This window comes from Uranotaenia lowii, chromosome 2 (genome assembly GCF_029784155.1).
Source record: "Uranotaenia lowii strain MFRU-FL chromosome 2, ASM2978415v1, whole genome shotgun sequence".
NCBI lineage: Eukaryota > Metazoa > Arthropoda > Insecta > Diptera > Culicidae > Uranotaenia > Uranotaenia lowii.
The window spans coordinates 152,593,624-152,665,712 of record NC_073692.1 but is presented as its reverse complement, the minus strand read 5'-3'; the positions used below and the strand labels follow the sequence as shown (position 1 = coordinate 152,665,712).

General features: G+C 36.6%; 1 protein-coding gene and 1 long non-coding RNA gene across 2 annotated transcripts in view; both read right to left on the bottom strand.

Annotated features, from left to right (window-relative positions):
• LOC129748993 (uncharacterized) overlaps positions 1-3,608 on the bottom strand; it is a 6,207-nt gene extending 2,599 nt beyond the window's left edge. The window contains exons 1-3 of the long non-coding RNA XR_008737895.1: positions 3,464-3,608; positions 2,721-3,407; positions 2,435-2,646 (exon numbers count right to left, since the gene is read on the bottom strand). This is a non-coding gene — a long non-coding RNA (uncharacterized LOC129748993). The remainder of the gene's footprint in view (positions 1-2,434; positions 2,647-2,720; positions 3,408-3,463) is intronic.
• A 36,561-nt stretch (positions 3,609-40,169) lies between these two features.
• On the bottom strand, positions 40,170-68,111 carry LOC129743794 (uncharacterized). The gene is made up of 3 exons (XM_055735986.1): positions 67,577-68,111; positions 49,535-50,987; positions 40,170-49,246 (listed from the first exon to the last, which is right to left on the bottom strand). Exons 2-3 carry the CDS (start codon positions 50,960-50,962, stop codon positions 49,124-49,126), a joined length of 1,551 nt encoding a protein of 516 aa, XP_055591961.1. The 5' UTR covers positions 50,963-50,987; positions 67,577-68,111; the 3' UTR covers positions 40,170-49,123.
• Between the last annotated feature and the right edge of the window lie 3,978 nt (positions 68,112-72,089).

Genomic DNA, 72,089 nt, shown 5'->3' with positions numbered 1-72,089 from the left:
GGAGGTGAAGAAGCAATTTAAAGTTTTTGTAGAAGGCGAAAAGTTAGAAGCAACCCCTTTATATACAGCGAAAATTGAGTTTTTGGAGGAGTTTAAGAACGAGCCACCCATAAGATTGAACCCGTATCCATGGTCACCGGAAGTCCAGAAAAGTGTGAACGAGGAGCTTGATAAATGGATTGAGTCAGGAGTAGTCGAGCGGTCAAACAGCGATTGGGCCTTGCTAATAGTACCGGTAATGAAGAAAGAAACTCTCGAAGATGGGACCGAACGCATGAAGGTCCGGATGTGTCTCGATGCCAGGAAATTGAACGCGAGAACCCGTCGGGATGCATATCCTCTTCCGCACCAGGACCGTATTTTGAGCAGGCTGGGGGCATCAAAGTACTTGACCACAATTGATTTGTCGAAAGCTTTCTGGCAGGTACCTTTGGACCCTCAATCCAGAAAGTATACGGCGTTCCGAGTGTTTGGAAGAGGATTATTTCAGTTTCGTCGTCTTCCGTTTGGTCTTGTCAACTCCAGCGCTGTATTATCGAAAGTCATGGACGAAACCTTAGGCTATGGAGAACTGGAACCAAACGTGTTCGTCTACCTTGACGACATCGTCATTGCTAGCAATACGTTTGAAGACCACATTCGTAGCCTCAAGGAAGTAGCAAACAGACTGGAGAAGGCAAACCTGACAATCAACATGGAAAAATCTAAGTTTTGTGTTCCGGAGCTACCCTATTTAGGTTTCATCTTATCTAGTAACGGCGTACGACCTAATCCTGACAAAATAGAGGCGATTATTAATTTTGAACGTCCCACATCAGTTAGATCGCTGAGAAGGTTTCTGGGAATGACAAACTATTATCGGAGGTTCTTAAGCGAATTCAGCGAAACGACGGCACCATTGACCAACCTTTTGAAAGGGAAACCAAAATCTGTCCATTGGAACGCGCAGGCAGAGGAAGCATTTAATTGCTTAAAGGAAAAGTTGATAACCGCCCCGATTTTAGCTTGTCCTGATTTCCAGAAACCTTTCACGATCCAAACTGATGCGAGTGACACAGCTATTGCAGGAGTCTTAACTCAGGAATCAGAAGGCAGGGAGCACGTGATCGCTTACTTCTCGCGGAAACTCACCATGTCGCAAAGGGCTTGGAAAGCGGTAGAGAAGGAAGGAGCAGCTGCCCTAGAGGCAATTGAAAAGTTTAGGCCGTATGTAGAAGGGACGCCTTTCACGCTTATTACCGACTCATCAGCGCTATCGTTTATCATGAATAGCAAATGGAAACCGTCGTCAAAATTGAGTCGTTGGAGCATGCTTCTACAACAATACGATATGAGCATCAAACACCGCAAGGGTTCGGAAAACGTGGTTCCTGATGCTCTGTCGCGAGCTGTAGAGGCCATCAATGCACAAAATGACGATTGGTATTCCAAGCTATTCATGAAAGTATCAGATTGTCCTGAAAATTTTGCAGATTTCAAAATTGAGGGTAAGAAATTGTATAAGTATGTTGCAGCCAAAATGGAGACGATGGATTATCGCTACGAGTGGAAATTGTGTGTTCCCTCCGAGTTAAAGAAAGAAATTCTGGTGAGAGAACACGACCAAGCACTCCACCCAGGGTTTGAGAAGACCATGCACCGGTTGAAGCTTCGATATTTCTGGCCCAGAATGGCAGCTGAAACGCGCAACCACATCAATCGATGCAGCGCATGCAAACAATGCAAACCATCCAACATCGCATCCGCACCACCAATGGGGAACCAGCGTCTCACCAGCAAACCTTTTCAAATATTGGCGCTTGATTTTATACAAAATCTACCGCGTAGCCGCAGCGGGAACTGCCATTTGCTAGTTCTGATGGACATATTTTCCAAATGGTCGCTTCTCGTTCCGGTAAGAAAGATTAATGGTAAGCAAGTTTGTCAAATTGTTGAGGATTGCTGGATGAGACGGTTTGGAACCCCAGAAGTAATCATCAGCGACAACGCCACGACATTCCGGGGAAAGGAATTTCAAGCATTGTTGACCCGAAGAGGCATTCGTCACTGGCCCAACGCACGTCATCACAGTCAGGCGAATCCAGTGGAGCGTGTGAATAGGACCATCAATGCATGCTTGAGGTCATACATGCAACCGGATCAACGCGTATGGGATTCCAAGATTGCAGAGGTAGAAGAGTTCCTCAACACTACAATTCACGCTTCTACCGGAATGTCTCCATATCGCATTTTGTACGGCCATGAAAAAATTGTTTCAGGAGAAGAGCATCGGTTGGAAAGGGAGACAAAGGAGTTCTCCGTGGAAGAACGTGATAATTTCCGCAAAAATTTAAATGAAAAGATTTATCATTTGGTCAGGGATAATTTACATAAAAGTTACGAAAAATGTCAAAAGAGTTACAATCTGAGACATAAAAAGTTTAGTCCAGCTTACCAGGTAGGGCAGAAAGTCTACAAGCGGAGTTTTCAATTGTCTTCGGCAGCAGATCGCTATAATGCGAAATATGGTCCGCTGTATACGCCATGCACCGTGATAGCGAAACGCGGCAGTAGCTCGTATGAGCTTGCAGATGAGGCAGGCAAAAGTCTCGGTGTATTTTCGGCCGCAGACCTCCGCCCGGCAGAAGAAGATCCAGAAACAGCAACCTAAAATAATAATAATAATAATAATAATAGTACACTCAGTCACAACACGGAGTACTACTCTCATGCGTACTTACGTTTTGATTCGTTAGCAGATCGCGCACGTGTTGTTTGGCGTGAAGATGTCATCGTATACCAGGTTTACGCAAGAGAGAATCAGGCGCTGAGATTGCATCGGGACGCCGATGGATCTCACCAAAGTAGCCAATCCCGTCAAAGTGAGAGTGAGTGCCAGCGACCATCATCGTCATGGGATCGCAACCGTCCGTCGCCAGCACATATTGAGTGCCGAAAAGACTCGTTAGCACTTAGCAATTAGATCGCTCGAAAAAAGTAAAAAAAAAAACACCGAAATGCATTAGTCAAAAGATAAATACAATTTTTCTTTTTGTCAGTAGCATGCAGTTAGAATAATTAATTTTGCATGCAGTTAGTATAATAAAAGAAATATTAAGTTTTTGTAATGGCGCCATACAAAAACTCATGCTAGGATAGATAGGATAAAATAGTGTTTAGTTAGGATTTTTAAATTATTAAATTATTTATTTTTTTTAATTCGTTGTAGAAATGTTGTTTGTTGTTTTTTTTAATCATAACCAATAATTCATTTGGAAATGCGTTAAATAATAAATTATTTAAAAAGTGAAAATTCAGTTTTACACGGTACCTAAACACGTTTAGCACGTTAGGAAATCGCCATCTTTCTGAACGCTTGTTTCCAGCATCTTTCCATTCTCTCGGGATGGCCACCTGAAGGAATTATGCTGAAAGCAATCATGGTTCAGCCAACATCCGCATTATCTATTCATCTGAGGTTCACCATTAGCAACATTCTTTTTAAAATGTAGTTTTGTCCAATATTCGTCTTGTTAGTCCGGCAATTATCCATCTGGAAAGCACAACTGTAAAATAACGACCGTCCAAATGTTCGTCCGCGTGTTCACTACTGGACTATCATCTTGTATAGTTCCACATCACCGTCAACTGTCAAATGAGATAGTGAGATGAGTACTAAAAACGATCAATAATTGCTCGTGTGATTTAAAAGGTTTGTCACCAGGAAGGAAATCAAATGTGTTGAATTATGGCAATTTTCCTTCAGGGTAAATTGACCGATAGTTGCCGCAAGATTTTAAATGGTACTTCATTTTATGATTCTTTTATTAAGTTTTATCCAACTTCGAAAGAAGTTGCTATGAAATTTTGCTCACAGTAATGTTAAAAAGTTCTGGTTTATCTGTCAATACTTTTTGAAGATAAAATAAGCAATTTATTCTAATTGCTTATTTTGTCGAGGTAGGAGGATTGTGTAACCGTTGTTACAAAAGGTATTAGTTCGTTTTTCAAATATTTTAAATTGTTATAGGTGAGCTGTTGTGTATGTTGTTAAATTTAAGGAAAATAGGGAAAATTACATGTATTAGCTAGTTTGGTTTAAATTTTGAATAACAAGTACACATTATTGTTAGTTTATAATCAGGCGGGCTTCAGCGGGGGTGTTCAACAAAATGTTCATAGTAGTATGAACAAGTAGGGGTGGTTCGCCATGTTGGGTGGCATAACTATTGAAGAAATGGTAAAAAGAAGGGATGAAGATGACCTAGCTTCCGCTATAGGTCATTATCATTTTGGCGTTCGTGTGTGAATGTTGTGAGTGTCTGAAAAATAACAAGTACGGTTTTTGTGGCATTTCCGGTTGAGATCAACGTAGATCATTCAGGTAATGGTGACCTATTGAAACCAAAGTTGAGTCCTGCATTGATGATTTTGCTCGATTACAGGACCTTGTATTCTTGGATCGATTTTTCGATCGCAAAAACGTCCTCCGAGACCTCACACGCGCACGCGATTCGGCCTAGGTAGTCTTTGACTGCCTACGTCTAATTCGTAAAAGACCCGACTCTCTGGTTCCGTGGAACCATCATTGTAAAGGAGAGAAGTCTCAGGCCCGACGGGCCTTAATTATTAAGGAGACCCCCTCTCGGCGCGACCAATACGGCCTTGCTGTGGTCCGCCGATAGTGTCAAAGAGGGAAGACGCCAGTGCTTACCATTTCTGGTGCCCAAAAGCTACAAATTGGGTACACATCGCCACAGTCACCATAAATAGTTACCTGAGAAACAACAGAGCTCAATACAGCAGTTCCACGACCAGTATCCTGCAAGCGCGCCAACGAGAAAAATCCGTCGACGGTATGTACACCCTCAAAATCCAGTGAAGCTACCCCTGAACCACACCCACACCCACACCCACACTTCAGTAAAAATAAAAACCCCAGTTCCAAAATTTAATTTTCCAAATTCTTATTTAGCAAGAAACTCCACAGTTTGCCTCTTAAACTTTGTTCCGCGTTCCCTCCGTTTACCCAGTAGTAGGCCGACCCTGAGACACAGTTCAGGCGTCTCCTGCTACTGAGCTAGTTCCCGGGAGTATTGGGCCAGAAGGTTTTAAGGAATTCAAGAGAATATGAACTTTAAATTTCCAATTTCCCGATTTCAAATTTTTAAACAAAATTAGTTTGTACACACAATTCAGCCGAAAAAATAAAAAAAGTATTTGAGTTAATTTTTTAAGTTTTGTTTTATGAAAAAAACCCTAATTTTATCTTAAAAAAATCCACAGGATTTTAATTGTGAAATTTTTTATTAATGAAAAATATGTGCTCTTGAAGAAACATGTTAGAATCCACGCAGCAACAAACGTGTGTATTTAAAATCCATTCCTAGAGGATAACCAGCCTGTGGCTGAAAACCTCTCGAAAAAAGACAAAAAAAAGATGTCTATAGAGGAAATGAAGGAGCTAATATAATATTTAATGTAAAAATTAAAAAAAAAAATTACCGTTGATTTTAAGAAATACGCTTTTTTTCATAAAGTCTCCTTATTATTTTTGCACTTTTTCAGTCATGTATTTATCTATTATTTTTATCACAGAAGCGAAACCTTCGCAAAATCATGATATTTTGCACAAATTTACCTGAAAAAACCAATTAGAATCTGGTTTGAACCTTTTCATAAGTAGGCATCTCAAAAAACTTGACCTCTTAAATTCGGTTTTAACATAAATTTCTTTGTTCATCAGAACACATCTGTCACATTACGTAAAAACCGGTTGCACAGATTTTTTTTTTTTTTTTTTAAATCATTTATTTGAAACGGCTCAATCCAGTAGGTTTAAGGAGCCAAGATTGTATTTGTTTTTGCACTGTTTACATTTCTTGCTTAAACTAAAAATTAGTAACAGATTGAGAAAAAGTCTACAGAATAAGATCGATAGCTTTAAAGAATAGATAGAGTTCGGAAAAGTAAGTTAAGTCCATCGTAGCCAACACATCTCTCACAGGTACATTAGGTTGCCTTCCTCGAGACCGAAGCGAATTTGTTAACTGTGCTCTGGCGATCAAGTGGACCTCGCACGACCAAACAACATGGTCAATGTCGTGATAACCAACGCCACAGGTGCATAGATTGGTGCTTGACAGATTTACACGATACAGTAACGCGTTTAAGGAACAGTGGTTGGACATGAGTCGGGAGAATGTTTTAATAAAATCACGGCTCAGGTCCAAACCCTTGAACCATGGTTTAAGCTTCACCTTTGGGATGATCGAATGGAGCCACCGGCCTTTTTCATCTGCATTCCATTTGCGCTGCCAATTGACGAGAGCATTTTTATGTACTAAAAAGAAAAATTCATTGAAGGAGATTTGACGCTGATAAATATCACCTTCAAGCGCACCTACCTTTGCGAGAGAGTCAGCCTTCTCATTGCCCAATATTGAGCAATGTGAAGGGACCCAAACAAAGGTGATGGAGAAGCAGCGTTCAGATAAAGTACTCAATTTTTCTCGTATCTTCTCGAGGAAGTACGGTGAGTACTTTCCCAACTTCATTGAACGAATAGCTTCAAGTGAGCTTAAGCTATCCGTTACAACATAAAAATTACCAACAGTTTGTGAGGCGATGCTGTTCAGAGCCCAGTTGATAGCTGCCAACTCTGCTATGAATACTGAACATGGAAACTCAAGACTATAGAAAGCGCTAGATGTTTCGTTGTATACTCCGAATCCCGTTGATTCATTCAATATCGACCCGTCAGTAAAGTACATTTGTTCAGCATTGACGTGCCCATATTTAGCATCGAAAATCCTAGGAATAATAAGCGAACGATGTTGATCCGGGATTCCACGGATTTCATGCTGCATGGACAAGTCAAACTTGACAGAGGAATTGTCGTAGCCAGGGTGACAAACACGAATGGGAGAATTCGAAGAAGGATTAACCTGCATAGACATAAATTCATGATATATGGCCATATATCTTGTTTGAACATTTTCCTCAAGCAGCTTTTCGAAATTTGCAATTACCAATGGGTTCATGACCTCACACCTGATGAGGAACCGAAGAGATAAAGAAAAGAACCGATCTTTCAGAGGAAGTACGCCTGCCAAAACCTCAAGACTCATGGTATGCGTTGATTGCATACAACCCAGCGCTATGCGGAGACAACGGTATTGAATACGTTCGAGTTTGATGAGGTGTGTTTTCGCAGCTGATAGGAAACAAAAACTGCCATACTCCATCACTGAAAGAATTGTTGTACGATACAGTTTTATCAGATCTTCTGGATGGGCTCCCCACCAGGTGCCGGTAATGGTACGGAGAAAATTAACTCTTTTTTGGCATTTTCCTTTCAGATACTCAATATGAGTTCTCCAGGTACACTTGGAATCAAACCACACCCCGAGATACTTAAAACATCTCGATTGAGTGATAGTTCTGCCTAAAAGTTGAAGTTTTGGTTGAGCAGGTCTATGTTTCTTGGAAAAAACTACCAATTCCGTTTTCTCTGGAGAAAACTCGATCCCTAGCCCCAGAGCCCAGGATGATAACCTGTCTAAAGTATCTTGTAAAGGTCTGTGTAGATTTGATTCTGTAGATCCTGTTACAGATACTACACTGTCGTCTGCGAGTTGTCTTAGAGTGCAGCCCTCAGAGATACAACTGTCGATGTCACTCACGTAAAAGTTGTACAAAAGAGGACTCAAACATGAACCCTGAGGTAGTCCCATGTACGAGATTCTCCTTATCGCAATATCTCCGTGAGCAAAGTTCAGATGTTTCTCACAAAGCAAGCTGTATAAGATGTTGTTCAACAGAGGAGGCAGACCTCGGGAATGCAATTTTTCTGACAACACCTCGATTGAAACAGAATCAAAAGCTCCCTTTATGTCTAGAAACACTGAAGCCATTTGCTCACGTTTTGCGTACGCCATTTGTATTTCTGACGACAGCAAACCAAGACAGTCGTTTGTCCCTTTGCCCTTGCGGAACCCAAACTGAGTATCTGAAAGAAGGCCATTTGTTTGTACCCATTTATCCAAACGAAACAATATCATTTTCTCCATCAGCTTCCGTATACAAGACAACATTGCTATAGGGCGGTAGGAATTGAAATCGGATGCAGGCTTTCCGGGCTTTTGGATGGCTATAACTCTCACTTGTCTCCAGTCTTCGGGAACAATGTTTTGCTCCAAGAGTTGATTAAATAAATTTAACAAGCGAAATTTTGCGACATCCGGAAGGTTTTTCAACAAGTTAAATTTTATTTTATCAACTCCCGGAGCTGAGTTGTTGCAAGAGAAGAGAGCAATTGAGAATTCAACCATTGAAATGTTAGAATCCAGATCGCTCCTACCTGGTGGCACATCACGAATGATTTTTTGCACAGGGGTTGTATCAGGGCATATTTTACGAGCAAAGTTAAAGATCCATCTGTGCGAATGATCTTCACTTTCATTCGTTTGAGATCGATTGCGCATACTTCGTGCCACTTTCCACAAAGTATTTATCGACGTTTCGCGTGATAAACCACCCACAAAATTACGCCAATAAGCATGTTTTTTGCCTTTTATTAATTTTTTAAATTGATTTTCCAGGGAAACATACAAATTAAAATTTTCGATGGTTCCATGCTTCCGAAAGGTTTTAAACGCGTTCGATTTATCCGCATACAGCTCTGCGCATTGGCTGTCCCACCATGGATTGGGAGGCCTTCGATGAACGGATGACGTGGGAATGGGTTTTGTTTGAGAGCGAACAGCACAATCGTAAATCAAGCCGGAAAGGAAATTGTATTCCTCTAATGGAGGTAGATGATCTACAGAATTGATAGATGTTGTGATGGCGTCTGAGTATTTTTTCCAGTCAATGTGTCTTGTAAGGTCATATGTCATATTCGTATAATTTGAAGTATTGACCCCATTGGTGATTGTAATTTCAATTGGCAAGTGATCACTACCATTGGGATCAAAAATCACCTTCCACTGGCAATCCAATGATAGTGAATTTGAGCAAAGTGAGAGGTCAATTGCACTTTGTCTTGCAGGAGGTTTAGGTACCCGTGTTTTTTCACCCGTGTTCAAAACTGTTAAATTGAAACTGTCGCAAATGTCATAAATAAGAGTAGAACGACTATCGTCAATTTGTTCTCCCCAGACAGTTCCATGTGAATTGAAGTCACCCAGGATCAACCTTGGCTCAGGAAGCACTGAGCACAGGTCCTCTAGGTGACTTCGATCCACTGCAACTCTCTGTGGCCAGTACAAACTGACAACACATAAGTCCTTACCTCTTACAGTTGTATGACATGCAACAGCTTCAATTCCACCTGATAAAGGAAGTTGAATTCTATAAAAAGAGTGGTGCTTTTTGATCCCTAAGAGCACCCCTCCGTAAGAGTCGTTGCGATCCAAACGGATAATATTAAAATCGTGGAATGGAAGATCAGTTTGAGAAGAAAGCCAAGTTTCAGAAAGAGCAAAAATATCACAATTAATTTCATGAAGAAGGAATTTGAACGAATCCAATTTAGGGATTATACTACGACAATTCCACTGTAAAACAGTGATATCCCCGACTCCTCGGCTTAAATTAGCCATCGAGAGAGATAAACACTGAAAGAATGGGCCAAGTTTGCATGAACTGCTGAAGAAGTGTCCTTACCACTGGAAGCATGATTGTTATTATGCTTCTATATGAGTCGGGGACATTGAGGTATTCAAAAATACCATTGATGATATCAGTAATTTTGAAAAATCCTGATTGAGAATTAGGTGTTGATGAAAATATGTTGAAATTTGAAGTGTTCGATGATCCCGCAACTTCTGGGTCTTCTGGAGCATAATTTGTACCTAAAAATCCAGGAGGTAACTGTTTTTCCGCAGCAGAGATTTTTTATGACTGTTTTGTGAAGAGCTTACCACAGGAACTTTTTGCGGGATTTTTGGAGAAGTCACTTTTTTACGCTTCCTTGAGTTTCCAATAGCGACGAATTGCTGTCCTTCATCAGAAACATCCGTGTCTACTTCGTCAACAGGTAACAAGGAAAAGACGTTTCCAGATTGAGATTGGGCCGGGGGAGAGGCGCTCTTTAGAATAGCGGCATAGGAACGTTTAGAACGTTCCTTCAAAGAACGCCTCTGTTGATCCCACCGGCTCTTAAATGCCGCGCAGGCGGAAATGTCATGAGGCGGGTCTCCGCAATAAACACACTTTCGCTCAACTGCCTGGCAGGACCCGTCCTCATGAGATTCCCCGCAATGAACGCACCGTGGTTTATTGCAGCAGAAATCCGTTGTATGTCCAATTTTTTTGCATTTTTCGCAGTTCATGGGGCGCGGCACAAAGAGCCGTACGGGAAGCCTCAACCTATCGTCTATCAAAACATAGTGAGGGAGGGCGGTACCTTCGAACGTTACGCAAAATGAAGCTGACGGGGAGTATTTTTTCACCCCATTTTCCATAAAAGAAGTCTTTAGTTGGCGGCAATCCAAGATCTTGACAAACGTCGAGTCAAGATTCTTGAATACCCCAACTCCGTGGTCCATAATATACTCCACCGTCAGATTCATTTCGTGGATAACGCCCTCGATTTCTACGTTTCGACAGGGGATATACACGCGGTACTGTAACGTGAAAAGCTGACAAGCAACGATCTCGTTTGCAGCCTTTTGGCTAGAAACGACAACGCGCAGTTTGTCTGTGCGGACCTTGGTAATTTCGGATATGGAGGTCCACTTGGCCAGATCTTTGCTGATCTGAATAACATTTAGTGCTTTTCCTTTCGGCTTTGGCCGAAAAAAAACAACCCATGGACCTGTAAAAGATGTGTTTTCAGGATAATATCTAATACGCGGAGGCTTAGGAGGAGCAGATACAGAAGGTTCGATATTATCATCTGTGTTCATAACATCTGGGTTGGGTGTGGGAAGCATATTCTGCCCCCCATCCCCGTCCATGATTCATAAGCTTTTGAGATCGTACTTTTAGTTTACAAATATAACGATAGTATGAAAGAGTAATAGAAAAAATAGAATAGATAATTAGTTTAAAATGAAAAAGGAAATGAAAATGTACAATTTTTTTTTATTGTTTTCAACCCACTGCGTTATCCGTTTTGATTTCAACCTGGTGATTATCGTCTTCCTTCAGTTGACGGCAGCAAAAAACGACCACACAAAAGCAATGGCTAGGGTAAACCTCTGATGGGCAACAATACAACGGCCTTGATCGTGCGAGCCCCTTCGTCTCTATCGGCACTTGATGATAAAGATGGTGATGATTCTCGCACAGCTTGAAGCGTCGAATCAGCTTAATGGCGGCCACACCAACAATCATGTGATTTTATCGCACGTATAAATCACCTCCGCTACCCGTTCACGGCACTAAGAAACCAGATTAACCCGGGTAATCGGTCCGACGGTGCACAATCCCGAATGTAACGACCGAACAAAAGAAACTTTCTAACTATTGTTTCGCGGAGCGCTCGTAAAAACTCGACTGTATTCCTCGAGTGAAACTAGACGAATGGTTGCACAGATTGCGATCTATGGAACTGCTCATTTTTAGTTTTTTGCTGGGTTTCTACTAGACAGGCACCACCTTTTACCTACCGAAAACGGATTTACTGCATAGTTAAGGGGTCTGCATTAAGTTATCCCCAATAACCGTAGACTTTTTACCATAGTTGAGTTCAAGGGTTCCACTCCGAAGCTTGATTTGAACTTCGTGAGTATCCTAGAGTGGCTGAAAAAATCAACAGTTCATGAGTTTTCTAATCAACAAAAAAGAATTTCATTTTATCATGAATTTTGGCATCGTAAATATCTCAAACACACGTAAATTCAAAAACCTGAAAAAGGCAAGATAGTCATTTTTATAACTAACACAACGCTGCTAAATTTATGCATATTCGAGATCTAGTAACGTAGTTATCACCCGAATAAAATGCCCGGATACTAAATGATCATAGTTTTACCTGATCATCACCTAAAAAATTTGCAAGAAATTCTCTATTTACTCGGTGTATTGTTCAACATATTTAATATTTCTTTTTTTTAAAGCTAAATTTCAAGCTAAAATCATACATTTGGTTCAACTTTGCATCAAGAAAATTTGATCCGAATTTTTTTTATCTTTTACTGTTTTTTTATTTGATTTATTTTCATCAAAGGTATTTGAATTTTAAAAAGAGTTTGGAAGATTGGGCTTGTTTGATTTGAGTAGAGAATAAGTTTTTTTTAAGGAATTGGAGGCTCTCTTAAAAACATATTTTATGCTCAAATCAAATAAGTTACAAGATTTATAAACAAATTCAAAGATTTTACCCATCGATGAAAGCGAATTCCATATTTTGTTACTAAAGGTTTCATTATAAAAATTTAGCTCAAGTTTTAGATTTAGTACCAAAGTTACGATTAAATAAGAAAACTATTCAATACTGATGTTATGAAATCGTTTGGTACATCTTTGTACCTGAAAATAATCACATTTTCGTAGATGACGGAAAGAATTAAAGAAACATAAGCGATCAAAGAACGAAAGAACATAAGCCGTAAATATCATGAATTTTTCGAAAAAGATACAACGGCTCACCGGCAGGACTTGAAGCGGAGATTGCAAGTTCAAGTCCTGCCGGTGAGCCGTTGTATCTTTTTCGAAAAATTCATGATATTTACGGCTTATGTTCTTTCGTTCTTTGATAGCTTATGTTTCTTTAATTCTTTCCGTCATCTACGAAAATAAGAAAACTATTATTGTAAAAATGCTTTTAAATGAATAATCTTATAGTTACAAACATTTTTTTTATTCGTGCATTGTTGAGCAAAAAACCATGGATGAAAAACAGTCATTAGAATCCCTCCCCTCCACCATGAGACGGTTCTTCCTACGGCCTTGATCGATTGTCATTACAGGACGGACTCGATTCAGCGTTCACCCAATTTTTTTTCGGAACGTATAATCAAATCTGACTGATGATCGATAAAAAAAAATATGACCCACAAAAACTTTTCGAAAGTTTTGTTTTCAAGTTCATGGCTTTTCTAGAAAACGTTTTAGGCTACCAGTAGAAGCCTCAAAGGTTGGTTTAATTTCTGGTGTAGGGGAAAACTGTACAGAACGCACCAGTTAGGGGAGGAGCGGGCTATATGCGCCTATTAGGCAGAACACTGATTTAATCGAATATCACATCGAATATGTGTACAAAAACTATATACACGTGTGCAGGTATCTGTTTTCTATACATTGAAGTATTTTTTTTTGTTAAAATTTTCTTTCGATTTTATTATAAGTGTTGTCTAAAATGCCGAACCTCAAACCGTGCGGGCTAAATGCACCTATTTATGTTTTGAACAAAATTTCTGTTTTTTGGGCAATATTTCCGTATAATTTCTGTTCCGAGTTGTATGCAAGGAAAATTTACACCGGTCTCGATAGCGATCAAGCAGCTTCAAGCTGTAATTTTATTAGTTTGGATTAGATCTAAAATACGTAGCTAATATAGTAGCAACTTACAAATCAGTGTTGGAAGTAACTTCTCCTACAACCGGAACAGTTCTAATACGATGTATGCAGTTCAATACGAATGCTGTTAACAAACAAAGAATTAGCTTAAGCCGTTTCACATGAAGTTAGAATAGCAAACCTGGTAAGTTACTGTACGGCTTAAGTCAAGCTAGCTTACTTGGCTGGGAGAGCCGTAATGGTTCTTAATCGAGCTGTTTGCTTCTGCTAAGTAAACGAAAGGGAGTTAGCATGAACTTTTCTGTTTCACATGTGGCAAAATAAGTTAACCTTATAAACTGTTAATTACGCGGCTTGGAATAGCAGAGTTCTACACTTAGCCGGAAGAGCCGGAACAGTTTCAGAATAATCAAACTAGCTGGTGCTGCTGGGAAAACATAGAGGTTAGCATTTAGCATGTCCGTTTAGCAAGCAGCGGGAAGAACGAACCTGGTGGACTGATGTAGGAACTTTTCACTTAATTACCACAATTCAGTTCACTGCTTTTAGCGATTAAGATTATTTAAATTTTAAACTATAGTTTAGGTAGGTAGGTTATATAATAATTTAGCTAGATTTTTCAATTTTGCATGTACTTTGCGCGGGTGGTAGAAAATGTTTTCCGGAACTCGTCTTTTCCAAACGGGAGACATCTACGGCTGGCCACTGAACTGTAGTTTGGCATTTGGCGTCGCGTCGCTTCAAATTGGCAGTGCTTCCAGTTGTCAACAATTTCATTGAAACTGCTAGAAAGTAATAATTTCCGTACGACAAAGCTGAAGTTTTAAAAAAATCTATGTATATTATAATTTTATGGAATAAAACAAAAGTTAGGGTTGCCATCAGGTATCAGAATGGGGGTAGGCTTAATAGCGGCACGTTATCCAAACATACGGGAAAATTGTGCCTACTATGGAGGCAGTTCATCCTTGAGAAAAACTTTATCAAATCTGTTTTTAGATCTTTAATTCTCTCTTAAGATGTTATTCAGAGCTTAGATTTGAAGGTTCAATGATAAAAATCATTTATTTATACTATTTAATCTGTTATTTTAGGATGGAGGCATTTTACAAACATGATGGTTGCATACAAAAACACTCTTTTATTCCACTATAAAATCATTATTAAAACTCTACAAAAGCTGAAATATGTTTAATTTCTTAAGTTCATTTGAGTAAGAAACAAAAACCATCCTAGTTTTTGTTTTAAGCTTCTTTACGTATAATTTTTAAAAGTCGAAATATTACATCAAAATGTATCAAAACCTTGTTTGATTTTTTGAATTTTTTTGAGTTTGCAAATCATCACGAGTTTTTATCAGTTTGTTCTCTTTTAGGTAAAACGTAAATCAGCTCCCTGAAACATTATTATTAACGTTACCAGAATCACAAAAAATACACAGATAATCAAATCAAGGATAATCGAGTCTACGTACAATCGAGTCCGACCTGTTTGGTTCAAGTTTAATATTGATTTTTTTTTGTATTTTGATTGGATTAGAAATAAATGAACGTTTTTATAATTCTTAATTAGCTTTTATATGTTAAAAAACTGCAAATTCGTTTATGGGTTCGTATTCAGTATAGGATCCAATTTTTTCAGAATTGAAACTCGTAAAGTCTATTGATTGTTGTAAACATCAAACAGCCGTGAATAACAACTTTAAACTGGTCCATGATCCCATGTTTCAGCAGTTCGAAGGTTGTAAAAACCACAGGATCACACAAAACTCACGAGCAACCGAGCTTTGCGTGCAACTTTACTGCACTTATAAAATTGATGACCCGAGTCTCCGGCCAGTTATGTATTGCATAGCTACTACACTTCCACCAGTTGCGGGTGGATGGCGTCGTCGTTGTTGTCGTTTGAATCTCCGACGATGAAAACCGCAATCAAAAGTCTAAGAATAGCGTTCGCGTGCGAATGGAAATAAAACCGTTACTTTATTTATACACTATCTTGAAACTTTCCATAGCTCGCTGCTCTATCAAGGCGCTTTTCCTGTTGAACCTCCTGGGAGGTCTGCCCCAGAGGGTAGAAAATAGACCGGAAAAGGTTGTTGCTGTGTAAGATGCGGTTGATATTTGAAAAACATGATTCTATTTTTGCTTCGTGGAAGCCAGATGACTATCGGTTGTTTGGAAGAAAGTCACTGCGATAGTGACATGCGGTTTGAACTTGATGCTTAACAATTTAGATTTTCAATTTTGGGTAGCAAGTCATTCTTTATGCTCAGCCAAATTTTAGCTTTGGATTGGACATTTTTTGTAAGTCGCGATACTACAGTTAGAATTTCAAATTTGAATGCACAATGCCGATTTTTTATTATCAAATCTATTTCTCAGAAAGAAAACAATTCTAAGAACAATAACATTAATGAAGACATCTTTTTAATTCAAAGTTAAATTTTTTGCGGGTGGCTCCAGAGAGCTAACTGAGAATGCACCAATATTTTCAGTCTAACATAACATTTAAAAATCAAAGAAAAACCTGCCTCACTTTATATAACTTGTTATAATTTATAAGGAATATGTAGTTTGACATTATTTGTTTCGTGACCTGGCATTTAAATATTTTGTTCACCCAACTTCGAAATAGAAGTTAAACATTAAAGATTTAACGGAAAGACCTACTATTCATTATTTTAGTCATTGAGTGATACTCTCGATTTTTAATTACACGTTTTTGACATAGTTCTCACCTAAAAAAACTGTTGTGTTTTTCGTTTCAACAGGTTTCCACTCCCCTTGAGTAGTGTGTTCACAAAAGCTTGAATAAAACAACTTTCTCGGAAAAATTCCTGCTCAGTTCGAGCGGAAAGCCAATAACAATCCATAAACACGCCTCTTTCGTGAAAAACGAAAAACCAATACACAATTAAGATGGCCCGGGAAAGTGGGAGGTGAACTCCATCTAGAGCAGCTGAACGAGCCATATACCCAAAACGCTCGTACATATCCAAGAGTTGGACGGAGAGATGGGAACCACACGACCTTTGACATTTGAAGTTCGTAAAACAACGATGTTCTTCCGAGCTGAGCCAGACCTGGGCCAAAACGAAGACGTTATAGTAGATATTGCCAAACTGCTGTTGCTGTATCCTGTTGCTTCGGTTTTGCCGGAGAAAGTTGATGGAAATATTTGGACATTCCGCACCCCCGGAATTCGATGGGAGCTTGGTGAGAAAATGCTGCTGCTGATTAACTGATACGGTGAGAAAAATAAGGACCAAAGATGCGTTGAAAGTTTTAGCGCCAACGACCATTCGCAGCCAATTTGATTGCTGCTGAAGCTTTGACAAATCGAATATTGGGTCCGGATTCAAACGTCTGGCGGGGGCCGAAGTGAATGACAAATCTTTGCGGACCTTTTCGAAAGAAAAAAAAATCAGTTAAATGCCAGGTCACGTTTCAAAGAAATAATTTGGATCTGCCCACACAACATAAAAGGATTAATTCAAATTTCCATGTAAACTTCAATGGGAATACAACCCTCGTTGAGATTAGACAGTTGATAAGGTGGACCTTTGTTTGCTGAAATTTCAGTGGAATAATTGATGTATTGAATTTCTTGTGATCGTTTTACTGTTTGTTTTGCCGTTAATATTTATGCGAACCTTTTTTTTAACTCTCTGGAGCCATCAGCGTTCATTTTGCTCATGAAATGTTGATAACTACACTAAATAAAATTACCTATTTTTTAATAATAGCCTATTGAAAAATTCTATCAGAAAAAAACCTTAAAAAATCAGATTTAGGAATTTGGTTAAAGAATAATATTAAAGAAAATGCCCCTTCTAAATGATACGAATTTTTTTCATAATTACAATTTTTGTTTTTCTTTTCATCCGATACCGTCAACAGGGGCAACATGCAACAATGTTCAACTTCAATGGCTTCTAAAAAACTTATGTTCACAGCTAATTCTACCCCTTATGCATCAAAAGTTTTAAGGATGATGGGACATCAAATTGGCGTATTTAGAAAAATTATTGGTTTCTTTAGTTATTTTTAATATTCTGAAAACATGTGATTTTTACCCTCCTTAGAAAATGGGGTAACATGCATCAAACTTTGTTTTTAATGAAAAATCTTATGAACACGTATGAAAATTTATAGTTTTTAATATATTTGCGATGCCTTAAGAACCATAACGCATGAAAACATCAATTGCAGAAGTTTTTTGTTCTGTAAAAACGATTTTTTTCTGAAAATAAGGATGCTGCATACATTTAGGGGATAAATAATACTACGAAAAAATCTACAAGCTCAAATCATAAAAATCAATGTTTGAATGAATGAAATTTCAATTTTTACAAACGCGTGATGCAGAACATTCATATTCCAGTTCATGGAAACGAGATTTACAAGGTGTTTCTTTGATTTGCGTTTTGTTGCACCCCAGACACCTAACTGAATTGTATAATATTTATTTTAAAAAATGAGTGATTGTTCGAAAAATATTTTTACATCAACAGTATTGATATAGCAGGAGGAAGCCAGTGAAAAGTTTGTAGGTAATATTATCAAGCCAATCCGTCATACTGGGTAAAGTTTTTTACGGCATCGAAAAATGTTAAAATTTGTACATTTATTGCTTGATCTTTAAAATTTCATATAAAAATTAAAACATGCTACTTTTCGACAGCTTTTAAATTTTTGAGAAAAAACTACAAACTTGTTGCCTAAAAAACATTCTTCAGCAATTTTGATAGATTTTTTTAGACAAAAGTGTTTTTAAGCAGGATTTAGAAATATTTTTTTTCAGAAATAAATACAATTTGTCACCAAAAACATAAGTGACAATCGAATTCACAATTCCATCTTCGTATAATTAAAGACAACGAAATTTCTAAACGTTTATTTTTGATCAAAATCTAATTTTCAATCAAAATATCCCTACAGTTTATCAGTTTATTTCATTGTCTACAACCAGGATTGTGTTTTTGTTGCTCCTCTCGAATGCGCCTTAATTCGGTTGCCAGGAGTCGTCGTTGAAGCAAACGGGAAAAAAACACCAGCATGTCAGAGCATTTTGTTTGACAGTGCGTGGGCGTATCGAAATATATTATACTTTCCTTTGTCCCGTTCCGGCGCTGCTCTTGGTGTTCTTTGTTGGACCGACACGATGTGGATGCCGGTTGTTTTTGGTTGCTCTGTTGCGCTTCTGCTGGCCTATTAAGTCTGCTGTTGAGAAAAATGGTTGCCGGCTTTTGTTGCCATCCGATGGGACTTTCATGCCGACGGACGACCACGACGACTACAGGAGAAAAAAGTTACCGATTACGCCGCGTGCCTTGGCGGAAATCAATTTTCATCATGATTAACGATGAAAAGGCGCGGGTAATTTGAAAACAGAAATGTGCGCGTATGTTGTCGGGAAGAAAATAGGTACCTCTCTTTGAGTTCAAATATAACTGTTGTGACACTTAGAAATTTCGTGACCGGACAGTAAAAAGGGGTTCAATCGTTTTTGGAACAAAGAGTAACATAAATGGTTGAATTTTAGTATTTTAAATTAGTTGATTGGAATTTGTAAATCAGGAAACCGATCATACCGGTAAAACCGATATTAAATATTTCGTACCCATAAACCTTTCCTTGCCATACGTTGGCTTTGTTGGCATGATTGAGAACTAACTCTAACAACATTGTTTTGGGGCTTCCTCCCTTTTTCCTTTGAACCTATTCACTGGAAGGAGGGTGTTGTCTCAAGTAACTACAGAGCCGAACTGAACATAATTTTCCATGTAAAATTCTCGGATTATGCCAAAAAAAAAAAAAAATGTATAGAAGCCTTCCTACCCTCTACAGCAAGAAAGGAATTGTTTCAAACAATCATGTAAATATTTCTCGTATTGAAATACCATCCCATGCCAAACATTCTCGTGTACAAATACCCTAACATGCCAAATTTGGTTCCATATGCTCAATAAGCTCTCCAGTTCTACTGGAGACCCCTCCTTCCCCTTTTCATCCACCTCTTTGAAGGAGTGAGGGATACCAAATGTTCTCAGAAACATTCTTCGTACCCAAATACTCTTCCATGCCAAATTTGGTTCCATTTGCTGTTATAGTTCTCGGGTTATGCAGTAAAAATTGGATGAAACTTTTCTCTCCCTTTCCTTTCTTCCCGCTGAAAAAAGGATGGGATCTTAAATAACTTTCCCCGGTTTCAGATATCCCTAACAGCCTAGTTTCACGTAAATCGGTTCAGTAGTTTTCGAGTCTATTGGGAACAGACAGACAGACAGACAGATATATATATATATATATATATATATATATATATATATATATATATATATATATATATATATATATATATATATATATATATATATATATATATATATATATATATATATATATATATATATATATATATATATATATATATATATATATATATATATATATATATATATATTTATATATATATATATATATATATATATATATATATATATATATATATATATATATAGAGATATTTCTACTTCATTCTTGATATCTCCCATCGGGGGACCGGATATTCGGTCGAAGGCCGATAAGCCGAAAGATGTTAGGCCGAAGGTCGCTAGGCCGAATGGGTTAAAAAGCCGACCAATGTTCGGCCGAATAGGACAATAGGCCGAATGGGACATTAGGCCGAAGGTTATTTGGCCGAATATTATTTGGCCGAATGGATGTTAAGCCAAATGGTTACTAAGCCGAATGGTCAACAGGCCGAATGGTCACTAGGCCGAATGGTCATTAGGCCGAAAGGTCATAAGGCCGAATAATCACTAGGCCGAATGGTCATTAGGCCGAATAGTCATTAGGCCGAAAGGTGGTAAGGCCGAATTGTCGTAAGGCCGAATGTTCGTAAGGCCGAACGGATGCTAAGCAGAAAGATCGTTAGGCCGAATGGTCATTAGGCCGAATGGTCGTCGGGCCAAACGGTCGTAAGGGCGAATGGATGCTAGGCCGAATGGCCGTTATGCCGAATGGATGCCGAATAGCCAGTAGGCCGGATGGTTGTTGGACTGAATGGTCGTTGGGCCGAATTTATGCTAGGCCTATAAGACTTACTATCGCTTTCTTGCATGTTAGGCCGATCAGTAGTTAGGCCGAATGGTCGTTAGGCCGAATAGTCATCAAGCCGAATGGTCATCAGGCTTAATGGATGCAAAGCCCAATTTGTCCATTCGGCTTTGCGATCATTTGGCCTGTCGTTTATTCGGCTTTACGACCATTCAGTCTAATAACCATTCGGCCTTGTGACCATTCGACCTTATGTGTATTCGGCCTAGCAGCCATTCGGCCAAACGACCATTCAGCCTAACAGCCATTCGGCCAAACGACCTTTCGGCCTAGCGTGCAGATAAGTGTAAAAGATTTCCTATTGACTTAGCAACCATTCATGACGATTATTCAGCCTTATGGCCATTCGGCCCAACGACCATTCGGCCTTACGAACTTTCGGCCTAGCATCTATTTGCCCTTACGACCATTCGGCCTAATGATCATTCGGCCTAACAACCTTTCGGCCTAGCATACATTCGGCCTTACAAACATTCGGCCTCACGAACATTCGGTCTTACGACCTTTCGGCCTTACGACCTTTTGGCCTTACGACCATTCGGCCTTGCGACTATTCGGCATTACGTCCATTCGGCCTAGTGACCATTCGGCCTAATGACCATTGGGCCTATCGTCCATTCGGCCTAATAACCATTCGGCCTAATAACCATAACCTAATGACTTTTCGGCCTAGTGATCATTCGGCCGAACATCCTTTCGGGCTTTCGTCCTTTCGGCCTAACAGCATTCGGATGGATAACCGTCGGCCGAATAACCTTATCGGCCTAGTGGCCTGTTCGGCCAGATAGCCCATTCGGCCTAACGTCCATCGGCTGAATGACCTTAAGCCAAATGGCTTTTGGCCTCATGACTTTCGGCCAAATGACCCAGCCTCCTGGCCGGCGCACACTTTTTTCAATCATGATATTGATCCGTTTTTTTTTTCAATTTCGCTTCGTATATTCTGTATTTTGAATGGCCGCACCCTCTTCCTTCAATTCTTGTTTTTTTAGACCAATACTTCTCCTTGTGGATTCAGCTGTTTCGGAATTAACAAAACTTGATTATTTTTGTTCCACTTAAAAACTTTCTTACTGGCATGTCTGCCAAGGTTGTCGAAATCACAGAAAAATCTAAAATTTTACAGAATTTTGAGCAAATTTCTATCACAGAATCTGTGTCAAAGAACACAGAATTTTAGAAATATTCACAGATTTCACAGACATTTTGAATTTTGGTCGTTCTTTCGAAATATTATTTTAATGTCAATATGAATTTTGGGTAATTATCTTTGATTTGGAAAAATATGATAAAATTGGTAATGTTAATTGATTTTTCTATTGTAAAATATAAAAAAGACACAATTTGACACGACTTTTAATTGAAAATCATGGAAAAAGCTACACAAAAAACGTCACAGAATTTTTGGGAAAAATCATAGGAAGTCAGAAATTTTTTTCGTCAAAACACAGAATTTATTTCGGCACCCTTTGTGTCTGCTGGAAAAATCTGACAACAACGAAGCAAAACCATCATGATGAGATTAAACTTCAAGTATAACCGGTTAGTTAAGATCGTAGGTTGCGAAATAAACACACAAGGGTACTATTTATAAGCTTTTGAAAAAAGCGAAACCCAACGTTTTTGTTTTGGAAATTGTTGTTTATTCCACAGAAGCAGAGTTTTGGCAAATCACTATTTTTTTATAAAACAACCAGCTTGTACTTTGTTTAATCTGCTAGGAATCTTGCCACGAGAAGAAATATTATAGGATTTAACCGAAATAGGGTTTTTCATAAGTTTTCACAAGGCCCGGCTACACGGCTTACGAGCTATGAAACTAGCAAAAATTTGTTGTTTGAGGTAAGGTTTCAATGACTCATATCTAGGCAACATTTGGTTTTTGGTTTTGATATTTGGTGTTTTGGCGACTGGTTTTTTAAAATGAAATTTTTGTTCAAACAATGGATGAATAATTTATTTTTTGAAACTTTTAGGTGTCCTCACCAAAAGTTTTTCGTATTTAATAATATTTTTTTCAAAATAGCGAATCAATTAAACACATTTAAATGCATAACAGCATAACTAAACATTAAGTTAAAAAAGAATTTGAGCTAAGAATTGCAATCAATTTCAGAGCCTTCTTTCATAAATTTTGATACTGATATTTTGGGGTTTAATCTGAGTTCACTATTCCAATTATTTATTCTGAATCCAATTGATGAATCTGAAATAAAATACAAATTAGGAACAATGAATTTAGTATTTTCTAATTCTGGATCGACAATTTGAAGCTTTGTTAAGTTCTAATTCTTCGCACAAATTAAGTTAGGATAATTTCTTAATTACTTTTTTTCGTATTCGGAAAATTATTGTATATTGAAAATACATATGAGTTTTTAAAATCATGAATCATATTTTGAATTAAATGTAAAATCAAATTTGAATCAGGATTTCAAAGTAGCTTTTCATAACTGAGGTTTTGAAAATCTTAACATTAATTTTTGTTGAAATTTTGGATACAAAAACTTACACTGAAAGTTATCTCAATGCAGAAAGAGTTTAATCCCTGAGACCTCCCTCTCATTTTTTAAACTGTTTTGTCACATTCAAATGAAATATAAGTAGGGGAGATCACTTCCGCTTTGTGATGCCTGGTGAAATAACTTTTATTATTCCGGCTTAAAACCAACCACAATAAGCGGGTTTAGTGCCATTCCAAACGGGAAACGCTGAAATGAAACATCATCGACGGGAATGTGACGACTAAGTTTCAAAATGCTTCCATCCCTCCATTATTGTAATAAAGAGCGACAACCGGACGCGTGTGGGTTGTTGGTTTTTTGCTTCGCATTCATGTGCATAATTGCCCGAGCACGTGTGTGGTTCAAATAAAAGCGAGCTTGATTGAAGTTAGTCCCAGGTACTTCAATGGAAATAAATCTGTTTGCTGTTTTATGTCTTCATTTTTCCGATGCCGTAAGATTGCTTTCATTCGTGATCCTTATTTTCAAACGTTTCTTTATTCCGTAGGAAGTTATGATCGGAATAAACTTCTCGGCATATGAAGGAATCTACTGCCACCAACAATTGTTGAACATTCCTCTTTACTCCTGAAATAATTCGAAGGGATTGTGGAAGTTTTTTAATGAGATGGGGCAGAGACAGAGAAATGCCTTTTGCTTCATATTAGTAAAATTTAGTAGACAAGTGTTATTAAATTGAACATGTAGACTGTTCCAAAAAATAAAAATAAATACACTAGAAAAAACCGTCATTTCAAAAATCGTGTTGTTCGTTCTTCGTGAAGAAATCCGAAAATGCGTGAGCTTACTCCCGAGCAGAGATGCCAATATGCCTGATTTTTCAGGGATTGCCTGATTTTTCGAGGCTCTGCCTGACAACCTGAAAAGCCATTGAATTTCCCTGATTTTTCAAAATATGCCTGATTTTTGCGAATGTGATGAAAAATGGGTAGTAAGGAACTAAATTAGGTACCATTGCTGAAGTTAAAAAGCGAAAATGTGGCTGAATGAAATCATTCGAAAGATTCCCATTAATGCATATTAAAAAAAGGGAATGAAAAGGAATCTTTCGGCTTTGATTCAGTAGAATTATGCAACCAAGTAGGCTCACAACACAGTAAAAATGTAGAGTGATGACCAAAAAAAAAAGTCATCACTTTTAGAGGAATTTCCGTTACTTATGTAGCCTGATTTTGCCTGATTTTTATTTCACCAGTTCCCTGATTATTGAAAATATATGTTGGCAACCCTGCTCCCGAGTAAATCAAACAGATTGTGCACAAATGGGGTAGTGTGAGTGGTCTTTCAATCAGAAAACTAGCTAAAAAAGAAAGTGTGAGTGTCGGAGCATTTCAAACCGCGTTGAGAAAGTATGGAGAATAGTGTACTTTCACAGACTCCCCGAGACACGGTAGGAAACCTCGGCTTGCTGATAAGAAAATCAAGGATTACGGCATCCTTCGACATCAATATGGGAAGCCAGCTATGAAACAGGTCAACTCATCGACTTACGTTATGCGTGCCGAAGTGAGAATTGGACTTGAGACTCATCGGAAGCTGAAGCAGCCAAAAAGGAATACTAAACAGGCTGAATCTGTGAAACCGAGGGCTCGGCAACTCTACGATAAACTTCTGACCAAAAAATCGGGTTGTGTTATCATGATGATGAAATTGACATTAAACTCGACTGGAAAACTATGCCTTGACCATAATTTTATACCTTACGGAAGGGAAAAGATGAACCTGCATCAGTGAAAGCCATTTACACTAAAAAAATGTAAAGAAGGTTATTAACCACAGATATAATAAATGGCAAAATTTTCGTTCAAGAATGTTTAAAAAAAGGTTGCTACCCTTTATCAAACATCATAACAATCCTACAATCTTTTGGCCTGAACTCGCTTCGTCAAGAAATCAACAAGGTCACATATTTCCAAAAGACATGAACCTACCAAACTGTCCAGATATTCGTACAATTGAAACTGTTTGGGTTTGACGAAGGCAAATCTGAGAAAATGCTTAAAAACTTATAGCGTTGCAGTACTCTAAATCGTGACTCTCGGTTTAGAATGTACCATAAAACTACCTCACGCCCAGTTGTGAGATAGAAAATTTATCGTTTGTTTATTATAGGAATAGGAAAATGCATTCAAGTTTTTATATAAAAGGTGAAGTTAAAATTCTCAGTCAACAGTATATTCATCAGTCTTCGAAGTTCATTAGATCCCTACCATGTTTAAAATAGCGATTATTTTGGCGCTCGTGCTGTTTTGCAGTTATTTGCAAGCTAAAGAAATAGAAAAGTATAAAAAAAATATCCAGGTGAAACAGATGAAATAATATGTTTTCAACTACCTATTACAGAGCTCCATTGATCTTCCTATGCAGCACATGTATAGGAAAGCCAGCTCCACCAGTCATTGCGATGAATGGGCTTTGCTGTACCCTAGAACAAGATCCAGGACGGGGAATTTAGAATCCGAAATCTGGAAAACGTTTATTTTGTTAAGGCCGTAGAATATTTCAGAAACTGTCTGATGTTATGAATGAAATATAATTCATCACTACAAGTGTTCGATATAAGGGTGTTATCTAAAAAAGTTCTTCCATTCTTATTGAATTAAAATTTTTTGATAACCCATAAGACTCGATATAAAAAAGGTTGGCTCTTTAAAATTAGAACGGATATCACTAGCCATCTACTAAACCGATTTTCACAAATTTAGCTTTGATGAATTACTTGAAATGACTGTAGAGCTTTATTCTACTCCCAATCCAAAAAATTTTTATATGCACGGAAAGTAACAAAAAGGTAAAATTTATCGAGATAGCAAGGTGAACGCTCGTGAAAGCTAAAAAGATAACTTCTACCTCTTCGAGGTGAAACTCACCTCACAGCGAGGTAAAATTTACCTGAATCGTGGTTGGAAAAAAAGGTACAATTCACCGAGAAAAATGGTGAATCCAAAAAAGGTAAATCTTACCTCCTAGCAGGGTGAAGTTCACCTGAATTGAGCTGAATAAAAAAGTATAATTTACCAAGAAAAAAGGTAAAACTTACCTCGTAAAGTAGTGAAGTTGACCTGGATTGAGCTAAACAAAACGGTACAATAATTTATAAAAAAAAACTATTTGCCGAACCCGTTTATTGAGGTTAAGCTGTTTTGTCGTTCAGTAAGGAAGTTTGCTTCGTGCCCAATATGTGGAAATCGGAACAGAATGGTAAGAGTTTTCTTAGATATCATTGAGTTGTGCTGGTTCTTGTCATAAAACTTTGCTTTTGTTTCAGATCGGTCCACAGAGCTTCGAATTGTGTTCCACGTCATCCTCCAGATATCAATCCGGAAAAGCCGGACCTGACCGGACCAGTAGGAGGATTCAGCGGCCATAGTGGCTCGGAAGAACGCGAAAGTCGAATTGCCACGATCCTGGCAAAGAAAGGACTTGCCTCAAAAAAAATTTAAACACGGTGATACATTTCAAAAATAATTATAAAGTAAAAGTTCCTAATTAAATTTTTGAATGAACGTTGGTTTAATTTTTATTGAAGAAACCGATTGAACCAACTAGCATTTACCTTTTAGACTGTTATTTTTTTTTTCTTTATTATAGAGACTTTCAGCCTCGGGTTGGTTCGTCTCTTTAGACAGTGAATGGGAAAGCGGTATTATTTACTATTTTTCTAGGCGAATGCGAAAAAGGTAAAATTTACCTTTTTGCTTGGTGAATGAAAAAAAAGGTAAAATGTGTATGTTTCAGGGACAGCTTTTTTTTTAATTACCTCTATTTTTCCTTGTTTTAAGTGCTTTAAAGGGCGAACACGAATTTTTTGCGAAACATTCAACAAGGCATAATTTTTTTTTAAAAATGGGTAAAAATCAACCAAATTTTGCACACTTTCTCATTAATGTGTATTGTTTACATGCTGTCAAACTCGAAGTTGTGTTTTTCGATTCAGAAGTGAACCAAAGCGAGTCGAGAGAACAAATTCTTTCCAAATACCTGGAATTTACTGGCCTGTCGTATAGGCAGTTGGGAAAAATGTTGAACATTCATCATTCAACCGTCTCCAGAGTGTTGAAGCGGTTCCAGGAGCGGTTGACGTTGAACTACGGCGATGGAGCTGGAAGAAAACCGGGACCCCAGAACAAAAAGGCGGAGGGAAAAGTGAAGCAGATCATTGAAGCAAATCCCAACGTCTCAGGCCGTGATTTGGCTTAAAAGACCACGTCATGCTACGTCCAGAATGTAAAGAAGAGAGCTGGACTACATACATTCAAGGAACAGAACTTCCCAAACCGCGATGGGCGGGAACCCTCGACGGCTAAAACTCGGGCATGGAAGCTCAAGTAAAAGATGCTGACAATGTATGGCTGCTGTATGATGGACGACGAAACGTGTATAAAAGCCGATTTTGAGCAAATTCCGGGGTTGGAGTTTTTCACCGGCTGGAGTTCAATGTGGACGACAAATTTAAGAAGAAGAAAATGTCAAAGTTAGCCTCCAAATATCTCGTTTGGCAGGCCATCTGCTCTAGCGGACTGAGGAGTGAGTCTTTCGTGACAAAGGGCACAGTTAATGACGAGATCTACAAATCTGAGTAGGTACCTAGAGAAGCGCCTTTTGCCCATCTTGCAGCAGCACGACGAAGCTCCGTTATTTTGGCAAGATTTGGCATCATGCCACTACTCTAATAGTATCCTGGAGTGGAATGATGCAAATTCTGTCCATTTTGTTCCTAAGGACATGGAACTACCAAACTTTCCGGAGCTGCGCCCGGTGCAGCAGTACTGGGCAATAATGAAGCAGGAACTTCGGAAAAATACAGTCAAAGACGAGAAGGACACGTTAAAAGAATGAAAAAAAAAATCTGAGAAACTGGTAACGGATGAAACTGTAAAGACTTTGATGGATTTTTCACTCAAAGCTCCATCGATTATTTTTTTTTTATTTTTGAAGTAAATATAGTATGTATAAAACTACCCCAAAGTTTTGGTTTGATTCTAAACATTATAAGAAAATTGGCATGACATTTTCGGTGTCGCAATAATTTCGTGTTGGAAAAGTCGACGAAGGATACAAATGGAGTGGACAATGGCTGCTGAGGAGTTAGCGCATCCGATGAATTTGAATGTTCGGATCGTTCTTGGAGAGGTTGGTTTAACTTAAAACTTTAATAACAATTTTAATACGACTATATACTTCTCTTTATCACATGTTTATCATCTACGAATATCAAAGCGATCCACAGTGCCTTTAGAGTCGAGCAAGCAGGCTATATGCTCATTTTATCCAAACTGGATCAGCCGGGATACGCTGGGCAGGACATGTTGCGAAAATACCGGACGACTGTCCTGCAAAACAGGTGTTCGCTACGAATCCGGTAGGAACAAGACGAGCGGGGGCGCAACGAACGAGGTTGTTAGACCAAGTGGAGCGTGATCTGGCGAACGTGGGGTGTCCGAGAAATTGGAGAACGATTGCCATGGACCGAGCGAATTACAGGAATTACTAGCTGATTTACCCGGCCTTGCTCGAGTTCACATAAAATGAGGCACTTAGGATCAGAGGGGTGCAAGTGATTTTTTATAAAAACTGAGATAAACTATTTTTCGGATAGTTAAAGTATAGATTAACATTCTGTAGAAGACACAGGTCAAAAGAAAAATTATTTCGATATTTTTAAGCTATTTATAAAAAAACGTGTCAATGAAAATCCTGTTTCGTTTGGTGTCAGAAGGGTGCAAGTGCACTTGCACCCTTCTGACACCAAAGGATTATACTTTTAGGCTGATTTCATTAGAACGTATACATTTTTGTCAGTTGAAAACAACATCATCTAGCTCCGACTAGGATTTTCTACTAGTTCTGACCAGGATAATCCAAAGTCCCCAGATAGAGAAGTGATGAAAATAGATTCAGGTGTAACTTCGTCGGCATGAAAATCTCATTGTTATGTATACACAAAATTCTAAAATATTTTTTTATGGCAAATTCAGATAATGCTAATTGGGATAAAAGGCAAATACAAAACGCACTTAACAATAATTTTTTGGCAAATATATCTAAAAAAAATCTCTCGGATGAAAGCTCAGAGGATTCAGAGTTTTCGACAGGCTCTGATCATGATGCCACATACTATCCCACGGAACAAAATGAAACTTCTAAAAGTTCAGATGAGTCGTTGCGACAGGTAGTTTATAAAAAATGACATTAAGTCTTTGAAGGAATATTTACATAACTTTTTAGGAAAGAGAATTTTTATAATAATACCAAAAAAAGAAAAATTAAACATCCACGGTTCTTCTGGAGAATCAGAAGTTGCTGCTGCTGCAGTTGCTAGCGAGAATGAGTCCATTCCTGGAGAGTCAACTGGCCATTCATCTAGACCCCAAAAACGCCAACGAAATCAGGCAGTCTGGAAACTCATCTTGCGAAAAAAGCTACGAAACCAAGGGGAAGCGTACGTTGGTTCTACCGGAAAAAGCGACCAGCTAAACAGTTGATTCCAATCAATGAACACATATGCAGGTATTCTTGTGTATCCATTAAGGAAAAAGAGAGATAGAAAGTTTTCAACAAATTCTGGGAATTAGGATAGTCGAACATGCAAACCTCGTTCATTATGAATTGCATAGAAATTTAAAGCCCGAAAACGCAGAAAATTAAATGTGTGAACAAAAACAAAACATCTAGTATCATACTGAAAATACTCGTTACATACAGGTTCCAAAAGGATGCTATCATATTGTTTGGAGTCAGAGGGGTGCAAGTGTCATTCTTGGGATCAGAAGGGTGCAAGTGAAAAATATCAATAAAAGTAGTTCGCCGTTTTAACATAAATATCGCAAAAACTTTGGTTTTTCTTTCAGAATCGTTCATTTTAGATCTCATGAGACACACTCCATCGAAAATTTAGTAGAAAAATTGATTCGATAATTTTGATTTAGAAAAAAAACTTTGAGGCCCGTTTTCTCGAAATCATATTTTCGGCACTTGCACCCCTCTGATCCTAAGCGCCTCAAATATAAATCAAAATGAGTCGATTGATTTTTCGAAATGTTGGATGCTTTATATTGATCATTTTAAGAAATTTGGCCCATGTTCGATCACATCAGTTTCGTAAGTCTTTTTATAGTATTTATTAAGATTATTCACTGTGTTTATCGTTTTTTAATTTTTTAGTCAAAGCTTATAGTTTTGAGGTTTTAATCAATAGAAATTCAAAATAATATCCTTTCCCTGTCCCTATCACGCAAAACAAACCTACCAGTTTTAAGGAAGCTAGAATAGATTTGGCTTTAAATTGTTTATCTTCAAATGATAATTTTTTTCATATTTCTTATCCCCCATCTAATAAAAATCTCTTTTGGAGATTATTCCATTTTTCAAGATGGACGATTTCCCATTGTACAGTTTATGCAAGTTTTATTTATTACGAAATTTCTAGAAACTCTTCCGAACGTCGTTGAACGATGTTGAAGACTCATTTTGCATGTTTGTATGTGTGCTTTTTTTTTGCTGTTTAATTTAAAACTGTTTTATGATTACTTGTTCTTAAATGTTGAAAGTTTCACTAAAAAAATTCGGAAGTTATCGAAAACAAATCATCTCTGAACCGAAATTACTATTTTAATGTCATGAGAAAGGTCTTATTTGAGTTATATTTAATTTTTTCTACATATTCTCGAACACAATCATACCATTTATTATTGTGAAGAGTTATCAATGTTAAAATTCTTAGATATCATTTGTTTGAATTCGCAATACTAAACGGTTTTCTCAAAATTGGATGGTAGAATTGAACACATTGATGACCAAAAATAAATCAAAATTTATAAATTAGTTAATGAAATAGAATTGTATAAAATTTAAAACCTCAGATTTAATTATCAAATAAATTTTCTAATCCCCCGATAGCTATCAAAGCGTTGAAATTGTAGCCTTCAAGATATAACTCTGAATCTGCTAAAAAAATTTTTTTCTATGTGTAATTCTAAAAATATGAAAATGGTTTATTTATTTCATTTCATTTATTTATTTCGCCAAACATTGTTGGCTACATATAAAATAACTTATTGCTAGGGATTACAATTTTCAAATAAGCCGAATAATAATGATTTTTCTTTACATTTACAAAGTCAGGATCTTCGGTGCCTGTTTCCATAAAATCCTTTTTTCAGCTGCTGTTTTGACATAGTAAAGCTATGTTCTCATAATGTTTATTTTAACTATATATTAAACAATTCAACGGACTATATTTTCCATAATCAGTTCGAGTAGGGGTTATAATGAAAAGATTTCTTGTTCTTAAATGACGGCACGAACAATAAAAGTTTAATTGATTTAGTCGATAAGCAGACTAAACGCGCTGATTAATTATGTCGTTAACGAAACAGGTTGCAGCAAACTCTCTTCTTACACTTAATGTTTCTATGTTTATTAGCAGGCAACGTGATTCATAGCTAGGTAACTGGCTCTGAGACCATCCTAAATTTCGTAAGGCGAATAGAACAAATTTGTATCTGAACTGATTCCAAACGGTTTTTATGTGAAATTTGAAAAGGTGACCACACAACGCTACAATACTCAAGAATGGATCTAACGTAAGCTGTGTACAATGTTTTTATTGTGTATGGGTCTTTGAAATTATAACAAAACATTTTATAAATGCTAGCATACTGTTTGATTTCTGAATTATTGAGTTATAGTGATCTACAAAGGTAAGTTTTGAGTCCAAAATAACTCCAAGGTCTCTAATCTTGTTGACTCTCTCGATAGGATCATCTCCCAATTTGACAATTTCATATGACTGACATTTTCTGCCTGACTGACTGACAGCTGGAGGTTATGGAAATCGGTTGATTAGTTTTTCAGCATTGAGTCTAAATAGTTATTCAGCTGAAGAAGTCATTTCTCTGTTCAGTTCACCCTATATTCTTGTGGACTCTCAAGGCCCCCCCCGCAGCGGTAGGGAGCACTTTGAAAACCACTACAATTCTAGTCAATATATTTCTAACAGGGCAATTGTATTTTTCAATCCTAAATCAAAGCTCATTATTGCTATCAAATACCTCGTACTGGTACCACGTGCTTTAAACAGTAGAAGGATAAAAAACACCCGCCAAAATTTCCTTTTTCAAATTTTCAATTCTGAGCAAGCTTTGATTTGCTGTCCAGTGCACATGAACTGCTGGATGATTGCTGCTAATGCCTGGCCCATATGGTGATGGTGAAAACAACCCGCCAAGGAAAAAAAGTCGGTTGATAAAATGGGTGCCATGACTTTTGATTTGAGGGAATAAAACCGAAAGTTGTATGGGAGGGTCCCTTTTCTTAGGTGGGAGGGGCTCAGAACTATTACTAAAACCTTGCCCTGGTCCAACTACATCTCTGTACCAAATTTCAGGCTGATCGGTTAAGGGGCTGTTCACTAATTACGTAAGCACATAGGGGGGTGGGAGGGTTTTCACATTTGCTTACGATCTCTTACTAGGGGGGTAGGGGGGGGGGGGGGGTTTCTAAAAATCTTACTTTGTCTTACCAGGGGGGAGGGGGGGGGTTTAAAATCTCCAAAATCGTGCTTACGTAATTAGTGAACGGCCCGTAAGCGGTGTGGATTTGTATAAGGTGCATACAAACGAACAAACAAACAAACATATATAGTTCAACTCATCTTTATATATTAGATGTTCGTCAAGTTATGTCGTGAGACGGTATACTATGTACCTATCTATATATATAAAAATGAATGTTTGTCTGTCTGTCTGTTCCCTATAGACTCGGAAACTACTGAACCGATCATCGTCAAAACTGGCATCTGAGGGTTTTTGAGGCCGGGGATGGTTTCTGTAATAGTCAAAACTCCATCCGACTTAGGGAAGGGGAGGCTTCCATACAAAATTTGTAGTTTTTCGAAACAAATTAAAGTCATGACATCCATTTTCTTGAGATTTTTTTTTCCTTTGGGCGGTTTGTTTTTCGTCTCTATGGTCGAGGCGTCGAGCCAACGTCGCAAAAGGATAGCAACCCAGGCATAGCATACTGATCAGTAGGAATATTTTGGCGCGTATTTCTCAACCAAGCATATTTTCAAAGCAAGAGGTGACGATATGAAGCCTTGATGAGATTTTTTTTCTACTTGATTCCTAGCTCATTTGTACAGCACATGGTTATGAATGACGTCTAGATGTGACCCAGATTGACATGTTGCCGATCGAATGAAACAAATATTTTTTTTTTGCCAAAATCTGAAATTCTGAGACTTTAGAACTGATATTCAACTGGAAGAAAATTTTTTATTAGAAATTTTAAGTATTCCCTTAAAGTGTCAAAAACAATATTCGCTCCTGTCAACTTACACGGTGGGGCAAGGGCCAACGTCGAATTGTTAAGAAATTCATCTTCAAAATGATTCAATATGTTGGAAAGACCAGAAGGGGTATTCCGAATGTTAAAACTGAAGCGGATATTTAAAATTCTTAAATGTCTTTGTAAATGAAGGTCATTTGCTTTGAACAGCATTCGTTAAAAATGGAGTAACAAACATAAATTTATACTGCAGGAATACTGCAGATATATCAATGAAAATTGGTAAAACAAACAAACAGAAATACGTATTAAATCCATTTTAAACCTATTACTCTGACGCATCTGAAAATAAGCTTTGCATTTACACCTGCCCCAATATACGGGACAAATGTTAACTTAGAAATTTGTTTTTGCCAACATTTTTGAATATTTCACTTTCAAAGAGGAAATAAAAAACGCTGAGAATTTATTTAGTGATGCAACTGATATTTTTTTAAAATATTTATATTTTTAGCATTAATAAATTTGACCAATAAAAAAAATTTGCACTGTATAAAATCGATAACTTTCATACCATGATAAGTGCTGTTTGGGAAAACTTCATGCTTTAATGTCTCATGTACACGAGTTTGGCATATGGTGAAACATTTTTTTAAAATAATTTTGGCTCAAAAAAAATTGGTATTCAAATTGCTTCGAAGGGCGAGGATTGTGAAAAAAGCTGTTTGAAAATGGTTATTGAAAATCCATGTCATCGTTGTTTTTTTATAATATACCATCCTAAGCTTATCAGGAGCTGGAAGTGCTAATTAGTGCATATTAGGAATAAATATACTCAAAAAACTGCCCCGATTCACGTTATTGATCGGTTTTCAAAATTCTATCTCCATAAAGTACAATGTGCAATATATTCCAATATGCGAATCTTTTTCTTTCAATTAGAAATTTATGTAAACTCGAGCCGGGTAAATCAGCCTACCTTCTTCGAGCAGTGGGGGACAAAATTGGAAAAGATGGGGGAGCTCCCATGTAAGTTAATATAAAGAGCTTTTCAATGAAGGGACCATATTTTAAAAGAGGATTTTTTGCGTACGGATATTTGGCATAACTCAAAAATAGATGTGACAAATGTTTTTATGGAAGTTCGTAACTTCCCACTTTGGGAAAAAAGGTGGAAAATCCATAAATTTTTACATTATTTAAGTCATTATAAAGCTTTGAAAACATAGAACAAATTTCAGATCTTGAAAAAACAAGTTTAGAGATCAAGTTCCAGTAAAAAATATATACCATCTTTGAATTGCAATTCGGAACTCAAGCTGCAGCTCTCATTTCAAAGTTGTTGGTTTTGAACTATGATGAGGTTTGATTTAAATAAATGCTTACAAAAATCAAAATTTGAATAAACTTTTACAAATTACATTTATTTTTGGAAGGAGTAGCAAAGCACACCGGGTCAGCTAGTATAAAATAAAAATAAATATGGATCAGCCAACAGAAATGACGGCAAATTCATGGTAGACGTGGAGGAAGAGTCGCGTGGGCTGTTAACACTTTTAATTGTATTGTATGTTATGTAATGTTTGTCTGGAATACATAAACTTAAAACAAATGAAATCAGAAAAATAAAAATATATCACACTCCAAAAAACTTAATTTCAACTGTTAATGTTGTTGTGTACTGCAAAATCAATCATACAAATATAGTTGAATCTAATAAACTTATATTTGAATCAATCAGAAAAATATAGTTGAATTTATTATATTCATTGTTGAATGTACACAATTATTCATACAATATAGTTGAGTCTATTATATTGATAGTTGAATGCGCAAAATCAATCATACAATTATAGTTGAAGTATATATATATATATAGTTGATCGCATCATGCCCATCAGATAATCGATTATGTATATAGTTGAAAGTTTTATATTTTTAGTTGGTCGAGAATTAATCAGAAATATGATTGAAAACAGGCGGCTTATTGTTGAAAATACTATACTTTTTTCTTCGTGATGTGTGGTGCTAAATTCCTATTAGAAATTGAAATTGTCGCCAGGCAGTTGGTTCTATGCAGCACAATCTCTCGTAAGGACGTGTTTACATACTGATTTTGTGGTCTCTATGAAAAACTCAGTTGAATAAAAATACGTAGTTTTTCACGTAGCCACTACGTGCAGATTATTTTGCTTCCAGTTACAGATCGCTGTGTTCGAGTAAGCCATGCCATTAGGGCTGCAAACTTATCAGTCAGGGATGCCAAATTTTGTTCAACTTACTTGTCCACCTACCAAATGAAGTGAGCTGAGATCAAGGCTTTCTTTCAAACTCTTTTAATATATAAGTACACGGGTAAACATTTTTGTTTAGTTTTTTTTATTTGAATTTGTTTTCATGTTCATAATATTATATGTACAAAGCAGTTGTTTTTCTTGTTTTTTAGTTAATATATGTATATATAAATAAATATATAGAGAGGATATGTACATTTGTGTTCTGGATTCGTTATATATATAGAAGAAGCCTCAAATTCCACTTTTCTATTCCTTTCTTCTATGATGCTATTGATTAGGTTTGGATTTACTTTTTGTTGTTAATAATTTGTATTTACTTTGGTAACTGATATTTCACATGGATGCTTTCCCTTTTATGGTGTGTATACGGGAATGAACTCTTCCTTATACAATAGTCAAGGGTGATTTCTCTCATTCGATTCCAGAATAGGTAGCAGCAGGTCTACGTAAAAGTGGAAAATGGGTTCCAATTTATAGTTTCCCTATCGTAACCCTCCCTCTCTCTGTCCAATTCACCGTTTCGAGTTCCGTCTTTCGAGGAACTCCGTTTCCGATTTCTTGCAACGCGAGATTGGATTCCTGAATTTGTGCTTCTAACGACGTTTGCTTCTGCTATTTGCTATCTTCTCCTCATTTGAAATTGAAAGCCAATTTCCAATTTCGATGTCAGTAGAATTGTTTTCAATTGAACTCAAACACAAAACGAAAGTATACATTTTGGTAGCAAAAATACCATCGACTAACAGCATCGGTTACAAACCGCACGGTTTTGAACCTTTTCAATCTGTACAGAGATTTTGTTTTTGTTTTCCTAGCTTCATTTTCCTAACACCTACGTTCGTCTTATTGTTTTCTTTTCCTTTCAATTGTTTTGTTTGTAAGTTTTTGTATCGGTAGTGTGTTTGAGTTTTTAGTTTTATTTAGAAATATAGAGCAATCCGTTACTGCTTATCAAGCTTTAACAACAACAACTGAAGAAACGTATCTGGCTGTGTGAGGTGTGATTGTTTCAGAAATAGAAAAATTGGCACTGTGTTTGTTTTTGCTGTGTCAATGCAACACCACTAAAAAATTTTTTTTTGCACACTTAAAAATGTCATACATTCATTTTTTGGGTGTCTTTAGTACAGTGTGCCCAGTTTTAATACATTGTGAAACACACATATTTTGTTAAATAAAACCATGGGAGCGGGTCCCGTTACAAGTTTGTCGACAAGAAAATCAATTAAATAACAACGTTTATTCCTTGCTTACAGCACACTTCTCAATTTTCGAACAGAATGCGGTTTCTTTTCCAAAAACATAAATGCAGTTCCATTTCATGTCGTACAAATCTAGTGTTTTTCTTGTGTTCGAAATTTGATCCTCTAATAAAAATACACTTTTTTTTAAAAAGTTAGTTATTGTCAAATTTGTTTTAGCACTGTACACGCTGGCTTTTGCTCTCTTCCATTCAGCTTTGCTTAGTTCTCTCGATGTGTTTGCTGTTTACCGGACACAGCTTTATATCGCAACTAGCTATCGGTTTTCATAGGTTATGTTTTGTCCTTTGATTTTGTTTTATAATCTCTCTAGTAACAAGGTTTACATTTCTAGCACTCTTCTGCTAATGAGAACAAATTGATAAAAATAGCATTGATTGACAATGAAAAAAAAATTAAATTATTCAAACACCATCGAATTGAGCAGCTTGAAATGCTACGGCTCAAGAGAGATGGACGGCCCCAGGTGACCTATTTTTCGCGAGTGACCTAGCTTTTTCTATATCTACTGGTTTTTCTAGAGGAGGATGGAATTGGGGAGAAAAATCGATTACCATTTTGCCACCCACCCCCAGGGAGGGTTTTCCCAGGACTACCCGAAAGGTGAATGAACCGGATATGTGAGTTTCCATTTGCCTAAGCGGTTTCACACTCGAGTTTTGTGTCCTATGGGATCGGCATTATGTAAGGGGATGGATGGCCTGGGGCCAATTGTAAATCGGATTTAATTGACAAAAAGCTCTCTCATCCGGAAACCGCTCAATTCGATGCAGGTTGCGTTTTTTTTTCTGGGGGTTCTTCATAATAGAGATGGCCTTACGAAAGTCAAAAGGACTTTTGTTTTTGTTTTTTTTTTGGTTTTGCTCACTGCCATTTGTGACACTACAATGTTTGGCAATCCGGGCGCAGGTAATTGTACTCTCATTCTGTTGAGGGTTGTCGTCGATGGATTAGTTGATCGCGCTCCTAGTTGCTTTGCATTTGCGCTGCCAAAGTTTCGATTAACTAAGATTTAAAACTGTTTAGCTCACGCAAATCAGGCGAAGTGAAAACGTCTGACGTTTTACTACCTCACGGTTGATTCCAGTGATGGGGTTTTTATTCGTGTTTTTATCTTTCTTTTATCCTCTTGTAAATTTATTTATTAAAGTACTTATCATCTCAATGACTCGGATGTTTGTTGCTTGATTATTGTATGCTTTTAACAAACGGTTTATTTCACACACACTCCTCCTTCCTTGTTTCGCATTATTATTATTCAATATTGTTTTTTTTTGTAACATATCAAAGAGAAGCTTTAACTGTCTAGTGTTTTTTTAATCTTTTGTCAGCTTCGAGTGTTATGCAATCGGATTTTTTTGTTAGTTTTAGGTACTTGATTTATTTTTGTCCATGTTTAAGCATTTAGGTTATTGATTAGGCTTAGCTAAATGTACACATTCCGTTATAGTCGCGTAAGCTTTGGTTTTGCATAATAATTCCACTAATGCTATATATGTAGTTGTATGTTCGCAAAACATTGGTTTTGTTAAAGCTGCATCTGTGTGAGTAGGCATGAATGATTGCAACACATACTTGCTTATTATGTTTGTTTTTATACTGGTTAGTTGTCTTATTCGGTTGTCTACTTTAGGCATTCGAAAATAAAAGGGAGTGGAAAATCTATAGACAGGGTAGAAGAGTGTTCAGTGAAAGACTCATTCTAAACAAAAATGAAATGGGATAAAATATGTAGGAAATAGAAAAAAAACTCCAAGGTGGTGTTAAGTGTTAATAAGAAGTTTTTTGAATACTAACCCAAAATATTGTCTGTATTGCAGAAAAAACTCATGATAAGGGCCAGTAATTAAGACTATATGTCTTGCGGTTTTACTGTCAACTTTTAATATTCAAAGGAAAAATTGCAAGGCATTTAGTCTGAGTTACTGGTCCTCAAAACGAGCTGTCAAAGCAGGAAAACACATGTGGTTTTAGTTCGTGCTCTCCGGTACTTAAAAGTGTACAGATTTTGTGGGTTTCGTATTATGGCTCGTTATCGCAATACTGGCAACATTGCTGGGCTTCAGGTAAGTAGTCTACCTAAGTAGGTAAACACGATATCAACACCAGAAATTGTTCGAAAAGTACAACGTTGAAGGTTCAAAAAACGTGGTTTATTCTTGGGACTAATTTATACAAGAATTGGATCAACGAAATCAGATCCAACTCAGTGAAAAATCTGGACCCCAGTCGTGTATCTTTAATCGTCAAACGGTTTAGAACTGCGTCAAATTAGGTCCAAATCTCATCAGTTTTGGAGCAATCCTTATACCGGTTCTGCAAAGAGGTGGGTTGAAACTGGTATAATGGACCACTGGTATAATGGACTAAAAATATAAGATCTTAGAGTTGCTTCGCTTAGTCGTTAGTGGATTGCATTCAGATGAAAAACTATTCATTAGAACTAAATTACTTTTTCAACACAGTCTCAAAGCCTCAAGGAGTAATTAAAAGTTACTTCTGTTGAATGCTTGATGCTTGATTTCCATATCAAGTGTCCAATTAGGCAATACTTTTGCTAGACCCCAAAATGTCTTAAACACCCTCGGGTTCATCTTTCCGAGCGTGGGTTCTGAGTTTCCCGGGAAATTTTCTTTATAGCAACACCCCCGAAAAGAATGCCGCATCTGATTTTTTTCCCTGTGCAACCGAGCTTGTTTCTTCGGGTTTCCAGATAACTGTCCGGACCGGCAAAAAAAAAAAAACGGGCAAATCCTCCAGTCATGTATAGGGTACCGGAGAACTTTTCCAGAGTGACCCGGTGACATTTAAACTGTTGAGCAGGGGCATGGCGTTGGCGTCCACTTCCAAGGGGAAAAGGCCAAAGATTCATCACTCACTCACGCAGTTGATTCAGAAGTCATGTTTTATGGGGTGCGCAAATTTCGCTGGGATCGTTTCTTATTATTTGAAACGAATCTCGGTTTATTGCCATCAGGCAGCAGCATCCGAGAGGCTCCGGTTCAGATTTGTTTTCCCCATTCTACCCACTTTTGTGTTGATTTTTTCAAATGTCAAGTTACTCACTCGTGCGTTGGAGTAATGGAATCTCTGAATACCACACACACCGAACTCCCGCGCGATTATTTGCCTGCTGCAAAACCGTTTCCCTCGGGTGAGTGGGTGCAGGATGGAGTTTCATGTTTAAGCTCGGTAAAAGTAGAAACCCCCTCTTTTCCCCCCCCCCCCCCCCAAAAAAAAACAACTTGTATTCAGCAACACGTGGAACACCCATCTACACCAACGCTTAGTGGGAGGAAAGAATTGACAGACAGAAGAAGGAGGCGGCTGCTGTCACGAATAAGAGCAAATTCTCTCTCCTTGGTGATGGGAATGCAGGAGGAAGGTTTTATTTTTCCTCGGCAAAACACGAGAAGGTAGGTATGCAGATAATGTTATCCTTTTCGGTAAAGGTCAATTCTAATGGATTTTGGATTTTGGTTTTCATCTTGACGGAAAACCCCTTCGGGTGGAATTCACTTGCTGTATGAGTTTGCCTTAAGATGGAAATGATATTTTCTATATTCACCGGTTCAAAGTTTCTTAAATATGTAGGTAATGGATTCAAAATTCAAATTATTCTAAATTCTGTGAAATTATAAATTTTGCTGAAGTTCGTAAAAATTACATATGAGTTCTGATTTTTAATTCAAGTCTAAATATTGAATCTTAATCCTTATTCTGAATCTAATCAGAGTTGCGGATCAGAATTCCGGTAGCAAACTTCAAATTCGTATTCGAGTTCGAAATAAGAAACTAAAAATTCCGAATGCGAATTCTCTTTTTGGGGCGACTGTTGGCCCAAGACTCTTGGGACTGAAAGCCGAAAAATCAATTCACTAATGATCAATGCGAATTCCGAGTTGGGAATTCGAAATCCAAATTCTACTCCCGAATTCCGTAGTCAATATCCGAATGGCGAATTTCCAAATCCGATTTCCAAATCCAAATCTGAATTGTGTGTCCTAGTTCCGGTTTCAAATTAACAAGATTTAGACATTGGATATTTAAGAATTCCGAATTCCTAGGCCGAAATCAGAATTCCTATAGAGAAATTTTGACGTAATTTAACGAAGTCTGAATCTGGAACTCGAATCCGAATTTGAAATCCATATTTTGGGACATAAATTCTAAGCTCAAATTACGATTTTGAATTCAATTCTGAATTCGTATTCTGAATCCCAATTACGAATCTAAAATCCGAAACAGAATCCGTTTGCAAACCCGAATTCTCGATCCGAATCTTGAATACAAAATTCTGAACTCAGATTCGAAATTCGTTTTTCGCATCCGGTGTTTGTATTTCGAATTCCGAATCCGTGAAATCCGAACCAAAACATCGAATCAGAATGTTGAATACGAGATCGAATCCCAATCCGCGTGCCGATATCGAACTCCCAAATCAAATCCGAAACTCGAATCCTGAATACAGAAACCTGAATCCGGCGTCCAATTTTTGAATTCGTGCTCAAAACCCCGAATCCAAACTTGGATATCCAAAGTTTGAATCTTAAATTTGAATCCAAAAACCGAATCCAAAGTCTGAATCCAATGTATGAATCTAAATTCTGAATCCGGATCTGAATCGAACGTGCTGAACCCAAATTCGGAATTCAAATCTGAATTCAAAGTATGAATTCAAAGTCTGAATTCAGTGTTAGAATTCAAAGTCTGAATCCAAAGTCTGAATCAAAAGACAGAATCCAGAGTCAGAATGCAAAGTCTGAATCCAAAGTCTGAATCCAATGTCTGAATCCAGATTTTGGATCCTTAGTCTGGATCTGGATCTGAAGAGTTTCGAACCCAAATGCTTAATACAATGTCTGAATCCAAAGTCTGTATCCAAATTTTGAATCCAAGATTTGAATCTGAAACTCAATCGAGAGTTCTGAACAAAAATTCTGAATCCAAAGCCTGAATCCATAGTCTGAATCCATAATCTGAATCTGTATCTGAATCGAAAGTTCTGAACTCAAATTCTGAATCCAAAGTCTGAATCCAAAGTCTGAATCCAAAGTCTGAATCCAAACTCAGAATCCTAAATCTGAAACCAAAGTCTGAATCCGAGGTTTGAATCCTGAATCTGAATCCGAAGTTTGAATCCAAAGTATTAATCCAAAATCTGAATCCAAAGTCTGAATCCAAAGTCTGAATCCAAAGTCTGAATCAAAAGTCTGAATCCAAAATCTGAACTCAAAGTCTGAATCCAAAGTCCGAATCCAAAGTCCGAATCCAAAGTCTGAATCCAAAGTCTGAATCCAAAGTCTGAATCCAAAGTCTTAATTCAAAGTCTGAATCCAAAGTCTGAATCCAAAATCGGAATCCAAAGTCTGAATCCAAAGTTTGAATCCAACGTCTGAATCCAAAGTCTGAATTCAAAATCTGAATCCAAAATCTGAATCCAAAGTCTGAATCCAAAGTCTGAATCCAAAGTCTGAATTCAAAGTCTGAATCCAAAGTCTGAATCTAAAGTCTGAATCCAAAGTCTAAATCCAAGGTTGGAATCCAAAACTGCATCCAAAGTTTAAACCCAAAGTCTGAATCCAAAGTCTGAATCCAAAGTCTGAATCCAAAGTCTGAATCCAAAGTCTGAATCCAAAGTCTAAATCCAAAGTCTGAATCCAAAATCGGAATCCACAGTCTGAATCCAAATTCGGAACTAAAAATCCTAATCCAAAGTCAGAATTCAAAGTCTGAATCCAAAGTTTGAATCCAAAGTCTGAATCTTTATCTGAATCGAAAGTTCTGAACTCAAAGTCTGAATCCAAAGTCTGAATTCAAAGTCAGAATTCAAAGTCTGAATCCAAAGTTTGAATCCAACGTCTGAATCCAAAGTCTGAATTCAAAATCTGAATCCAAAATCTGAATCCAAAGTCTGAATCCAAAATCTGAATCCATAGTCTGAATACAAAGTTTGAATCCAAACCAAAGTCTGAATCCGAGGTTTGAATCCTGAATCTGAACCCAAAGTTTAAATCCAAGTATTAATCCAAAGTCTTAATCCAAAATCTGAATTCACCGTCTGAATCCAAATTCGGAACTAAAAATCTTAATCCAAAGTCAGAATTCAAAGTCTGAATCCAAAGTTTGAATCCAAAGTCTGAATCTTTATCTGAATCGAAAGTTCTGAACTCAAAGTCTGAATCCAAAGTCTGAATTCAAAGTCAGAATTCAAAGTCTGAATCCAAAGTTTGAATCCAACGTCTGAATCCAAAGTCTGAATCTAAAATCTGAACCCAAAATCTGAATCCAAAGTCTGAATCCAAAGTCTGAATCCATAGTCTGAATCCAAAGTCTGAATCCAAAGTCTGAATCCAAAGTCTGAATCCAAAGTCTGAATCTAAAGTCTGAATCCAAAGTCTAAATCCAAGGTTGGAATACAAAACTGCATCCAAAGTTTAAACCCAAAGTCTGAATCCAAAGTCTGAATCCAAAGTCTGAATCCAAAGTCTGAATCCAAAATCGGAATCCAAAGTCTGAATCCGAAATCCGATCCAAAATCTGAACTCAATGTCTGAATCCAAAGATTGATTCTAAAGTCAGAAACCAACAAAGACTGTATCCTAAATCGGAATCCAATGTCTGAATCCAAAGTCATAATCAAAAGATTGAACCCAAAATCTGAATCCAAAGTCTGAATCCAAAATCTGAACCCAAAGTCTGAATCCAAAATCTGAACTCAAAGTCTGAATCCAAAGTCCGAATCTAAAGTCTGAATCTAAAGTCTGAATCCAAAGCCTGTACAGATCAGAATCCAAAATCTTAATAGAAAGTCTGAATTCAAAATCTGAGTCCAAAGGATTGGTTCAAAGTTCGAATCCAAAACCTGAATAGAAAGTCTGAATCCAAAATCTGAATTCAAAATCTGAATCCAAAATCTGAATCCAAAGTCTGAATCCAAAGTCTGGATCTAAAGTCTGGACCCAAAGTCTGAATTCAAAGTTTGAATCCAAAATCTGAACCCAAAATCTGAATCCAAAGTTCGAATCCAAAATCTGAATCGAAAATTGGAATCCAAAATCTGAATCCAAAGTCTGAATCCAAAGTCTGAAACCAAAGTCTGAATCCAGAGCCTGAATCCAAAATTTAAACTCAAGTATGAATCCAAATTTTGAATCATAAGTCTGAATCTGGATCTGAATTGAAAGTTCAGAACAAAAATTCTGAATCCAAAGTCTGAATTCGAAGCCTGAATCCAAAGACTGAATCCAAAGTCTCAATCCAAAGTCTGAATGCATGTTCTGAATTTTAAGCCCGAATTCAAAACCTTAACACAACCGCGGTCCAATTCTCAAAGTGTAAGTAGCTTTGGTAATCAAAACTAAAGTTAACAATCAAATCAATGAAATAGACCGAGATATAGATAGACTGGCAATCTAGTAATCTGTAACTTGGTTGTCAGGGTAATCTGTCCTGCGATTTTCCAGCGCGTAAAAGGTTTTATTTCCTCTATAAGAGGCTGAATAGCATTTTATACAGCCACTGGAAAGAAATTAAAAGTAGCTTTCTTAAGCTACTAAACACGTTCGTCGCCACGCTCATTTTGGTAGTTTTACTAGCCGGGCCCAAATAATTTTTCAGAGAGAGAAAGCAAAGAGGGAGAACTCCCATATTTGAAACGTGTGGCGAAGCTGAGCGGTAAACTTAAGTTAGAGAGCGTCACACGCTTTTTGATGTGACGGGCCCCCCCCCAGGAAATACACCCGTCACCCGAATATGGGTGCCGTGGCGACGAACATGTTAAAGATGAAGCTTAAATTTTGAGCTGTATAGAATTCTCTAGGAAAAGGGAGAAGGGTCGATTAAGCTTCTACCCAGCAAAAATAAAATCGCAAAATTACAGCTTAAGTCGTTCACAATTTCAATGCGAGTTCCCATTCCTAACAAATAAGTAAACGATCGTGAAAGAGGTTACTTGAAGTCGGTCTAAATCGGATATGATAAAAAGTCCGGCATGTTTGCAGACTCTGAAGACGATTTGACTCAATCTGTTCTCCCGCGCGGGCTTCAAGTGAGAAAATAGCCTTGTTGTTCTCTCTTCGACTAGCAGTGTAATCAGATTGCTTGAAAATCTGATGGTATTTTGAAATAATTGTCAAATGAGCAGGGTTGCCAACATATTTTTTCAAAAATTAGGGAACTGGAGAAATAAAAATGAAAATGGCATCTCTGCCAATGAGAGAAGCGCAAATATTGTCGCCTTGAAAGATGTACGCTTTAGTGTTAAGTCGACTTAGATTTCTTCAAAGAATCATGGAGTTTCATTGAGAGCTTCTATGTGTGGATTCGTTAAAAAAAATTACAAAATAACCATTTCTATTAAAAAATCTGATCTTCAGTGGTGGCAGTTTTCGCTTATGTTTCTAAATGAAGTTTTATACATTTGTAAAATTTTGATTTTTTAAGAGGTATTTTTCTGAAAATATTTTTTAAAGCTAAATTGAGAATTTATTTGAATTAAAAAGTGTCGTGAGAGTTTCTCTAATGGAACTTCAAATTGACAAACATTTGTAAAGTTCTAATAAATTGCGAAAGCGAAAATTAACTACACATGGTGCACATGTGCCAACACAATTTTACGACCACGTGGCTAACGATTCAATTCGGATAACCGGATTTGATTAAACCGTCCTACTGTTGTTTTCATTTTTCCATTCCTTTCGGTTACATCGTGACACCCCTCGAAGCAACAGCTTGGCCACAACACACGTGTGCAATATGATGTCGCTCGAAAGAATTTTCCCGAGAAACAAAAAACGGGAGAAAAAGAGAGCGCAAGAAAGCCAACTGTCGTCCGTCTGCCTGTTTGTCGGTATCCATGGAGAGCGCATGGAGTGTAGAATAAAAAGCGCTCCAAAACAGCCATCAAACATTCATATCTTTATCGCTCGGTTCTGCTGCTGCTGTTCTGCTCTGATGACGTCAATGGCGTCCTTCCCAACGAAAAGTCTTCTGTCCCCGGCGGCAGCGGCCTGTTTCCCCAAACTTGTACTCTTCTCTGCCCCCCCCCCTCGTTTTTCCGGACAAAATCGGCTTTCGCCGCTTCAAATCCGCCTAATAAGCCGAATTTGGGAATAATTAAACGCGATTTTCCCCCCTCCTCCTTTTTCGGGAGCTATCAACCGTTGTTGACTTTTTTGTCCGTCTTCCCCCCTCGGTGACTTCTTAAGTAAGATTGGTTCCGGGACCTCAGTCCAGGTCCTATTTGTCTCGATTAAGACGAAACTGCGATGATGGTGGATGATTCGTCATCGGAAAGACGGACCCGGGGGATTGCGTGAGCGGAAATAATTGCTCCCGGACAATTGTGTCGGTTGTCCTTGCGTTCTTCGATGCTGCTGCTGCTGCTGCTGCTCTAGGTCATGCGGCCAGGCACGCGAGGCCGTTTCTCAGCATGGCGGTTTGTGTGTGGAAACCCTCCTGGAGCAAATTTCTTGGGCAAACAGAAGCATTCAAACCTGAACCCGATCCGTTCGGAGGTGGAGGACAAGTATATTAGAGACCCCCTCCCCCTTTCCACATTAATCCATGGTCGGAATTGACCCGGTGGGAATTTTGGGGCTCTTAATGCTGGTGTTAGTTCCACTACTTAATCATCCAATCGGTTTGGGGCTTTCCAAAGTTTTTGAAAGGAACCACGTTTTGGTTTTCCCACTCTATGACAACTCATTTCTGGGAAATTCCCAACCGAAATTTGACTAAGAACGAGATTTTTCAAATTGGGTTTCTCAAGATATATAAAAATCCGTTTACAATGGATAGGAACCTTTAAAGTTCCTTTTTGGCTGATTAAAAATTCCTAAGAAATTTTTTTTCGTCCGTCGATTCCCGCCTACTGCGCAGACTATTTGCAAATGTTAAAGAGTTTTCACACTTTGTTTGGTAAATAAAAACGGTTGCTAGATAAAAAAAAATGATCTGCCGATAAAAGTTGTGATTCATTTTGATGAAGATACTCCCGGCACATAAAAACTTTATAAGTAAAATGCCTTAATAAAACCTTTTCTAAATTAAAAAAAAAATTTGATGAAGAACTGGGTTTTCGATGTCATTTTTTTTTAATTTAATGGTAGAATGAGTCAATTACTGAGCCTTCAAAAATGTAAATAAATGAACATATAGGTTAATCATGTAAATTGATCAAAGTTTTCAAACTGCCTGAAGAAAATTTCATAAACAAAAACAAAGACCAAATTGAAGTGGCAAAATAAAGCCTTCCTCAAATAGAAATAAAAACATTGACCAGTGAAGCTCGATAGAAAAACATTTCGTAGAAAATGGGTTTTGTTTTTTCATAAAGCCTATCAATATAATTTGCTGATTCTATCTGAGTTTTTTTTGTGTGTAAAATGCTCACTATGTACAAATTTTTTTTACGTTTGTTTGTTGAGTCAATACCTCTCGATTTACATACTTGACCTTCTTGACCAGTCTGTGAGACTGGCAACACTGCCTTCCTAGTCGTTCTCTCGCGTTGTTTCCGCTCTCATCACCTATTCTCTCTTCACACTTTTCACACCAAATGGAAACTTTCCGCTATTGTTTATGTAGTTAAACTTTCCCTTCTTTAAGATGTTCATTTTTGTTAATCTCTTCGGTGAAATTTCCTTTTTCGCTATGCTTTTTTGCTGTTTATTTACAGTTAGTTATAGGTTAATAATGTATTGTACCGGAACTGCCAGAATGCAATTTTTTTATTGTGAATGTGATAAGTCTATCGTTTGCCATCATCAAACGCCATCGAGCCTGTGTGCGTGCGCGAGTCGTCGTTTTCTGTACTAAATATCTGATACGGATCTGGCAACCCGGCTCGATGGGTCGGTCCGACAATCCGCATGCTCTCTGGTTTTGCGTTTTATTTTTTGTTTTGTTTTTGTGGGCGCTAGCTGCCATTGGAAGGGTCTTTTCCACCATCTGGTCGCCCTTTGAATGGATATTTATTTGCATGTGTTTTGGGTTGGGTTTTTGGGGGTGAAAATTGGGATGGTATTTTTATAAAACCAAAATTGAACAGATCTGATGGGATTGAGCTTAAAATTAAAGGATTTCAACTTTCAATTCGGAGGATTTATTAGACGGTCAGTATCCGTTCGAAATATTTTAAGATTTGCCAACTCGTTTGGGTATGAACGATGACGAGCGTCTAATTTTTCCTAAAGATTTTATTCCTCAAATCAGAGTCATAAATTCCAATCAAAAAGGGAAAAAATCAATTTAAATATTTTTTTTTTCAAAACAAAAGTTAGATTTCAACTCTATGGAATCGGTTTTTTTTCGTGGAATCATTCACTCTTTTTTCTCATAAATATATATATGTTCTACTTTATCCATTAATAATTATTTACATAAATTCAGTCTCAATCAGTGTTCTCTTGTTTTGTGTCTCAGTGTAGTTTTTTCTCTTTTAAATTAGTTTCTCCACCTTTTCCTCGCCCCATCATTGATTAATAACAATAGCTAGAATCGGGATGGGGAAAAAGGTGTCGAGCGTGGTTTCGAATTTAAATCTTGCATTTTTTTGGTGAATCACAAAAATACTGGATAAACTACTATCACAAAAAAAACTAGACCAAGTCATTGATTCGTTTCGTTTTCATTAACGTTTCAGCAGGAAAACACACATTAATCAAACGCGACAATGACGCGTTGACCTTTAAGGATTAATTAGATTATCGATTAAAAAAGTATCACCATTTTTATGTATTTCTGTGAGTTTTATTTGCTAGTGCCAAACAACAACGTTTTGAACGTGTCTGTGCTTTTTCTTTGTCTCATTCTTCTTTTGGTTTTGTTTTAGTTCGTTCGAAAATTTGTTGAAAAGTTATTAAGAAAATTTGATAAATGTATGCCTTTTCCTGGCTAAGAGAGTGTCACAAAGTAGCGGAGTAAATTCAGCAGAAAAGTTGGATGCGAGTTAAGATCAAACAGCTGAAGGTTCACAAATGTTGCTGGAAGTGTTTTGCGCTTGAATTTTTTTTATCATTCTTTTGTGATTACCGATAAAGTCGGATTAAAAAGGGATTTATTTTTAACTCTGTGGTGCTGTTGTTATTTTTTGTTGGACATAGATTTCTTAATCTCTCTTGGAAAACTTTGTATAGAATAAATGAAAATATTCAATAATAATGGTTACATATTTACGCCGTTCGTTTGAGGCCGTCCAGTTGTTGGACCAGCGATTCAGCACTGGATACGAACCGTTTCTGGACCCGGTTGCCCTGATGCTTCTGGCTGTCCAATTGGTGAGTCAGTTCCGCGGCCTGGAGAGATGAAATGGAGAGAAAAAAAATACATTAATTGGGTCGAATAATTAGAGTTGAAATAAACAACAAATTAAATATTGAAAAAATTTGCCGGGTTTTGAAAAATTAGATGATTTTGAACTTGATAGTAGGTAAGTGGGCAATTTCGTGATAGTAGTTCCTTCAATCTGTGACATTGAAGTGATGTATTTCCAATCCCCATCATTTCTAAACCCAAAGTAGGACTGTAGATATAAAGTAGGGCAACTAATCCCCATTTATGAAAATCAACATTTTCGCACTCACCTCCAGATTCTGCTGCATGTCGATCATCTTCTTGATGGTATCGTAAACGCTACCGGGATGTTTCAGATGACTTCCGGTAGCAGCAGACGTACCCGGCTTGGCTTGCTGCACCATATTGAACACCGTGGTCATCGGTTTTTGGGCTGTCGGTAGCCCCGGATTACGGGCCGGGGAAGCTGGCCTCGGTAGTACCACTTCCTTCTGCCCATTGGGCCCGTTGATGATTTCTACCTTGGGTTTAGCGGTTGTGGGGGTGGTTGTGCTGGGTGTTGTGGTGCTAGGTTTAGGGGTTGTGGTTGCTAGGGTCGTTGCCGGGAGCAGTAGGGGTAGCAGTTTCTTGGGTTGAACGTTTCGTTTCCGATCCCAGTGGCTCCAGCTGTCGTCGTACTCTTGTTCGTAGTCGTAGTTGTTGTACTGGGGACTGTCCTGCTGCCAGCTATCGCTGGTCGATGGAGCGTCGTACTGCTGGAAGTTACTGGGTGGGGATCGCTGCTGTTGTTGTTTGAAGTCCTGCTGGTAGGGCATCGGAGTTTGAACTTGGGGTTGGAGGAATTGTTGCTGTTGCTGCAGCTGCTGTTGGTCCTGGAGTCGGCTGTTTTTCTGCTGATGGATCAGTGATTTGAGCTCTTGGACTTCTTCGTCGTCTTCAACAGCGTTTTTGGTCATACTGTTTCTTAGGTTGTTGAGTTTGGTGAAGGTACTGGGTCGGGTATTGCTTTGGTACGGGTTTACGAAACTATTATAGGTATTGCGATTGTCTGCGTAGGGTGCGTCGTAGTATTCTGGTTCGGCGTCTTCGTACTCTTCGTATTCTTCGGTGGAGTCGGGGGATTTTCCGCGCAGGGATGCCATCTGGTTGTTGTACATGATCAGGTCCCGGAGGAAGTTGGAGTCGGTCGAGTGCCGCGAAGGGCTTTGATACCACTGCTCCTGGCCTACCGGAAGGAAGTCTTGAGCTCGTTCTCGCTCGTCTTCCTGAAGCATTTCTTCGTGCAGGTCGTCCAAGGGATTGCTGGACTCGCGGCTGTCCGAGTAGACGTAGCTTGGAGCGTGTGCGTAGTAGTATGGAGTAGGGTTGTATTCCCCTCGATAGGTGGGAAGACCAAACGACAGATAGTGCCGGTCCTGCCTTTGGTGCCTCCGATGAACCGGCGGGTTGTAGTAGTAATTATTGTAATAGTCGTAATAATCGGCCCCAGCCCCCTGGTTCATCGAATACGCAGGGACCGACATGTACTGTGATGCTGCTGGTTGACTGTCGTAATATTGCGGAATCGGGGAGTAAACTGGCAGCGAAATGGCACTTCCGTAGTCGCTCGAGGGAAGCAAATTTGCCCGGCTGTACCGTTTGGTGCCGAACACTGGATGGCTGAGCGATGCACTTCCGACGGCCAGGAAGCCCAACAGCGATAGCAGGATTGTGTGCATGGTGGTGTGCTTGTTGCTTTTACACCTGTTGGAGTGGAGAAAAAAAATTTTTTTTTGTGAAAAAATTGGTTCTAGCAAGATAGAAAGAAAACACAAAGAAAAGCACCTTCCATTAGTTAAATTTTTCAGTATTATGACCAGGCAGGGCAGCATTTAGAAAGATTTTTTTAAACTTACAAAACAAAAATAATAAGGGAAGACTTCTGAATTCAAGCAATTAAAAAAAATCAACTGGTAAGCATTTTTATAACTCAACTAAGAGGCAGGATTTTTGAAAGAACCGCTTCCAGTGAAGGAGATTTTAGCTGCATTTATGCCGGGTTAATTAGCTTAGCTTAGCTTAGCTTGATTAACTACTCACATCCACCTTAAACCGTAAAACCCGAAGTGCATGGTTGTAGAAAATGTATGCATTGCTGGTTCCAAAAACATATGATAACAATCACTTCGAGGTCCACGATCGCTGGCGTGGCTCAGTAGAACAAGTTCCACATTGCCAATGGTTGCTACTCCGTGATTGACTGAGGCCATCAATTTTGATCAGAGGTCAAATGAATGGTGCTTGGGATTAACAGCTCATTCACACTTCACAAAACTGGTGCTCTCTCTTTTAACGTCAATATCGGCGCCGGCCACGTCCTAGTAGTCAATAGATAGATTGGAAGAAAGAGAAAAGGATGAAAGACCTATTTTGTGCATTAGGACCGAGGTTACCTCTGCATCCTAGCAAAACAATTTTGTTTCTTTTGAAAGCTTTCAGTTCATTGAAAGGCTTGATTATGTTAAGTATAATGGTGTCAAAAATTAACTATTAAGGAACTCTAAAAATTCTTGTTTCTTATTGCTTCTTATTTCGAGTGAAAATTTTAATGCATAGTGTTAGCTGCATTTATGCCGGGTTAATGTCGCAAAAGTGTTAATTCGTGGGAATTTACTTGGTCAATTTATATTATGTCTAGTTTTATTGCAGCTTGAATTTGTTTCTGCTATTTAAACTTTCTCAGAAAAAGAAAATGACATTTCAAAACCATAAAATGGGATTTTCTTCAAACGTATGCTAAATTTGCATGAAAACACTTTAAAGCTTGATGCCGTTACCGCTTAACAATTTTGTCCACCCACCTTTGAAAACGACAACTTAATTACATTATAGATTATTGGTTATTCATCCTGTTTATTTTCCATTCTTAGAACTTTTATGAACGTTTTAAATAAACAAAAGACGAGATATTCTTAAACTATGTTATTGAAAGTGATAGTTTGTTCATGTATTTTATATAAAGAGAACAAGTCATTCGATAAATTCAATTTCAAATTTAATTTCTTATCCAAATTTTGTCGCAATACATTTTTAATCATATTTTCTGAAAAAAAAAAATCAATCTACAATAAATTTATGTACAGCTTTATTGAGTTTGGCGAAAATCTAGACATCCAGTAATTCAATGATGCAAGATGCAATGCTTGTCAAAATCGGTTCAATAATTAATGACATATAAGGTGCAAAATCTGTCTACTGCACTTTTCCTGACTTTTTTCAGGTCTTTAGTGTAAGTTGGACCTTTCAGTGTTTAGCCAAAGCATTTCAGATTGCTCGGATTCATTCGGACCTGCCTGGATGTTCAATGGAAAGTTCGGAACAAGTGCAGCCAACACCGGATTTTGTGGAAAATTGCTCGGATTTTGCCCGAATAAAAATAATATGGGTTATCTGCGTAGCGATTTTTGTGTAAAACACTAACTTTGTAAAGTTCTTTTATGAAAATTGACATCAGGAAAATTTTAGAAGCCTAAAAATTATATCCAAACACTGCTGATGTGCTTTAATAACAAGTTTGAATCTTATATATAAAATTGATGGCATGTTCTTTGTAACATCGTCACGTATAAACGGACAATCGGAATGAAGTAAAATTTGGTTTCCGAAGGTTTTTCGGGTCAGAGATGGTTTGTAAAATAGCTTCGAAAATCTCACTTTTCATGGAAGTGGGGCTGCTAGACAAAATCAACTTGAAATGGAACACAACTCGAACAATTTTATGAGGATTTTCATGAAAGTTGATTCACGAGCACGAAGAAGTTGAAGAAGTGTCGATGAAGGTAAAACGATGTTTATCGAGTCAGATAGTTAAAGTTCTTGACTTTTTCTCTTATTTTTTTTTTAAATTATGCCTTGCTTTATTTTTGATTTGCCAAGACATGTAGATTGAAAAATTTGAAATCAAATGCCCGGGGTTTGTTAAGCTTTTCAAATGGCCCCGACACGTTCGTAAAATAATCTGGTATGTTTAGCTTATAGAAAAATTGAATACCTATATTGGAAATTTTTCTTTGTCATAAAAAAACTCACAATTTAGTCCTGAAACTCGAAAAAATATGAGGCCGTCAGAGCTTAAGGAGTATAAATTCAAAAATGGTAGATTTTAAGTTAATAACGGTTAGTCAAGATTCAAATCGAATTTGGAGTAAAAAAAATACAAATTCTGGAAAAAATATATGGAAATCGGTCATAAACATCAACTTAAAATCGTATTTTCTCGAAGTAAGATTTTATGCTAAGGTTGCCAGATTGCCCGGTTTAATCCGGGTTTGCCCGGATATTTCATACAAAATTTGGGAAACGTCTGGTCCGGCCCGGTTGCCCGTATTTCTTTGAAAAATGTCCGGATTTTGCCCGGATTTATTCACTTTATTTGGCAATTAAAACAAAAAAAAAAAACAAATTGTGCTGTAAAAATTGATAATTTATGCCTCCAAAACGAACTTTTTGAGCAAGTTTTGTAAAAAATAATCATGAAAGATTTTTTGGAAGCCTCTAATACGATTTAAAATCTGTCGATGTACTTTGATGAAAAAACTTTTTTTTTCAATATTTTTTTTTCTTGATATTTGTTGAATAATTTTTGGGTTTTGACAAAATTTGCCCGGATATTGCCGGATTTCGGTCGTCGATTTTAAAATGTAATGCCCGGATTTTGCCAGGTTTTTATAAAAAATTGCCCATATTTGTCCGGTCCGGATAGGTACTGAAAAAATTCTGCCAACCTTATTCTATGCACTTATGCCATCTGTCTCGCTTTTTCAGAAAATGTCCCGCGCCGTCCCACTTTTATCTCAAAATGTCCCGCTTTTTCCTGTGGAAACTTTTGTGTTAGACTCAACCTTCTCCGATTCTACCACTTCAAAATAGCTGGTCCGTGTTTGATGAAAACGCTTCTTATAAAATCTCTCCTCGATCATTTCATCTCTCGTAGTTTTTTCTTCTAATCTTCTTTTATTCATTTATGAATTTCAAAACTAGAAATGTTCTTACTTAAAGAACATGAAATTCACCCATAATGCTGTATAGGTAACACTTTTAAGAAGTTTCACTGACTTACTCCGGAAAAACCTTAATTTAGCTTCAATTCAACACAGAAAATCATTCAAATATTTTTATTTTTGTTTTTTTTTTCTCGAAATTAGCAGCATTTTTTTAAGTTTAAATAAGACAAGTTTAAATAACTAGTTTAGTTCTTAGCATTTAAGGATGCCAAAATATTTTCAAGAAAAAATCCGGACTGGGTGAATTCGGGCAATTTTTTTTAAAACCTGGCAAAATCCGGGCGTCAGATTTCAAAATTTTCAATCCAATATCCTGCAAATTTGGTCAAAACCACAAAATTAATCGATAAAATTAAAAAATAATTGGGGTCAGTTAAGAGATCTTTGAGCAAGTTTTAGCGATTTTAAGCTCTTTAAGCTGCTGCCAAATGATGATGGCTAAAGATTTTTCTAAGTAAAATCTTCGTAAAATCCCTTGAATGTAAAAAGCTAAAGGAAAAAGTCAAATTCCGAATAAAATAGAACTAGACTACCGAATGAAAAAAAATATACTCAATCAAACAATGAATGAATCGACGAGTGAAATTAAATAAACTTGATAAATGATCAAAAACGGCTGTTGACCTAGATATAAAAACTTTCTTCAAATTTCAGATTTTAAATTAATCTGAACTACAACATGTTCTACTGAAGTGTTCGAAATTTACAAAGATGAAATTTTACTTATTTTTTTTGAGAAAGTTCACTAGAGAATAAATTTTTTTTTTCAAATTTCACTTATCCATATTTGATTGTTTTCTATGAACTATTTTATATACATATGCATTGGAATGGTCATAAAAAAAGGTTTTAAGAGTTTCCAAATGTGCCGCTTTTTTCGTGAAATGTCCCACTTTTTTAAGTATTTGGTAAACCTAACTTATACCCTTTGGCTCCAAAAGCCTAATATGGTTCTGTAATTAAATCTAAGCTGATTCTGAAAGCTGAAATCTGAAATAAATTACAAATCTGAAACAAAAAAAGTTTAGATCTGGAGCTACAAATCTGAATCTTCTCAAGTATATTTGGAAAAAATGTGAAACTTTGTTTGATTATTAACAGCAATGGTTTTAGAATAAATAGTTTTTTGGAAAAAAATCGGAATTCGAAAACTTTAATTTAGAATAATAATTTGAATATCAAATCTAAATTGTATACGTGAAACTATCTAATGAATATTTTTTTTAGTGAAATTTACCACATTCGTCGTATTTACTTCTAAACCTGAAAAGTCATAACCAAGGTTGCCGAATCCACAGAAATATATGTAATTTTACAGAATTTCTAGCAAATTTTCATCTTAGAATCAGTGTCACAGAACAAAGAATTTTAAAATATTTACAGATTTCACTGAATTTTTAAATTTTGAATGGATTTCCAAAATAATATTTTTTTTGGTCAATATAAAATTTAGATTTCGTACTCTGAATTAGGAAACTATGATAAGATTTGTAATGTTAATAGGTTTACCCCGACTAAAATGTAAAAAATACTCATTTTATCATGAATTTACAATCAAATTGAAGGAAATAGCATCACAGAAAACTATCACAAAATTTTTGGGTAAAATCATAGAAAGTCCGGATTTTTTTCTCTCAAAAACACAAAAATGTTTTCGGCAACTTCGATCATAACACAAGTTTTGGGATATATGTTTTATTAAAAAATGTCCCGGATTATATCCATAGTCTCGCCGAAATAATATTTCCTGTTGATGTTTAGGCTTTGAAAAGTTGGATTTTTTTTAGTCAGTGACGGATGTGTTAAAATTCAACTCTAGTTTGAATTTGAACTTTGATTTTTCAGTTTATGTCCTTAAGAAACGATTTTATGTCCTTATCAAACTACCTGATGTCGCATAAAGATTGGTTTGTCGTTTCTAAAACTTAAATTAAGAACGGAATATTATTCAAAGTTTATTCGGAATGATTAAACCAACCTGGTTTAAAATCCCTTGAGAAAAAAAAGAAATAAACAGAGTATTAATGTCAAAAATAAAATGTTTTAAATTTAAATACTTTTAAAATGAAAACCTGAGAAGTGATTTGGAATCCACAGACTGAAGTGAAATATCAAACATGAATTATAACTAGAATTTGTTGTAATATTTTACTCTATGATTAATCTTGGCGTGTTTCCATTTTGAGACTATTATTTATTTAAACAATTTTTTAGGAAAGTATGAGAAATGAAATTTATGGGAACATATTTCCAAAGCTCATTTTTATCAGATAAAATGAGTTGAGAAAAGAAACAATCAACGAAATTGTGATTACATGAACTTGTTTTTCCAAATTCGCTACAGTGTTGCTTGTTGCCCTTGTGGCTTCTTTTTCTTGTACATTTTATTGATTATTCTGAAATTTTCTTTCAAATTTTTAGTTATTGGCGGAAAAACTCAGGATTAACGAAAAGCATTTTCTAATTTTTAATTTTTTATTTTATTTTTTCTTAAAATTATCATTCATCTTTAGAAAGTAAAGTCTGAAGTTCACCGCTCAAAGTTTTGAGGAATAATTGTTGCTGCAAAAATTCGGAGTACAAAGTTTTTTTCCAGACCGGGATTGGATTTTTTCTTGAAAAGTGCGTTTTATATGGGATAGGCCGTTCAGAAAATGTTCAAAAAAGTCACCGAGACAAGCATCAACAAGAATTCGAATTTCCCATACAGTAGGAATTCAAGAAGTTTCTTGAAGATGCTGAATAAGCTAAATTAAGATGCTGAATAATCTTAATAACAGATTTCAAATTTTTTTAGTACTATTTTTTTAACAATCTAATAATAATTTAATAATTTTTAAAGATCCGACTCTGATTGAACCAGAATACATGGTAGAAGCAAGTGATAGGTACTAGTCTAGGCAATAAGTGCTTTTTCATTTGTTCCATGTCAAAAGGGGGCCCAACTTCGAAGAAGCGGAGCTGGAATAAACTGATGGTTTGATAGCTGATAATTTTCGGAGAGGGCTATTTGCGTCATCGCTCCGCTGGGAAGATAGCTAGGGACAGATAAAAATGTTCAACAAAGTTATCTGTTGGCTTTGTGTGATTGAACCCTAGCATGATTACATAGGAAAAAGGAATCCTGCTAGTGGAAATGTCGATGTTAGCGAAATAGGTTCTCTCTGTTAAGGTTGGTTCAATTGATAGTTTCAAATTTGATTACGGGGAAAGCTACCCCGCTGACTTCATACGTCAGAGACTTTTTTTTTCCAAGTGGTGGGTACCAAAAACTGGCTGGCGTGTGCTGAAAACTGTTCCACTCTATAAAAAAGCGGAAAGCCAAACTGGACAAGCAACATAACTAGCTAGCCAGCTATTTAATGTGGCGTTTGTTTTTATGGTCGGTTCTATTTTTGAACTGACACGATTGGTTTAATTCGACGAACCCCGGGGAAGGATGATGGAGTCCGGCGACTGGCAGAAGCTTTTATTTGACCACAATCGCAATCATCTATTTCTGGTGCCACCGGATTTGCGTCATACGGGCCCGTCACTTTTTTTTGTGCTGTTCTCTCTTACCAGACACCCTCTCAAATGTAGACCCATTATTGGACTGGTTGCGGTTTGGAGAGCAGTGGAGATCTTGAGGAACAGAACTCGCTTCATTTTTAAATAGATCTAGCTACATGTGTATGGTCCTACTATGATATGGTTTTGCGGTAGAGACAAGCCTTTCCGAGTAAGGGGGGATGATTCTCGGTACTCTCGCTGCGTTCTATTATTTAGAGCGCTCTTGTTTGGAGCTCCTTGTGTGTTGTTGTTGTTGTTTTTACCTATGAGAAGGTAACCTCATCGTGAGGAGAAATTGTTTCCTTTGTTGGTTCCGTTTTTTTTTTTAATTTTTCATCTGCTACGGCCATGTTCGAACAAAGCTCGAGAGCAGTGAGGCTCTACTTAGAACAACGGAAAAGGGGTTATATGTACCCATAACATATACAAAACTACAACGAAGCGTTACATCGAAAGTCTACAACAGCTTATTAAGTCTATTTTTGGGAAACTGGGTAGTTCAAACTGAGCATTTACAATTGTTGTTTGCGTCTTCTGTCAGTGGCCTTTGATTGCGGCGGGCGAGCTAAAATTAGACGGAAGTGTTTTGAATTATTTTGTGGCCCAATACCTAGTTCGAGCGATCTAACTGCTCCTCGAGTGGTCTAGCGATAATTTGAAATGTGTTTGGAGAACGTTTTTGCTTTTTTTGAATTTCACCTGTGGTGAAATATAGTATTATACTTCTGAAATCTGTAGCGATTTAAAGTGAATCAAGGCAACACCTAAAGTCAAAATTTTTTTAACAAGCATTAACCCTAGTCCAGACTAGGCAACCTGAACTACCATGTATGTTTTGAGGCGAACTTTGTTGTCTGTTGTTGTTGTTGTTAGAAACCTGAGACGGCCTAAGTGTCTCCCGAATTAAAACGGAGACGCTGAGACCGTCTCGAGACGATCCGTCTCCTAATGTGGACTAGCCTTTAAGCAGTATTCAAGACGTCTGAGCCGACGGCGGTTATGCTCAATTTACACCTGAGGTGCAAAGAAAAATATGTATTCGCCAATAGCTCAAAAAGTCGGCATTATTAGGTTTTCTAACATGGAGGTATAGTTAACACTCTAATGCCCAACCTCGACTTTTGATGGGGTTCACTACAATTGACATAAAACCGAATCAAGTTTTACTTTTTAAAATTTGTTTTTTTGCGTGAAAAATGAGGAAACAACAAATAGTTCAAACACTGAGATTGGCTCGAAATTCATGTTTTAACTATTCCACCGTGTTACAAAACCTTCGTTATCTTACCAATACCATTTTACTAACTAAATCATAAATCATAGTCGCGAATGACATACTAACGATACCAGCTTTCCAATGTAAGAACATTTGCATTTTATACTTTTTAACATCTAATTTTCCATTTTACAGATTATGTTTTGATCATCATAGGTTTTCACCACGTGTTTGAAAAGCTTTTTAAAAGCCTGTTATCGTTCTTTAATATCCTTATTTTTACGATTCCCGGAGTTGTAACCCTTTTCATCGTTTTAGGACCTAACAATCTGAAAGTACGCGCACTTCAGATCGAATAGTAGGAAGTGAAAGTAATCAAACACCCTGTAATGTTTTTTTTAAATTATTTTCAACTGAAAACTGTATTCTGTCTTTAATTAAAATAAACCTAGAAAATTGACCTTTGTACCAGTATTTTTATGAAATTAGGTTTATTGTTGCCAGTATCTTTTTGGGATATCTTGAGCAAATTTTGAAGAGGAATTTTCATAGGAGTTATTAGCACATTTTTCTCCAAATGTTTGGTTTTAAATCTTTTTTTATTTTTTTTATATTAAATGATTTTCAATAGATTCAAGATTTTAAATCATGATTTTGATTTTTTCAGTAATAGCAAAGCAGCAGAGCAAATTTGAAAAATTTACTCGTTTATATTGTTTGCAAATCTTCAAAAAAAAAAATAGTTTTAGTTATTGCACTGGATAGGGGAGTATCCTCTTTAAAGTTATTTGACAGAGGAAACTGTATGATGTTATTTTTCCATGAAAATAAGAAAATTACAGAATCCATATATTTCCAGATCAAAACCCGTGTTTCTAACGTGATCAAAAAAATTAAAAAAAAACAGATTTTTTCAATAATTTTAACATACATATACAAAAGTTTTAGAAACTAAAATTTAAAATTAACAAAAAAAATTTGATGATTTTTAAGGCCAGTGAACCAACTGGTTAACAAAGTTGAGAAAATATATCCAAATAATTGTATGAAATCAAATCAACCACTGAAAAATTATTGAAAACGATGTTAATGTTGGTATTAAGTAATCTTCTTTTTCCTTTGGATCGGCAAAAAAAAAAAATCAATGAATGAAATTAGGTTTAGTTTGTGAATTTTCACTAAAAATGTGTGTAAACTCAAAATCGACCACATTTCTACATGCAAAAAAGCCCCCTAGAACGCTCATTGATACAATCAAATTTTTTTTGCGTTGCGTTGCGTTTTGCGTTGTATATGACACTTTACCATCCTTGTGGAATCCGTGTCTAAGGTTAGCAATGAAAAGAATGAAAACCGTCAAAAATCATCGAAAAGAAGGAAAGATTTTCAACAAAGTTATTTCGTTTTGATATCCAGAATTTAAGCTTTAATAGAAGAAGAAAGTGTAATTTGTTTCTTAGTTTCAAGTATTTGTTAATGATAATCCTCACATTATATTTGCTGAAAATATAAATATGTACTTAATTTTCAAGAAAAGCACGAGACATTTTGTGCATAATATTTACTTCAGATATGTCGGGATACGGAATACTATGAAAAAAAAAACAAATGAATAAAAAATTCAACTAATCCAGATCAAGTAAATACAGAAACATTAAATTATCCTGGATATTTAAACGCTCTTAACTCCATAACTAGCTCGTTAAGATACTTTTATCTGGTCTTAGTACAATCAGCGGAGAGAAATTGTATTAGATTTTTTAAATGAAATAATAATCATTCCGTCTGCCACATTACATAAAACTCTTTTCTAACAATTTGTTTTACTTTGAAGGCTTCGAAAAAGTTGTAACCAAAGAATTTTCCTTCTAGATCATGTTATTGTGATAAGGACTTTGACTTTCTATAAAGAAAATGGTAGGCCATGTCCAAACTAACTAACTAAGACAAACCGGGCAATTTTATATAAAAACATGGCAAAATCCGGGCATTTGATTTCAAAAGTGACGACCATAAATCCGTGCAATATCCGGGCACATTTTCTCAAAACCCAGAGTTTACTCAACAAAAATTAAGAAAATTTTTAAAAAAGACATTTTTTTCATTAAAATCATCGACAGATTTTGAATTGTATTTTTTTTAATTTGGCTTTCAAAAAACCATTCATGATTACTTTTTTAAAACTTGCTCAAAAAATTTCGTTTTGGGGGCATTTGATGTTGTTTTTATGTTTGAAATGCCAAATAATGTAAAAAAAAATCCGGGCATTTTTCAATGGAATCTGGACCGGACTGTTCAAAAATTTTATATTTTATATATATTTAACCCGGATAAAACCGGGAAATCAGGCAACCTTAGTTTAAACCACTTGTTTGAAATAATTGGTTAAAAAATGGCTGTTTGTTACTTAGTATGTATTTTATAGCTGTCCTGGAGAACATTTGTATGATTTTCTTTTAAGCTGAGGACTATTTTCTTGTTCTCGAATTTGATGATAAATGTGTTCAAAGATTTGTGAGTAATAACATAACATAATTTCAAAATGACTTTTAATTGAACACCATAATTCTATGGTTATCACAAATTGAATTTCTTGAACGAGAAGCGTTGAACAAAATCAACTACAAAATTGTCCATCATTTTAATGTTCGTTGACCAAAACTCTACATTTTTTTTAATAAAGCGGTAGAAGTGAAAACCTTCATTGTGCTTGTTTTGAAGATAAGCGTCAATTTGTAGTATTTAACGTTTGCCGCCGGTTTCGACGACGTTATAAAATTTTTTAAATAAAATATTTTTCATATTACAGTGAAAAATCACACGTTTCATGGAATGTATTGAATTTTGAAAAATATGGCGTTTGAAGGTAACTTGTATAGAAGTACAAAAACCCCGAATTCCGATTTTTCAACGACAAAGGATATTTCTTAACAAAATTTTTATCTGGTAAAAATTTCAGACTTTTAGAATTTAATTTTTATACTTTTGGATTAAATGAAAACTGCAAGTGTCCGCAAAATTTATGGAAACTCGTGCTACACAGATTAGTTGATGTGTGTTTTCTGTAATGTAGCTTTCATGCAATGTGGTGAAAGAGAGGTGATGAGAAAGAAACGTTGCAAAAGTAGAAGTAAAGTTTTTTCTTCGTAAACATAGTTACCATGACAGAAGTGACGTCACTACCGACCATTTTCGCGCCTCCTTAGTAAAAGTGTACCTCATTGGCTTTCATGCACTTATCTCCTTCAAGTATTTTACATTTCCTTTTTTTTGATTTCGGCGATTTGCAGGTCAAAAGACACATAGAAGGCTTTGCGATCAAAATTATGATTTAAGGAGCTCTTTTGTCAAAACGCTTATTATTTTTCCAAAACAAGATACTATTTAATTTTCAAAATTTCGGCTTTAAGTATAATAATTATTTATGAACGAATTGTAAATAATATAATAATTATTAAAATTTGACGACACCATGAGGTAAGAAAAGGTAAATTACGTTGACCAATTGCTCCTTTTGTTTAAGTTTCCGGAAAACTAGCCGAAGCTTGGAAGATAAAAAAAACCAAATTTGAAGAAACAACTCAAACGAAATAAATTAGTTTGAAACATTTCAGAAACGCATATTTCATCACTGGTAAGCAGTGATTGCGTGTGTGAAAGATTATAAAAACTTATTTTGCTTTCCGAAATTCAAGCGGCAACTGGCGAGTTAAAAAGTGCTCGAAATAAAAAAAATAAGAATTTAATACCAAATACCTCAGGATTTATTCGAAACATTGTTATGCGCTTAATTTCAATAAAGGTTAACTGATTTTGTTTTATTTATTTGCAGTCCAATGAACACGTAACTTATATCCGTAGTGTCAACTTCTTCGGACCATTTCGTCAAAAACTCCATCAAAAGTCATCAGATTTAAAAAATGAAAATTTGTTTTATGCCCACTGGAAAATTGTTTCGCCGCCGGCTTTTCCCTGCTCTTGAAAAAAATATTACAAAAACCGATATCTTTTGAAATAGGCTTCTTCTTCATTCGAATTCCAAATCTCAATTGATTTTTAATTAGAAAAACCACGAAAAACTATATTTGCAAATGGAAAAAAAATTAAACTACTGAATGGATCATTTTTTTAATTGATCCAGTCATTTTTATTTTCTGAAAATTGCCAGTTTTCACAAAAACCACAATTTCAGAAACAATTTGTGTTCACAGCCGTGTTAAAAAACAGCTGTCGTCACCATTTAGTTACTTCCATACAAGGTCACAATTTTTCATTCAATATGATGAAACTTGATGCTTTAAGAAGCTCAGTTTCAAAAAATTTCACTGCCTGTCAGAAGAAAACTTTGGATTTTCATACTACAATGAAAGTCTTTCAGTGTTCATTCATTTCAAGAAGACCGACAGCACTCTGGATTGTCAATGCTACTTGGAGTACTGTCAAATAAAAATAAACTTTTTTCATACGAAACCGTTTTGAGTGATTTTCAAAGTGAATTGAAAATTCTAAGTGGCTTGTTCTTTAACTTGCTTAAGTTTGAATTTTATGAAATGCAATTTTCCAATGCTTACTTGTTTTAAAAACCTTGTCTGAGAACAAAAGAAGCGCGGTTTTTTCGTTTCGATGTTTATGTAGGCATGTGTCTTACTCTTAATTAACATTTTTTTTTAAAAGCTTATTACAAATTATCAATATTTATGAACTGTTAAGAAGTGGTTTATTAAGAAATTAAAATATTTATTTCAACAATTATCCTTCGTACCAAATGCAAAAGCTTATGCGATAAAAATTCGTGTTAGTTAAACCACACGAAAATTTGTGAAAATAGATATGAGTCTAAACTTCTGATAAAATTTCAAGAAGGAAAACCAAAAAAAAATGAGTTTCAGTTTTTTATTTCTTTTAGGTCCTTTCATTGTAAATTAGATTATTCTATAGGAAAAGGTGCTTTTTCAACATGAAAAATGTAGAAAATAAAAAAATCTTTTGAGTGTGAAAATGAAAAACGAAATTTCAAATTAAAATGAACAATCGTACCATGAAAGCCAACCTTGTTATATTCATCGGAAACACCATCCAGTTTCGAATGAACTTCACTGAGATGAATTTTTCAAAAGCTTTTTTCTTTCATTTGACAGCTTTTCGAAAAATGAGACTGAAAATTGGAGACTCTGGTTCTATAGGTAAAATCCATTTTGCGTTGCAAGTCAAACAGCTTAGCTGTAAATCGCCAATAAAAAATTTACGACGCTTTGCCACTGAAAAAAAAAAATAGATTATTATCTCTGAATTCTAAACATAAACATAATTTTTTTTCCAGTACAGAAATATTGACACTGATAGAAGTTAAAATTGAAATATTCATAAAATAAATTAGAGTTTTTTTTTTTAACCATTAGGCGATTTTTTTTAAAATAACTGTTCATTCTGTTTAACGCCAATTTGAGTAAATCCCGCCTAAAGGTCTAGAGGGTCAAATTGGTATCCAGTAGTTTTTAACTAGCGACCGGCTTACCCTTTCTCAGGTCTCAAGAAAACTGGGTAAAGCTTAGTTTATTAAGAAATGGGACACTTGCTTTTGTTGATAGCTAATTTCATAGTTATCAGGCAACATTTGTTGCCTGTGAAAGTACCAGCAGACCATAATTTTTTTCCAAATTTTTAAATTAACGCGTTTTTGAGATATTTACGATGCAAAAGAAAAAGGAAAAAAAAAATATTTTGCACAATTTACTTCAGAATCCCCCAATATCAAATCAATAGCTGTCAAAACCGTTGATTATTCAAAATAAAATCTGTGCGTGAGTGATAGAAAAGTATGCAAACACTGTTAAAAACATCCACAAAGTTCCAATCATGTGTTGGAGTGAAGTACATGACCGGCAACTACGGTTAACGGTCATCAAGGAAGTCAAGGTTCATATCAGAATTTTTAATATTGAATAAGCCAAAATGATTTGATCGCTGAAAAGTTAAAATTTTTCTCCGATGAGCTCAAACAACAACTTAACCTCAAACAACAACTTTTCGCAAGTTCCAAAGCTTGTAAGCTGTATAACCGGTACTGAGGCCAAGGTTGCCGAAATCACAGAAAGATCTATAATTTCACTGAATTTTTAACAAATTTTTATCATAGAATCTGTGTCACAGAACACAGAATTTTGAAAATATAGTATACAGATATCACAGATTTTTTTTTATTTGGTACGTATTTCCAAAATTATGATTTTCAACATGAATTTAGAATTTCGTACTTTAATTTTGAAAAACCTTGTAAAATCGGTAATGGTTTTTTTTTTAAATAAAATATAAAAAGGATATTTATTCATGAATTCAAAGAGATTAATGCTTTTTTCATCACAGAAAAACATCATCAATTCCTGATTAAAATCACAGAAAGTCATAGTTTTTTCGCCAAATCACAGATTTTTTTTCCGGCAATTTTGATTGAGGCAATGAGACAGGTGATTTCTGATGGACGACAAAATTTATGGTAAACCCTGATTCAAACAAATTCCTGCAGTTGAATTCTATAACATTTCTGATCGTGGCAAGGTCCCTTGCAGATTGAAGTATGTATTTGCTGGTTGTTTTGTAATAAAAATCAATGATTTGCCTAGACTTGCTCCTGTTAAGAAAATAGCAATTTTCAAAACTTAAACTTTGGATTTCATTGTTTTTAAAACTTATAAAAGCAACCTACGATCTTGACAAACCGATTATAGTTCAAGTTCAATCTCGTGATAGTTTTGGTTCATTTTTGTCAGATTTTGTCAGCAGACATTCCGGTAAAAACGTTTTCTAGTGGCACAAAAATAATCAAGTTTTGTTAATTTCGAAACAGCTGATCCACCTAAATGCCCTCAGTTTCTTTCAAAAAGAAATATTTGGCAAAAACTGAAGGAGGAGAATGCAGCCACCCAAAATACAATCGGAAAAACCGATCACAAGGTTGAAAAAGTGTACGCCGGCCGATGGGAGATACCAAGAATAAAAAAGAAATATTTCTCACATACAACAATAAATATTTTTTTGTCAAATTTTTTCATGAATTATTATAAGATTACTTCCAAAGAAAGAATTTCGATCAAACGAATTGATTATCGTTATTGTACCATTTCTAACTGAAACAAGCTTCATAATTTAAAAAGCGTCTAGCCGGGCCTAGGTTTCCGACATTTTGCTAGCGTTCAGCTTTTATTTTATCGAAAAATAGCTGCAATGAGCAATGGATTTGTTTTAGTGTATTTTGAAAAGTTTCGTTTCAGTGTTTTTGATGGTGAAAAGACTTTTTTTTTATTCAAATGCCTTAGAATAAAATCGTTTGGGTTGGTATTTTCCGTCGGATTGAAACGTAAAACATTCTTTTATAATTTTCAAGTTATCCCGATTGATTTTTTTTCTTAACTTAACCATTAAGCTGCTAAGTGGTAAGTGCTCATATGTGAGTTAGATTAGCTTTCTATGTTCATTGTTTAGAATTTCCAAAAACTCTTCAAAATTGCGATAGACATAATCCGCAGATAGGCGAAAGAAGCGCATGATCGTCAGTATCCAGTTAGTTAGCAGCAACAAGCATAAGAAAAACGCTGAGACGGAAGTCCAAGGCCACAAACAAGGGTTATCAGCGACAAACCCACCTTGGCTTATCGAAAATGATGATATTTTTTAAAAATTCGTATGTTTAGGAAAAAAAAAATCACACTTAACACTCAACAGTACTCAATCCTATTGCTTTTTGTATAAAATCATTAATTCTTTGAAATGGCTTGAAAAATCCTCACCCGGTGTCAAAGCTCAGACAAACGCAAAACGACAATGACAAACACAATTATATTTTTCGATTAACCTTTCAGCCAGTATGGACATGTCCACAGAACGTCACATTTCAACAAGTGTGTGCTCTGTCAGCTAGCAACGAAACGAATAATGATGAGCTTCAGGTCACAGAATTCGTCCTTCCCGGGTGTCAATTGGTTCGTTGAGATAAAAGCAACGTAGATACACAGAGCAGCTAGAGGAAGGACAACTTTGCCGCAGCTGCTGACAAATCCTGCGGGAGACGATTGTTTCCCCGGAAGCAACAGTGCGAAACGCCGCGCAAAGCTACGGGAGATGGTTTGGAGAAGAATCCTTGAAGCTGAGCACCACGGGAACTGGGATTATGGTTTGACACGACGCTCAATTGTTTGGTTTTAGGATGATGGAGTTTCTTTGGTTCGAGGAAAAAATGGTGCAATCAAATTATCCGAAGAAAGGGGGAAAAAGTTCAAATTTCTGACTAAAAACTGCAGCAGCCTGCAGTTTATTCATGCATGCAATGTTCCATGCTGCAGGTGACCTAAATCTCAACATGGAGTTTTTTTTATCTTCATGCTATATTACCCAGAAGGGCCGTATGGGCTTGTTTGAATTGCTAGGCACTACTGGAAAAGTCCGTTAACTCATTGCTAGAGCTCCTATTTAGGTCATCACTCATGTAGAACGAAATTCAGATGAGGATAATGTTGGTCAGTACTTACCAGTTGGCTAGAAAGTTTGGAATCGATTTGAAATGTATCCAGTTACACTTAGGCTGCTCTTACACTGAACACACTTGAACTTTCAGCAGTTGAACTGAGAGTTGTTTGAAAAACCTTAACTATTGCCACACTGATCTTCAGCTGAGATTCAATTACTTTTGTTGAGGAATGCCTTCCCTTGGAATGCGTTTTATCACTTGTTATTATTGCACTATTTGGTTGAAATAGTTGAAATATTTCTCCCTTAGTTGATTCCACCACTTTTATGTAGGAGTAAAATTTTCATCTGCGTGGGTGTCACTTCCAAGATATTCCCTTCTTCCTCCCGGTTTTGGTGGAACTCACTCTCACCCTCACTTTCCCAACCGCTCCTCACTCAGTTGCTATCAGAGTCCACTGTACTGCACACTGCTTGCTTATCACACTCCACTCTCCTGGATGTCCTTATTCCTGAGCAGATGCTTTTTATTCTTAATGCTTCTGAAAGGTTCTTCCTGTTAGTTTTGTTCTTCTTTTTTCACCATTCACTTCAGTTGTCGCTAGCAAAATGTGTGATAACCGACTGGGGCCGTCCCTTTTATAGATTCGCCTTCGGGTCCAAGTTCGGCTTTTCGACCCGAACATTCACGTCTATCGCCCACACGTTCTGAATGAAAACCCTTTCGACTACCTCCAAACGCGTCGCCTGTCCTCAAAAACCCCAACCCACCCAACGGAGCGGAAGAGCTTCATTGAGCAGTTTTCCACCTGAACCTTCCTGAACTGGCCGGCACACACACCACTTGAGCAAAAAACCATCCGGGCGCTCGGTTTTCATCAATGAACCACACACCAGCTCGATGTGTGAAAGCTCCGGATCGAGCCTCCCATTGGACGGATGATGACCGACCGAACGTGCCGGTGCCCGAACGTAAAAGCTCCCCGGCAGAAAAATTGTGGTTCCTGCGCAGAACTCCGGTCGTTCGCTAGCTGTGACGTAGCCATTCCCAATCCATCCGGTTGTGGTGGCCGGCAAGGCGGCAAGGAACAACAGCCGTGTGTTATTCCGCAGCAGCAGTAGGACGTGTGCTATTTTTAGATCAGAGCTATATTGCGTCGCGTCCGAGGCACCACACCAACAGCGAGAGAAAGCTTCTCCCGTTACCCATTCCATTCCGTTTCAGCCATCCGTGAAAGAAAAGCGCGGCGGCAACAGTGGGGATGGCCCTTGCAGCCCGTTCCGTTTTTCCAAAGTAGAGGAAACGACGACGACGACAACAACAGCAAAAGCAACTACGGCGTAAACTTGCAGTTGTTGATAGTATGAAGGGAAAATAGAAAATGGTTCATAAAAATAACAAAATCATCATAAAAGAGCCTGATTATCTTACATGTTAACTATTTGGATATATTGTTATAACATACGGAAATAAAAAATGTGCGATAAACACTCGAAATTTTATAAAAAAATAAAAGTTTTTCTAGTCAGTATACCCTTGAATTTTCAAAATTTTCTACTCCATGGGAATGTTTATCAAACAAAAGAAGTTTTTGAATTGTCGTTTTGGTAAGATATTTAAAATGCATTAAAATTTTTCATTTAAACTTTTAAATGTTAAACCTAAAAAAACCCCATTTAATATATTATAAATTATTAAACGAAGGGATTCAATATCTTTTTTATGTAATTACTTTCAAATAAATTACGATTAAAATGATACACTTTTCATTGCAAGTCCAGATTATGACAGAAAGCATATCATACACCATTCTGTTTATTAAAAAAAGTTATTAGGTGATTTGCCAATCGTTGCACAGCTAAGCACATAATTTTGATCACATTTTCATATGTGATGAAAGAAATTAGAGAAACATGAACTATCAAAGAACGAAAGAACATAAGCCGTAAATATCATGAAAATTTCGAAAAAGATACAACGGCTCACCGACAGGACTCGAACCTGCAATCTCCGCTTCGGTACAACGGCGCGTTAGCCAATTCCACCACGGTGAACGTGATGGAACCGGCGAACACGAGCAATCGAGCTCTGCCGATCAACTGCTGGACCTTCTATCGAAACACCATGTATATCCCGCATGTGATCTTTCCCTCTATTGATCTCTCTTGCGATTTCATAACATCAGTATTGATTTCAACAGAGCAACACCTCCCTGTGTAACTGGTCTGCTCGGAACCTTGAGCGGCACTGATTACTTCTTCATCTGACCGTAAGTTGCGGCAAACCCGAAGCAATCGACCATGTGCTCGCTCGGCTAAAATCCCGAGTCGATGGGTGGGGTTAGAGAAACAAGAGAGATCAATAGAGGGAAAGATCACATGCGGGATATACATGGTGTTTCGATAGAAGGTCCAGCAGTTGATCGGCAGAGCTCGATTGCTCGTGTTCGCCGGTTCCATCACGTTCACCGTGGTGGAATTGGCTAACGCGCCGTTGTACCGAAGCGGAGATTGCAGGTTCGAGTCCTGTCGGTGAGCCGTTGTATCTTTTTCTAAATTTTCATGAAATTTACGGCTTATGTTCTTTCGTTCTTTGATAGTTCATGTTTCTCTAATTTCTTTCATCACATATGAAAATGTGATCATTTTCAGGTACAAAGATGTACAGTTGCGTTCAAAAAAGAATGAAATCGCATGAAGCTGCGCACCAACTTCCAACTTTGACAAGCTGCCATTTCTTTCTCGGTTTATATTTTTTCATGAAAATTTGACACAATCTAGTTCAACTATCCAACTGACACTCCTCAAAATTTGAAATCTTTTCAATGACGAGAAACAAAGATACAGCTTTTCCCGCGAAAAAAGGAAATTTGGAATTGCTTCACTAAATTTGCTGTATCTTTGACAATTTTCATTGAAAAATCTTGAAATTTGGCCCAAAGATGTAAAAATGTTTGATCTAATATCAGGCCAAGTTTTGTCAAAATAGATGAACGTGATCAAAAATGGTTCCGGGTTGAAGATGAGGTTCATTATCGCCAAGCAGACGATTTCATTCTTTTTTGGGCGGATGTTAGTATGGAAAACATCGTAATCCATGTACTCTTGGTTTTTTCTTTCACAAAACCAACATTTATTACAAAGAATGTTGTAAATTGATAGAATTTCATCCTTGCTTTGTTTAGAAATAGAAATTGTTCCAACAGAGCCGGTATTGAAACAAAAGAGCGAATAGAATATTCGCTTTAATTGTGGATCTAATTTGTTTATCGGTATAATTAGCAGGTCATTTATGAAACTCCCTTTCTCTTATTTTGAACCCTGTTGAAACATTTTCTCTTTCGAAGTATGAATACAGTTTTTAGCAATTTACAAAATTTTTTGTGATAACTTTTGGTTTTGTGAAAGAGAAAACCAAGAATGTATGGATTACGATGTTTTCCATACAAACATCCGTTCAAAAAAGAATGAAATCGTCTGCTTGGCGATAATGAACCTCATTTTCAATCCAGCACCATTTTTGATCACGTTCATCGATTTTGACAAAACTTGGCCCGATATTAGATCAAACATTTTTACATCTTTGGGCCGAATTTCAAAATTTTTCAATGAAAATTGTCAAAGATACAGCAAATTTGGTGAAGCAATTCCAAATTTCCCTTTTTTACGGAAAAAGTTGTATCTTTGTTTCTCGTCATTGAAAAGACTTCAAATTTTGTGGAGTGTCAGTTGGATAGTTGAACTAGATTGTGTTAAATTTTCATGAAAAAATATAAACCGAGAGAGAAATGGCAGCTTGTCAAAGTTGGAAGTGGGTGCGCAGCTCCATGCGATTTCATTCTTTTTTGAACGCAACTGTACCAAGCGATTTCATAACATCAGTATTGACATAATTTTGATTTTTATGTCGTATTTTTGTCATTTCAACCGAATTCACAGGATCTTTTTGTCCATTGCACTCACACGGGATTTGTCAACAAGTTCAAAAAATTAGAGTGTTCGCAAAAAGTCACAATAAAAATTATAACAGCTTGTCTGTGTAAAATAGTTGCACAGGCAAATTTTATGTCGTGTCTTATGTTGTTCGATTTTTTCCAATGGTTGTACATTTTAAAAACCTTCTTAAGGTTCAGCCACCATATGGTCAAAGAGGCTGATATTTGTTACGAAAGCTCATTATGAGAATTTTTAGTTCACATGCAATCCAATTTGGAGACGGCCCTTTTGAAGAGAGTCTTCCGTATAAACCATATAAATTTTGACTAAAAATCTAAAAAAAAAACACGTAGCCACCGGTTTCAGAGTCTAGTATTTATTACACGTTAAATTTTCTCAGAAATTCAAATCTGCTTCTGAATTTAAGCCAGAGCGGAGCCATCTCAGTGGAGTGTTATTTGACCTTATTTGCCCAGTATTGAACTTTTTTTCTCTATAGTTCTACCAACATAAAATTTCATTTTATTGAAATTCCATTGAATGAACAAATTGTTTTAAAGCCTAATTTTAAGTGCCTATTTACAGGTGATAAGATAAAAGGACGCGATCTATTGTACCCCCCTTTACCCCTATGAATAA

What these genes read in the sequence shown, in the direction of transcription:
- LOC129743794 (XM_055735986.1), bottom strand. Translation starts at nt 50,962, where the DNA reads ATGCACACAATCCTGCTATCGCTGTTGGGCTTCCTGGCCGTCGGAAGT. An exon ending in ACATGCAGCAGAATCTGGAG is followed by an intron (nt 49,247 to 49,534) that starts GTGAGTGCGAAA and finishes TCATCTCTCCAG; the next exon opens with GCCGCGGAACTGACTCACCA.